Here is a 72,089-nt window from a genome sequence, read left to right as displayed (position 1 = left end):
TTTGACCTTTGGTAAGTATTTGTTGGTCCCACGTGCGTTGCTTATGCGTTTTTTCATGTTTGGATTTTCTTTACAGCCTCCTTTACTCAACACCACCACCACCACCAACGCGGCTTTGAAAGCAATCAGTGGCTAGCTTTGGTAAGTGTGTTCTGTAATTGTTCACTAATTATACTGTAGTATTTCGCATTGTGGAACTCATGTTTTTTTCTCTTTCCTTTTTTCTCTTTTTTTGTTGCAGATTGTGGCCTTGATGCTATTTGCTGCTGCTGGACAGCCAGATTACCTGCCCACCTCGTTCTCCCATGGCCCCACCCACACGTACAGCTAGGAGGAGGAGTATAAGGGTAGCAGGTAGGGGGCCAGTGGGGCCAGGGGGGCTGACTGTCTGGCTCTGGTGTGAGGGAGGCTTCAGCTGCATTCAGAAGGGAGTCCACCGTCTCCATCCCGGAGGAGGAAACTGAGGGGGGGGGGGGTGTTACCACACCAAGTGGACAAGCTGCTTCTCCTCCCAGTCCTGGAGAGGGAACTTCGAGGAGAGGCAGCTTGTCCTCAACCCCCCCCCCCCGGCTTCCCCGGTTCACCTACGAGCAGAGCCGGGTCCTGGTCCAGGCCTATATGGCAAGATTTGATCGCCTACAAGGGACCAGGGCCTAGGCCACCTCAACCAGTGAGAGGGCACGCTTGTGGGATTAAATCCGGGGTGCCGTAAATGCACTGGGTGGTAGTGTACGCCGCACTACTGAAAATGTGTGGAAGAGGGTCAACGACATCCGTGGGTCCGTTCGGAATAAGCTGCGTGCATGGGCTGCGGAGGGCCTTTATGACCGCCAAGATCGGCTGGATCCAGGTGCTGAACGTTCTCTCTGGAGTTATCAGTTGCCATTTCTTACCATCCTTGGGCCCGGCACCATCTTTTCCAGGGAGGACGTCGATACGGATGCTTTGCACCAAGGTAGGTTACTAACTTAGATGTAAATTGTGTGAGTTGTTGTGAAACTATTAACTACTATCCTATGTGTGACATGAATAGACTTTAATACTTGGCCTTCAATTTTTTTTTTTTCCCAACATCCGCAATTTGTTCATCTGTAGCACGGATCTCAGCCCCTCCGCAGCCCATGCAGCTCGGCGACCCGGACGGACTCACGGCTGGTGACATCAATGTTGACCCTCCTCCTGGTAGGTCCCAAATCGTACTGTGCTAAACAATGTAGATGACTAGTCTCTCCTTTCAATGATAGCTCATATTGCTATGTCCTCTTGACAGAAGAGCATCAGCAGCGGCAGGAAACACCCCCAGTGCAGCAAGGCCTGGAGGAAGGTGTTGGTATGTATTGCTAATGTGTATTTTTCAGAATGTTATTGTTAACCCAGTGTAAGCAAATGTCATTTCTTTAGAAAGAGTGTTGGCCTTAATATGTCTACCCTTCAAAACACCGTTGTCATCATTCATGGGTGGCCTATTTATTATTCTGACCATGCCTTCTTAGCCTTTGGGAGGGTGCTAGTAAGTGTCATATGAGCCCAGGGAAAGACTTTCAAATGTTTGGCCTGAATGCTTAATTCATGAAGCTAGGATTGAAATTTGCACCAAATCCTTACTGCATAAGGTTATTTCCTAAGCCTTTTCTTGCTCTTTTTTTTAAAGAACATCAGGCCCCTGTTGAAGAAGCAGCTGGAGTTGGACCAGGAGCTGGCGAGGATTCTGCAGCCGATGCTGGGGTATGTGATCTAAGGGAACAAGGTGGAAATGTTCCATTTAAATAATATTACGTTTTTTTGGCTAGATGTGGCTTACATTGTCTGCGTGAAATTTGTGCAGGGACATTCTGACACTGCACCATCAGCACAAGAATTAGATCCTGAACGTCATGGAATTATTGTATAATCTCTGGGGCCACAAAAGTTTCTAAAACATCCAGGACCTTTAAAGTCCTGCCAGTCTTTGATTTTCCATGTCAAACTTCATGTGTGTATTTTTGTGGGGGTGTCATGTAGCCTATTTTAGGCCTGATTTTAGACAAGTTACTTAGATGTTGAAAGTCATTGGTGTAGTAAGAGACTTTACAAACCAAGAATTAAGCTAACAGACCAGGGATAGTTTGGAACTGGTTAATGTAGAAACTGTTCTGCCATTGTAATATTAGTAACAAAACCATAATATGTACCCATTATCAGAAGTGTTGCTAGCTTGGATAACATTACAATGATCAAGTGCTTATTAGAAGCACATTCAACTGTTCTAAGTTCTGCTTGGGGTGTTTACGCTGTCTAATCTTAACTCTTTTGCGATGATGTTTTCTAAAGGTTTTTTCTCTTTTTCTTCTGATTTCAGCCAGCATCGGATGCAGCGGGATTGTCACCTACCCCACCTCGTCCATCTCTGCAGGATGTGGCCGAGATGCTGCTTGCTGAGTATCGGCTCCAAAATGACCCAAGGAGGCCTGCTGCTGAATCTAGTGAGTTTGTACGGTTGCTCGGGCTCATACAGGAATCTGTATCAATGTTGGCCAAGAATCAGATGGCTGTGATACAGGTTCAACAGGATATGCGTGACTGCTTCCTAATGTTAGCACACCAGCATCCATGGGATCGGCAAAGTGTCAACACTCAGGTGCTGGACAGACGCCAACGCCTGGTTGGAGCTGAAGATGCCCCATTGGCAGAGCCCTCCCAACCAGCACAATGGCCTGCCACCACAGGTTGTGTTAGTGGGAGGGGGACGCCAGTGTTTGCCACTGGGCAGGCAGCTGGGGAGGGGGACAATTCCTCCTGTAGCCACTCCCAGCACTTCACAGTCCCTTCCAAATGTCACACCCCTCAATGAGCAATCCTCCTGCACAACCCCTTTTCAATCTGGTTCCACACCACCCCTTCCAACAGGCTACCGTCCCTCCACACCTTTATCTCTTCACTCCTCCCCAGGCCGTTCCCCTTATTTGTCACCACACAGACATCTCACTTTCCCCCGCACCCTGGCCCACCCCGCCAAACGATCCAGCACACCTTACCACACATCTTCACACCCCTCGCACCCCCAGCAGCAGCAAAAAGTAGCCCGGGTGGAGCTGCAGCAGCCACAGCCGCAACACCAGCCACAGCCGCAACAGGAGCCACAGCCGCAACACCACCCACAGCTGCTACACCAGCCACAGCCACAACAGCAGCAGCAGCCACTACCACAACTGGCACAACTGCTGCAGCTGACCCAGGAACAGCAATTCACCTTGTTGCAGCACCTATTGTTTGGTCTGCCTCTGGCTTCAAGTGCACCAGATGAGCGACCACCTTAGTTTGTGTTTTTTTTTTTATTTGTTTCGGATGCTTCTTCTATATTTTTTGATTTAGGTATTTATTTGGCCATTGCGCAAATTGTGGGGCCCCTTTTTGTTCTTATTTGAGTGTGCCGGTATATGAGTTTTACATTTTGATTTTGGGATGGAATAAATGTATATTGAACTTGATTCGTTTGTGTTTGATCTCTGGTAATTTGTGAGTGTTGTTGGCCAAGTAAGTGCCCTGGTTAACGTAGGCCTTTCTACACACGTGCTTCTCTATCTCCAAACATATGGTTACATTTCAATTTGCTTAACTCAATCTTCACATAATGACCCCAAAAAAAGGTCTCCCTTCAAATGTAGCCTGAATACAGGTCTCATGGAGAACAGAAACCAAAGCCAACATACAAACAATTACAGAACACCCCACTCAGAATAAACAAATCCAACACACAACAGATTCAATGTTGAAAAACACACAAACTTATTTTTGTATAAAACATACATATTTATTTTTTGTACAAAATTTGTAATAGAAAATTTTTACATAAAAATATATAATATTTTAAAATCAAAATTGTAAGAACATTTTGTTGCAACGTGCAACATAAAAAAATAAAACCAAGTTTACTGCAGTAGGAAAACATCCCAAACAAACGGATCTCTGGGGTCAGGATCAAATCCCAACCTCTGCTCCAAGTGGGCTATCCGAGCCCCACACCACTGTAGATATTCAATGGCCACCTCCTTGGTGAGGTCGGTGTGCCCTGGGTAGAAAAAGAGAGGATAATTATCTTGAGGCAAAATGAGGCAAACAAGGATTGTAAGAAATGTGCATCAACAAATATGCTTTGGAGTATATTGGGTGGCTTTTCTCAACATTGCTGAGAAAATATGATAGATTGCTGGTCTAAATATTTACAATCAAAAGCGTTATACACAAACATGTTTTGGGCAGCTGTAAGGTGAATTCTATAGTCAACCAGAAGAAAATTTTCACTTCAACCTCTTTGGATATGGATTGTTTGGGAATGCTAGACAATTGCATACACACAGGAACAGAGCTTCCCTATTGGGCTGATAATTTGAGTCATAAGTTTTGGAAGGGAGGAGGTCTAGCTCCTAGCAAGCTTAGGTGTGGTCTTTCATCTCTTAGCATTGAAGCATGAAGATGGTAGAGATGACAGTGGAGCACTTTTTGGCTAAAAAGTAGTCGAGCTTTTAGCTGAACTGTTTTTAAGTCTCGCCCTGACGTTGTAGCGTCTTAGTGAATCTAACACTAAACGTTATTGTCCGCCGGCGGTACAGTGAATACCAATTTCATACGTTAAAATTCGCCATTCCGCAAAAATCCCGGCGATCGCGAAATGGCGGTACAGTGAATTAGGCCCAAAGTGTCATTTCTTCAGTGTTGTCACATGAAAAGATATAATAAACTATTTACAAAACTGTGAGGGGTGTACTCACTTTTGTGAGATACTGTATATAAATATATATATATATATATATATATTTTTTTTTTTTTTTTTTGTATTGTATTACAAGACTATACCAGCACCAACTGCCTAATCTTTATGCAAGGCACACCTCACTTTGATCCCTTTCAGGAGCTGTTACTGAAAAACTGTCTGCCCCACACATGTCCCTTCTCTACAATACATAGTTGGTTGTACTATTCCTGTATGCAGAATTAAGTGTACAGGACAGGATGAGATCAGACGATCTTTTTCAAATGCCCATTTACGACTGTGTGCCACCTATCGTTCGATACGCCTAGGTGCGTGAGTGCCTCTGTCACATATCCATTACATGAATGTACTCCAGCCTATTGAACAGATGATGAATTGCACAATAAGCTTGTTGTTTTCCATCTACCTTTAGAATATATGCTGCTAAGGTGCATATTAGCAAGCTAACAATTATACCGACCTGCTTAGGTATCATGAGTTTTAAAAGCTGAACAATTAGTTGTTTATGTATTATCATACAATAGGGATTGTTGTGCCTGGAGGGAAATTATTTTGTGCTAGCTCACCCGTGTTAATCCTCTTCATGCCAACCTGTATTGTATAGTCCAGCCTTTATCAACCAGGGTGCCCAGGCACCCTGGGGTGCCTTGAGGTTTCTTCAGGGGTGCCTTGGTGAAATGCCTAAAAATTGCCCAAAATTGCCCAAAATAGCCGCCATGTGGATGAAGCCTGCCTTTTAGTTACACAAAGCCACAGGTTTTCATTGTAAACCAATACAACCTTCTTCTGTAGCATCCTAACGACCAATGACATCATCACTTGATATGGAGGATGTTAGTAGCCTGCATAGCGACCTGGAATACTAGTCAGTACCAGTTTGAAAAAGTGCTTTTGATTTGGAAGAATAAAATCGCCTCTAACTTCGGGTGTTCTACTTGTGTGGATGTTGCTGCATTATGTAAAACTATTAGAATAGGTTTTACATTTTAGAATGGGGTGCCTCAAGACTGTCCATAATTTTTAAAGGGTGCCTCAAGACTGTCCATAATTTTTAAAGGGTGCCTTAAGATTGTCCATCATTTTTAAAAGGTGCCTTAAGATTGGCCATTTTTAAAAGGTGCCTCAAGACTGTCCATAATTTTTAAAAGTTGCCTCAAGATTTTCCATCATTTTGAAAGGGTGCCTCAAGACTGTCCTCAATTTCTAAAGGGTGCCTCAAGATTGTCCATCATTTTTAAAGGGTGCCTCAAGATTGTCCATCATTTTTAAAGGGTGCCTCGCGATTGTCCATCATTTTTAAAGGCTGCCTCAAGACTGTCCATCATTTTTAAAGGGTGCCTCAAGACTGTCCTTAATTTTTAAAGGGTGCCTCAAGATTGTCCATCATTTTTAAAGGGTGCCTCACGATTGTCCATCATTTTTAAAGGGTGCCTCAAGATTGTCCATAATTTTTAAAGGGTTCCTCAAGATTGTCCATCATTCTTAAAGGGTGCCTCAAGACTATCAATTTTAACCACTTGCCGACCGAGCCACGCAGATTAACTGCGGCAGAGCAGATCTGCAGCGCATAATTACGTAGATCTATGTGCATACGGTCTCCGCGATTAGACACATCGGGAGTCAGACCGCGGGAGGAGCAGTCTCGATCGCCACCGGCCTCCCGCGATTTTCGGGAAAACTGACAGGAGTGCCGCCTGCCTATGTAAACAAAGCAGGGGGCTCTCCTTTCACACAGGCACAGTGAGATTGTGTGTCTCAGTTAGGCTGAAACACTGATCTCTGTGTGCCTTTCACGGAGCCCCCCCCCCGTCACAGTTAGTAAGCACAATTAAGGTTACATTTAACCCCTTGCTTGATCACTCCCAGTAATTAACCCCTTCACTGCCAGTGTCATTTATACAGTCACAGTGCATATTATTAAGCACTGATTACTGTATTAATGTCACTGGTCCCCCGGAGGCGCGCTCCCACCCCCACTCGTTCCCTGACATCCCCATGCGAGTGACCGGCGGCTCCGATGTCCGCCGGTCACTCGCGATCTCCCACTGGAAAGGGAGAAAGGCAGGCGGCTGATGTAAACACAGCCGTCTGTCATTCTCCCTGGTGTAACAGCAGAGACTATATGATCCTGCTATGTAGCATCGTATGTCTCTGTGGTTACATCAAAAACCACGCCCCTTGACAGTTAGAAGCACACCCCTAGGGACACACTTAACCCCTGGATCTCTAATAAAGTTAACCCCTTCCCTGCCAGTGTCATTTTTACAGTAACAGTGCATATTTATAGCACTGATTACTGTAGTAATGTCACTGGTCCCCCCAAAAGTGTCAAAAATGTCAGTCAAGGGTCCGATCTGTCCGCCGCAATGTCGCAGTCCCGCAAAAATAAAAATTGCAGATCGCCGCCATTATTAGTTAAAAAAAAAACAACAAAAATAACATAAATCTTTCCCTTAGTTAGTAAACACAATAACTTTTGCGCAAACCAATCAAAATACGCTTATAGCAGAAATATGTAGCAGAAAACAAATTGGCCTAAAATGTTAGAAAATTTTGATTTTTAAATTTTTTTTTTTTTGAGAATTTCAAAAAGTCGTGCAATTGTCAGTTAAAGTCACGCATTGCTGAATCGCAAAATAGGCCCTGGTCTTTGAGCAGCCAAATCCTCCGGGGCTTAAGTGGTTAAAGGGTGCCTTGAGAGGTTGAGAAACACTGGTATAGTCATTGTATACTGTACACAAGCTGTCAGTCTGAACGCTCTAACCTGTCTCTGTTATGCAACTGTGGAAATTGCTTTTTTTATTTTTTTGCAAATGCAAACATCCCAGCTATTGCATGCCAGTGAAACAATTAACCTGCTGGAATGTAGATAAACAGATACACAATACACCCATAAACTGAAACTGGTCAGACTATTACATCGGTGACAGGGATTCAGGATATGCCTCATCTAATGTAAAGAGCATCCGAAAAAGAGGGAAGAAACAATGGTGGGATTTTCATGTCCAGCAACCAGTGTTCAATTCTTCTAAGGCCTCATCATGCACACCGGAAGTTATCAAAACATCAGTAGAAAGCTGTAGCCCTAGAAGGAGTTTTTCAGCTTAATCGCAGTAGTGTTTTTTTAAGCATTTTTCTGTGGTCAATACTTCAAAAAGTGCCAATAGTGCTGATTATCCACTTACCGCAAAGTGACGTATATTTACGTCGGCAGACTTTGCGGGGTTATACCGGGATGATGCCTCTAGTTAGAGGCACCATCTCGGTACCGTGCTTTAGAGCCGACGGTCGGCTTTCCGTCGGTAATGACCGATGCAGGAGCCGCTCGATTGTTACCCGGGTGAGCGGGAGGGGACAACTCCCCCCCCTCCCCCCTCCCGCCGCCTTCCGTGACTTTGCCTGGGCGTCCCGTCCGACCGGGAGACCCGAGCGCCCAGCTGGCGCGTCCGCCGGCTGGATGGAGTCCCGATCTAAGCAGAAAGTGGCTTCGATCGGGTCTCCGATGACGTAACCCGGAGGCGGCGTCCATGATGTCACTTCCGGGTTACTCTGCTGCAAAAGGCGGCAGATTTAAAAAACGACTGTATTCAAAAATGCAGTTTTCGGCGTTTTGAATACATGAAAGTGTAGTGGAGGGGTTTGGAGTCTTTAAGACCCTTGATCCCTCCATAAAGAGTACCTGTCACTGCATATTGGTGTCACAAGGGATGTTTACATTGCTTGTGACTAGGGATGCACCGAAATGAAATTCTTGGCCGAAGCCGAATAATAATAAAATGTTTGGCCGAAGGCCGAATACCGAACGCGGTGTTTTGCATTTTTTCCATTTATTTTGCCAATTTTTTGTCCTCTCTCTTGTCCTCTCGTGTCTCTCTCTCTCTCTCTTATCCTCTCACTCTCTCTCTCTCTTGTCCTCATGTCTCTCTCTCTCTCTTGTCCTCTCATGTCTCTCTCTCTCCCTAAATGTTACTGTAGGGAATGGGATTCAGTGCACACTGCAGCCTTGTACCATAGGGTTAATGTTAGTGACACTGTAGGGATTGGGAAGGATGCTGGGAATGGAAATCAGGAAGCATGCAGGCAGCCTTGTAAATTTTAATTGCAGATACAGGGCACTGGGCAGGTCAGGGTTAATGTGGTAACATCAATTACTCAGTGACAGTCAGTCAGTGTCAGTGTGGACTCGATCAGATTATACAGTGACAGACAGTCTCTCATAGTGGTAGTAGTAGGAGGCTGGAGGTGGACTAGTAGGAGCCTGGAAAGGAGCACAGCCGCATACATACATTACTCACTCGTGCACTGCAGCCCGCCCCACACATTCAGTGAGTCTTACTCTCCTCCCTAGTTTTTTCAATGGCACATTCAGGAAGCCAATCACGCAGTGAGTAGCGGCACAGCGGAACCAATCAGGTGTGCAGGCACGCGTGATTGGTTTGCTGTGCAGCTAATCACGGCATGATTGGCTTCCTGAATGTGCCATTGAAAAAACTAGGGAGGAGAGTAAGACTCACTGAATGTGTGGGGCGGGCTGCAGTGCACGAGTGAGTAATGTATGTATGCTCACCGCTGAAGTGTCCCGGCTTCCCCTGCCTAACACGGAAGTCTGTGAGTCCTCCTGTCCTCCTCCGAGTCCCTTCCCCCTGTAAATATCGCCTACGGCCACAGAACGATAGTCAATATCATATCGACTATCGTTCAGCCCTATTATTCGGCACAAAATTATTCGGCCTTTTGACTTATTCGGCCGAACACCGAAAGTGCTATTTTTTCTATTTTCGGCCGAATAATGTTCGGCCGCCGATTATTCGGTGCATCCCTACTTGTGACAGCAATAAAAGTGATCAGATTTTATTTATTTTTTTAAAAACCTGTAATAAAGATAAAAAAAAAAAAATAAATAGGAAAAAAAAATAAAATACATTTTAACGTATACGGAAGTCGAGCCGCAAATGAAATCACTGTTCAAACCACACATGTGAGGTATGGCCGCGATCGCCAGAGCGTGAGCAATAATTTAAAAAAGAGCTACACTCTAACTCTAAACTGGTAACTGTTAAAATTTTTTAAAGCGTCGCCTATTGAGATTTCTAGTGACCGTAGTTTGTCACCATTCCACGGGTGTGCGCAATTTTAAACCGTAACATGTTGGGTATCTATTTACTCGGCGTGACGTCATCTTTCAAAATATACAAAAAAAATGGGCTAACTTTAGTATTAGTATTTTTTAAATGCAGTGAAATGTGATTTTTCGTAATTTTTCCAAAAAAATTGTGTTTTAAAGACCGCTGCGCAAATACCGCGTGACAAAAAATATTGCAATGACCGACATTTTATTCTTAGTCTTTGCTAAAAAAATATATATAATGTTTGGGGGTTCTAAGCAGTTTTCTAGATAAAAAAAATACTGATTTTAACTTGTAAACAAAAAGTGTCCGAAATAGGCCCGGGGCTTAAGTGGTTAAGTGCAGACAATAGAGCCACATAAAGTGACAGGTGCAGAATTGTTGCTCATTTTTTTTGTTTATAGCGCAAAAAATATTTGGGTACAGCGTCGCATGGCCGCACAATTGTCCGTTAAAATAACGCAGTCGCAATAATTGGCTTGGTCATTACGGGGGGGGGGGGGGGGGATCTATATATTGCATCTATAAGGTTAATAAGCATACAGTATGTGTTATGAGGTTCGCTGCACTACTAAACTTTATGTCTCATAAGGTTTCTTGCACTACAGATCGTGTTGACTCTTTAGGCCTCATGCACATGGGACGTTGTTACAGCTACTGTTTTTGGCGTCAGACGTTTTTTTCTGCAGCCAGTAAACTCCCCAGCATGTTCTCCTATGTGTCCGTGCACACACAGGCTGTTATCAGCAGTTTTTGGCAGGGGCGTTTTCCAGCTGCAAAAAACCCCCAGAACTAGTGGGTTTTAAGAGGCGTTTTTCAGCTGTAAAAACGCTCTAACTCTGATAAAAGCTTATTCTGAAAAACACCAAAAAACGCGGCTATTCTGCGTTTATTTTTTTAAACGTTTTTTGAGCCATAAGCTTTTGTAACAATGTGGCCGAACAATTTGGCAGAACGTTTACAGACCCATTGATTTTCAATTCCAGTCTGAAAAATTAGGCATTCACAGGATAAAGAAGTAAGTGTTGGCCATTCCAGGCCCCAAAAATTAGCCCACATGCGTTCACCTGACAGCTAAAGAACATTGTATTCTGTGGCTGGAGGTACATTAGGCATTCACAGGATACAGAAGTAAGTGTCGGCCAGTATAGGCCCCAAAAATTATCCCACATGGGTTTAACTGACAGCTAAGAACGTAGTATTTGATGGCTGGAGGTACTGTACATTAGGCATTCACAGGATATAGAAGTAAGTGTCGGCCAATCCAGGCCCCAAAAATTAGCCCACATGGGTTTACCTGACAGCTAAAAATGTTGTATTCTGTGGCTGGAGGTACATTAGGCATTGACAGAAAAAATAATTGTGGGCCATGACAGGCCCCAAAAATGAGGCATTTAATGGACATGAAATGCCTTTTATGCCACTGTATTTACCGAAGACAAGGACCATGAATTGTTGTGGGTGGATGGCGGTCTGGCGGATATTTGTGGGCTGTAATGAGGAATTGTAATCAAACATGGTCTACTGGTCATATGTGTTGAATTCCTCTGAGATCCATGCCACATTCATTTTTATAAATGTGAGGTAGTCTACACTGTCATGAGCTAGGCGAGTGCGCTTATCGGTCACGATCCCCCCTGCTGCGCTGAACGTCCTTTCGGACAGGACACTGGACGGGGGGCAAGCCAACAGTTCCATTGCAAATTGTGCAAGCTCTGGCCAGAGGTCAAGCCTGCCCACCCAGTAGTCCAGGGGTTCATCACTCCTCAGAGCGTCCACATCGGCCGACACCTGTCGGTCTAGGCGTTCCCTGATGCTGGATCCGGAGTACAGCTGTCGATGGGTCGGCTGAAAGAAGGATCTCTTATCTGAAGTGACCAACACATCTTAAAACCGCCCTCTTCTTGCAGGGGCTGTTGGATTGCTGATGCGTCACTTCCGCGTTAGTTGGCTGAGGACCGTAGATCGCACGGACCCGGATATCCGCGCTGCGCGGCGGATCGTATATCTGTATTCTAAACTGTGAGTGGATATTTTATTTCTTTCAATAAAAAATTGACATACTACACTTTGGGAGTTCTCTAACGTTGAGGAAGCATACACACGCTAGGATAAGGAGAGAAGACTAGAACATCGGCTGAACATAAGGCTAAATAACCCCGCAGGGGTAAAGCGCTCTGGTGAGTGTATTCACACAGGGGGGGAGCACGTGTGAACCCACCGAGCACTAAGTAAAAGGAAGGCACAAGTCATTTCCGTCATTGCTGTCTATCTGGCATTCTGAGGAGCCCCACATTGGTTTTTTGCACCTATATTTGAGGAAAATTACAACACAGTCACGGACTTTACAAAGCACTAGAATACTTTTATGGACTTTTTATATTAATGCTTTCGTTATAATCACATTTATTAACACCCTGCACTGTTGGCACTTATAGCTTTTTAAGTAGCATCTATTTTATCACAGCACAATCCATTCAGCTGCGCACCACTCCCTCTAGTGGTGGCAGAGGAACACAGGTTCATCACAGATTTTTTATCATTGAATGCACACAGCACTTTTATTCAATGAAATTACTATTCACTGCACCTTTGATGTAATGCACCCAATGTAAATATTTTGTATTGTATTGTATGGATTTCTAGATTTATGCACATTTGCACACACAACCCACCTGGGACCACACATCCTTCATTTATTTATTGGTATTATTTATTTCAGAGACATACTGTATATCAATGCACACTGCTACTACCCTGTTTCCCCGAAAATAAGACAGTGTCTTAAAATAATTTTTGCTCCCAAAGATGCTCTAGGTCTTATTTTCAGGGGATGTCTTATTTTTCCATGAAGAAGAATACGGCACACATTTATTGTTGAACAAAGAAAAAGGAAATTCATTACCTGTATACGGTACGGTAGTAGTTGTCATCACAAACCAGCAAATTACATCCTCCTGTATCATTTTGATTCCCCCTTCTGATCCTCCTGTGTCATTTTAAGTGATCCCACTACCCCCACCCCTGTGCCAGTGGACACCTTCAACAGACATCCACCCCACCCCTTTATCAGACATTTCCCCCCTACCTCAGTCACCCCTCTGTGTCCGCACAATGTGCCCGACTCCTGCCCTGCGCGACTCACTGTCTAATTGTGAGTCAGCCAGACTCCGTCAGGGCAGAGCGAGCAGCAGGCGGCAGCTTGTCCTGGCGGCGGCGCGGTCTCTCTGGTTAAGAGACCTTGCACTTTCTGTCTGCTCCGGCTGCACAGTGAGCTGTGCGGCGGCGCCCGCCGCTACGGCCCGGGGGAGGCCTTACTGTAAGTAGGTCTTATTTTGGGGGGATGTCTTACTTTCGGGGAAACAGGGTAGTGATTGCATACCATGTATTTATACAGACACACAGAGGAGAGCCAACCCCACACTCTTTTAAACTTATTGGATTTCCCAAAGGAAATATAGGGTAGGCTGCATACTCTTAGGATTTTTCATACATACCTCTTCCTCCTTTATTGGATATTCTATTTTCTCCATATATAGCAAGTCGTTTTCATAGACCACCAATACAAATTTTCCAGTGCGTGGGATAATATTTTAAACAATTCCACAAACCTGAATTCTCTCCGGGACCCTCCCTTACACCTTCCGCTTGTAATTGGAAAACTCGCATGATGCTTTTCCACCAATTCTTTGTAGATGGCTCTTTCTGCAGATCCGTGATTTCTTGAACGGCTCATTGTCGCGTCCATTGACACGGTTCAAGATCCTATGCTCTCAGACTACTCCTCAACGCCATGTCATCTCCACTACTCATAATTTACTCTTTACAAAGATACTACCGAGCAGTGGTACATTTTGCAATACTTGGGCTTTGGATCTGCAGAGAGACCTTTCGGATACGGACTGGAAACACATCTTCCACACAGTGCATAAGGGTTCCCGTAATTTAGCCACTCAGGAAAACAACTATAAATTGTTGTCACAATGGTATAGATCTCCTACTCTACTACACAAATTTTATTCAGACTCCTCTGAGCAATGTTGGCACTGTTTACAAGATACTGGCTCCCTGATACACATTTGGTGGTCCTGCCCAAAAATTCAACCATTCTGGCAGTCAGTTCGTGATGTCATAGAACAGGTATTGACACTCTCTCTTAAATTCTCACCAACTCAATTTTTGCTTCACCTTACGGAATCTCAGAATACGACTTATTGTAAATCCCTTCCCATGCATATGTTGAATGCAGCCAAACTATGCATCCCCTGTCATTGGAAATCTGAAAATGTCCCCTCGATCTCTGAATGGTTCCATAGGATTAACTATATTGCGGATATGGAAGAACTTATATCCTGTGCAAGTGACAACCCCACTCATTTTTACAAAACCTGGGCTTGCTGGTTACACTTCCGATCATCCTCGGAATATACAACCTTAGCGTCCTAAATGCCCTATACATATTGCCCTGTTCTTAAACACTTTAGGGGTAGTTCACTGTACCTCCAGCATTGACTTTGTTCTATTTTAACTCCATGGCGAATAGGCGATGGCGCCAATGCAATTCACTATACCTCCATCAGAAACGTTATGAGCAATGTGAAATTCACTAAGATCAAATAACGTCAGGGCGAGAGTTAAAAACAGTCCAGCTAAAATAACGACTGTTTTGTTCAAAATCACAATATATGGCAGGAAAAAAATTAAAAATGCTTGGGAAAGATGTGTTATATGATATTGAGATAAACTGCTTTTAATCTGTGTGAAAAAGATAAGTATAAAAAAAGATTTCAAGAAAAGTGTAAAACTCAAAAATAGCTCCCGGAGTCTATTGCTGCCAGACAGCCCATGTGCGTATGCTCCATACCAAAATATAGGCAAAAAATAACGTTTTTGAAAACGTTAGCGGGAGGTATAGTGAATTGCGCTAGCGCGAATGGCTAATACCGCGGTAAAACGGCGTTAATCAAGCGCTAATGAGAGAAATGCACATATCTATGTATGTCTATATATATATATATATATATATATATATATATATATATAAATATCATAATATATATATCTATATGTGTGTGTGTGTATATATATATATATATACATACACACACATATATATATATATATATATATATATATATACACACACACACATATATATATATAGATGCAAAACCAAATTATATATATATATATATATATATATATATATATTTTTTTTTTTTTTTTATTGTTTGCCTATGTGTGTGTGTATATATATAATATATATATATATATATATATATATATATATATATATATGCATATGCAAAAAACAATATATTATTGTTACTTCCTATATCTAATCAACCAAAAAATATATTAATTTCACACATATACAATGTTTTATTTTGGGGGGGGGGGAGCGTTATTGTTCCTTGTCATATAGAACAGAGACAGTTGTAGGTAATTCAGGGATTCGAACCCCAAATACATTGTTGCGCGGCAGATTTGCTAACCATTTAGCCACCTGGTGCTCATGACATATTTGAAAGCATTTGTGATGGGGGTAGACTTCTTTCTTAACCACTCTACAACCGCTCACAGTAATACTACTGCGGCAGAGTGGTTCGTTATCGTCCAGCCACGTAGTATTAACGTGACTGGACACTCCCCCTTCTGGGCGGCGCTTGCGCGCCGCCGGAGGCTCGCTCCCGCTGTTTTCATTCACAGCGGGAGTCGGGCCAGGGGAGGAGCAGCGGCGATCGCCGCTGCTCTTACCCGATCGTCGGGGATCGAGTCTGGAGATCCGCCCGCTGTGTGTAAACACAGCGGGCGGATCTCCATAGTGACAGGGAGTGACAGATCGGACTGTTCAGCATAGCTGGACATCCGATCTGTCCATGACTCACACAGTCACCTCCCCCCCTACACGTCAGTAAGCACCAGGCATACATTAACCCCTCCCTCTCCAATAAAATTAACCCCTTCCCTGCCAGTGTCATTTTTACAGTAACAGTGCATATTTATAGCACTGATTACTGCAGTAATGTCACTGGTACCCCCAAAAGTGTCAAAAATGTCAGTCAGGGGTCCGGTCTGTCCGCCGCAATGTCGCAGTCCCGCAAAAAAAATCGCAGATCGCCGCCATTACGCGTTAAAAAAAAACACCAAAAATGACAGAAATCTTTCCCTTTGTTAGTAAACGCAATAACTTTTGCGCAAACCAATCAAAATACGCTTATTGCGATTTTTTTTACCAAACATATGTAGCATAAAACAAATTGGCCAAAAATTTTTTAAAAAATTGGTTTTTACATCTTTTTTGGGGGGAATTTCATATAAAAAAATGTTAAAAATATTGTTATTTTTTCAAAATAAACGCTCTTTTTTTGTTTATAGCGCAAAAAGTAAAAATCGCACAGGTGATCAAATACCACCAAAAGAAAGCTCTGTTTGTGGGAAAAAAAGGACGTAAATTTCGTTTGGGTACGGCGTCGCACGACCGCGCAATTGTCAGTTGAAGTCGCACAGCGCCGAATCGCAAAAAGTGGCCTGGACGGAAGACAGCAAAATCCTCCGGTGGTAAAGTGGTTAAACAAACCAAAAATACTTAAAAATCAATATATAGTTGTTCAAGAAAGAGTTCTGGGTTCAGCTGCCCATGCTCAAACAGTTTGCAAATTTTCAAATTTTTCTGTGTTTTGATATAGGAATATATTTGTTGGTTGAGTGGGGAGACATAGTAGTGTTGTTTCCTATATAGAACCCCATTAAACTCTGAAAAATAGCAAAGTGTTTGAGCTGCAAAATCCGAGAATTTGGAAACTGATTGAGCATATGCAGTGGAACCCCAGAACTCAGAATTCAACAACCCAAAAAAAAAAAAAAATAAATATATATATATATATATATATATGCAAACTGTTTTAGCGTAGCTGAACCCAGAACTCTTTCCTAAAAAACTATATATATATGTGTATGTGTGTTTTATTTTTTGGCATATATATATATATATATATATATGGAAACAAAACTAAAAAAAAAATGATATAAAAAAAAAAATATATATATATATATATATATACACATACAGTGCATTGCAAAAGTATTCGGCCCCCTTGAACTTTTCGACCTTTTGCCACATTTCAGGCTTCAAACATAAAGGTATAAAACTGTAATTTCTTTTGAATCGACAACAAGTGGGACACAATCATGAAGTGGAACAAAATTTATTGGATATTTCAAACTTTTTTAACAAATAAAAAACTGAAAAATTGGACGTGCAAAATTATTCAGCCCCCTTAAATTAATACTTTGTAGCGCCACCTTTTGCTGTGATTACAGCTGTAAGTCGCTTGGGGTATGTCTCTATCAGTTTTGCACATCGAGAGACTGAAATTTTTGCCCATTCCTCCTTGCAAAACAGCTCAAGCTCAGTGAGGTTGGATGGAGAGCGTTTGTGAACAGCAGTTTTCAGTTCTTTCCACAGATTCTCGATTGGATTCAGGTCTGGACTTTGACTTGGCCATTCTAACACCTGGATATGTTTATTTGTGAACCATTCCATTGTAGATTTTGCTTTATGTTTTGGATCATTGTCTTGTTGGAAGACAAATCTCCGTCCCAGTCTCAGGTCTTTTGCAGACTCCATCAGGTTTTCTTCCAGAATGGTCCTGTATTTGGCTCCATCCATCTTCCCATCAATTTTAACCATCTTCCCTGTCCCTGCTGAAGAAAAGCAGGCCCAAACCATGATGCTGCCACCACCATGTTTGACAGTGGGGATGGTGTGTTCAGGGTGATGAGCTGTGTTGCTTTTACGCCAAACATAACGTTTTGCAGAGCACTCCCCCTAGCCTGGCCTGGGCTGGGACTCCGGAGCAGGGGGACTCACTGGTGGTGACTGGTCTGGCTCTGGAGTGGGAAATATTCTTGGGGGGGGCGCAATTGACGGTGCAGATGTCCAAAATGAGTGTACTGGTATGCTAAGGTGCACGGAGAGGTGGCGGTATGCTCAAGAGCCATATTTGGAAGTGGCGGTACTGAGTACCAGTGCATACCGTCCCACTTAAATCACTGCTTTTCATGCTCTAAGGTTTTGTATAGTTTTTGCAAAGTGTGTTTTTCTGCACACTATACATGCGTTTTTTTTTTTTATTTTCATGCCTCTGTGTAGCTGTATGTTCTAATGATTTGATGGTAGCTTAAATGGAAAGGTAGGCTAATGCAAACACTAACCATAAAAGTATGTTGGGTATGTTTTATGCTTACTACTAAGGTGTCTACAACTTATTTTGCTTGACTGTTGGATATTGTAAGCTCTATCCATTCATCATATGTTGTATCTTTGCACTGTAATTTGAATAAAGAATACTTGATTTGGGGGTTTGGGGGGGGCATTTCACCTGCCTGCTTGAGTGATTACTGATGTTTTATACATGTTCAATAAAGCTTATTCATTTGTACACAGCTCCTGGTTTTTTGTTTTCTTTTCTTCATATTTGTCTGGATGTAATTCAGATATCTTTTGTGTCTTTTGAATGTAATCCATTTCTTGTATTTTTGGTGTGTGTGCAATGCCAGTAAAGTATGAACATGTGTATGGCTCCCTCCCTATGCTCCAGCGGCATGTGTATGGCTCCCTCCCTATACAACGGCAGGTGTATGGCTCCCTCCCTAAACAGCGGCAGGTGTATGGCTCCCTCCCTATACAGCGGCAGGTGTATGGCTCCCTCCCTATACAGCGGCAGGTGTATGGCTCCCTCCCTATACAGCGGCAGGTGTATGGCTCCCTCCCTATACTCCATTGAAGTGGGATGTATGGCCAAATTATAAGAAATATTTAAAAAAAAAGTGTGTATGTACAGATTTAGCTAAAAATATATATAAATAAAGGAATAATACAAAATGTCCGTTCAGCCTCTGTGGATGAATGTAACAAAAAAATTTAAAAAAAAAACCCAAAAAATTATTACTAAATAAAAGATTGCTACAGCGCTGTATTCACGCATAACTGACTCACCTTTTTAGTTGGCCTAGGTCAGTGATAGTGAACCTTGGCAACACAGGTGTTTTAACAATAAAAAACAAAGGGAGTCGCGCTAAAATATCGGACAGAATATATCTGGCCACATGCTTCAAATAATTAGCACCAGTCTAACAGAGTCTAAAATTGGAAATGAATGGCACTAATCAGTCAACTCTTTGTTAAAAAAGATCACATCTGATCCAAATGTATTATTACAGCGATGTTTTGCTCAACATGCGGCCGCCTGCCTTGCTGTGGAAAGGAGTGTCTCAGACAGTCTTGCTAAATGAGTTAATAACTTGTACGGTAATTAAAAAGTCTCCTGAAGAAGCTACCTTTTGGCAAAACATGTTGAGCAAAACATTGCTGTAATAATACATTTAAATCAGATGTGATCTTTTTTAACAAAGAGTTCCCATCAAGTTTTGGAAGGGAGCCAGTGTTGGTTTACATCCTGTGGCTGAATCTTACCGGAGCTGTTACGCTGGGAGTAGGCTGTAGTAGTCCTTAACTACTCGCTGCACACTGCCTATTTCTCTCTGGTAAGAGACTCTGTGTGGTGGATGGGATGACAAGTTGTTTTGTCATCATAGCGTTCACCTGGGTGGAAGCCTTTCATCTTATTACCACTTGATTTGAACTGTATTTAAGCATCTGTCGGATCTTTAATCTGAAAAGTGGACTGTACAGTGTTTCAATTTATTTCATATGCATCAACTGTATGATCTTGACTGATTAGTGCCATTCATTTCCAATTTTAGACTCTGTTAGACTGGTGCTAATTATTTGAAGCATGTGGCCAGATATTTTCTGTCCGATATTTTAGCGCGACTCCCTTTGTTTTTTATTGTTTTTTACACTTACCAGGAGTTTAGGAGTTCGCTGCTTTTTAAGGCCGCAGGTACATTTCTTTTTCATAACACAGGTGTTTTGTCACAAAATTTTCCATGAAGCTCACTTACACTTCAAAGTACATGAGCATTATGGGAAATGTAGGGCAAAAACATCTAGGGGGGGTTAAGGATTACCATCACTGGCCTAGGTAAAACATTTCCAATACATTTTAGTTGTCTGTGTGCACCATTTTTAAAATAAAGACCAGAAATGACACCAAATTGGGTTGCACACATTACAGGAAGTGGTCACAATCAACTGGCTAATCATGGTAAGGGCCACTTTCAGCCGTGAAGAAATGGCATTCATATGCAAAGTAAGTATGGGGGGTGTGGGGTCTGTGCTTGTAATCAGAGCATTGATTACCAGTGCAGACCCTTGGGGGATGCCACTAGAGCCACCAGGGTTTGCTGACCCATGGCCACCAGGGATGCCCACCCATGCCAGCATTGATGCCGATCAGTGCTCAGGGAGCCTGTTAGTGCCCTCCTCATCAGTGCTGCCCACCAGTGCCACCTATCAATGCTGCATATCAGTGCCGCCTATCAGTGTCCATCAGTGCTGCATATTAGTGTCTCATCTGTGCCTGCCAGTGCAGCCTCATCAATGCTTGTTGGTGCAACAAAAAAACATATTGATTTACCAAATTTTATTACATAAACAAAAACAAATTTTTTTAGGGGTCAAACATGTAGGTCTTCTTTTAGCAAAAAAAATAAAACCTTGCAGTGATCAAATACCACCAAAAGAAAGCACTATTTGTGTGAACAAAAATGTCATAAATTTGGGTTAGGTACAGGGTTGCACGACCGCTGTGAAAGCTGTAAAAAGCTGAAAATTGGCCTGGGCAGGAAGGGGGTGTAACTGCCATGTAAGGAAGTGGTTAACTATTGAAACATGGGAATAAATATTCCATGGTAATCATGCTCAGCTCAATGGTTTAGTGGTTAGTGCTCCTATCTATAAACACTGAGAGCATGAGTTCAAATCCCAAGTATGCCATCACCTCCTTAAATTTTAGACAACTGTAAATAAATAATGAAACTTGGCACTAATTGCACCCTGCACATATGCATGCCTGTTTCTTGAATATACGTGACCAATGACATGCAGTTTTAGGTGATGTAGCCAATGTATTACAATGTGGCAAAAAAATAATCACACACAACTGTGAACACACAGGGTGTTAGCATGGTTGGGGCTTGAACTCATGACCTAGCAATCTTGGTCTATGAGCACAGACCACTACACCAAAGTGCTGAATACAATCAGACATGCCTGAAAATTTTAGATTAATATAGAATGAAGATTGATAATTAGACAGCTGTGTAGTCTGCTATTAGTAAATCTAAAGGTTCAAACACATAAGATACAAAACAATACCTAAAAAATAAAATAAACCACAACAGATGACATTGCTGTGTAATAGTGATTCAGAATAGACAAATTTTCTTTTATGAAAAACATATATGGAATTTGGTTAACTCTAAACCCGAATTCACTATAGCACCTAGTTGAAGTTTTAACTCCGGCAGCTTCACCTAAATAAGATGCTAATGAGTTTAGGCTGGAGTAAGTTTTGGACTAAGTGAGCAGCTCTCCAAAACGTAACTTCCGGTAACGCTCGTCAAAACGTAACTTCCGGTATGGCATCAGAGCGTCACTTCTTCCGGTTTACTTCCTGAACGGCCATGGAACGCACACCATTAGCGGCGGTTCCGGCTTCTGTTTTGTATTATATCGCTCAGTACACTCATCTATGATGTGAGTATGTTTTTGGCTTTTAATCAATAAACTTCACAAAGCGCGGGCTTCACTATCCCTGGTCCCCTTTCTCTTCTTTTGTGGCAACTATGTTTGGTGGAGTTTAGGATTGCTCTCAATTGGGAAGATCCATCCAGCTCTTGATCCCTGAGGAGAAATTCTGCTATTAATTGTCTACAAGCTCATTAGACCCTTTGCAGGGTCCACATGTTTTGGTGAGTAGGGGTCCTGGAGGGGTGAAATCCATATTATTAATTGTATGGTGCTTTGGTATTTAGCTTGTTTTCCTCCCTGTTATTTATTAGCTTGTACTTGACGCTTCTTTTCCTGGATTCCTTTCCATAAAACATGTACAGTAAACCCCCCTCCATCGTGGGGGTTACGTTCCGGACCCACCCGCGAAAAGTGAAAAGGAATGTTTTTTTTACTGTCACTGTACTTTTAAAAGCATTTTAAGGTCTTTGAACACACTTTTAATACAATAGAAACTAATTTAAACACATAAAATATACTGAGAGACAGAGCAAGAGCTATGGAAAACACAAAAATATTTCATTTTCAATGATTTAATTTGTAAAATAATATTACAGAAAAAAACGCAATATACTGGGACCGCAAAAACTGAACCGCGATGGAGCGGGGGTTTACTGTATCTCCTCTCCCACCCTGCTCCTCCTTCTCCCCTTTTCTTGCCTTCAATTATACAGTACAGTGGCGGCCGGTGTGTTGAGGGCGCCACCCCCCCTATCTTTGCATCCGGCCCCCTAATCTACATGCGGGGCGCCGGACGCATGGAGTACAATGGGATTTTTTTTTTTTTAGCCATGTGATTAGCGTCAGAGGCTCTCACAGGCTAAAAAAAAAAGGGTGGACCCGGGGCGCAGAGCAGTGTGTCCCGAGCCCACCCATTGTGTGACAATAGCGAATGAAAATTGGCTATTGTCACACGGATCCTCCTCCTGGCCAATCAGGAAGCATGTCCGATACGTGCTTCCTGATTGGCCGAAAGGCAAACCCCATGCCATTGGCTGGGGAGGAGGCGGGAGCCGGGAGAACAGAGGACTCGCCGCCATGCCAGAGAAGCCGCCGCTGTGCCTGTGTCGGTCCCCCTCCTGGATCTTCTCGAGATGCTGAAAGTCACTCTGCTGATCCTCGTCAAGTTCCTCCTCTTCCACTGCCTTCTGGAACCTCCACCTCTTTCAGGTCCGCCAGCGATTCCCCCGACTACTGGATCGATGGCTCTTTACTCTGGGACGGTAAGTGGAGGGCATCCCCTGTCATGTCATGTAGAACATCCCAATGCTGCTGTCTCCTCTATGGCTGGCTGTGCCATGGGGGGTTCCCTGTCTGATCGGAGGAATACCGGGGGAAAGTTGTACTGGATGGAGGTTATCTAGCTATGCTCCCTGAGCTCAGTAAAAATGTTGATTGTAAATTAAAGAGATAAGCTATGGCTATTATTTCGTTGTTCCAATGCTGGGGACCTTCTGGTCTCAGTTTCTGCAACATTCAGACGCTTTTCCCACCCCTTCCCTCCTACTTCTTAATCACAGGGCACTTTGTATTATGTCAGAGCCTCAGGAGTATAGTGATAGCTGTAAATTGCCAGATGTAGCATGCATCTTGTTGGTCTTGGAACTTGTGCTCTGTTTTGTAGAGGACAGGTTATGGCACACACCTGGAATTTATTGCAACGCATGTCTGTCTGCTGGTGTCTGTTGTACTCTGTAGCAATAGCAAGTGTAGGGGGTTCCCTCAACCAAACAAATACTAAAGGTAAAAGTGTATCTAGACAACTGAAGGTAAGCCAGCCACGGTACAGGAAAGGACATCCTTGAAAGATTAAATCAATCATACATTGAAGCGTAAAACCTTGATTAAATCTTTACTGGATCACAAATACACACAAACCTGACCTTACCTATATGCCTTGAGTTGTACCAATGTTCCAATGCCAAACCTTTCTTCAGTTCTCATGATTCTGATGCAGACAATCGTGTTGTGTTTTTTTGTGATCCCATGAAGATTTACTCAAGGTTTAAGCTTCAGTTGATGATTTACTCTGTCAGGGGGTTTCCTTCCTCTAATGGTGGCTTTGGCTTGGCTTGAGTTGGGTTTAATCGTGGTAGAGACAGAGACTGTCTGCAGGACAGGTAACGTTATCTGTAAAGTAAGTGACATAAGTGAATTGATAAGCTTAAAGCTTATATTTGTAACTCCCCTCTAGCAGCTATCAACTCACTTGAGTTGACTGGCAGTTGCAGAGGGAAACAAACATCACGGTGAACATGGAAGTTATGCAGCAGTGCACTATTGCCAGGTTCACCCTTAATGTTTGCTACTAGTCAGGAAGTGCTCTGTTTTGTAGAGGACAGGTTATGGCACACCTGGAATTTATTGCAATGCATATATTCACATAAAAGGATTTATATATAATGTTTTGTGGGAATTTATGATGACCATTTTCACAAGAATATTAGCTTGGCTGGTTGGCTGGCTGTGGCTTCTTCTATCTTGGCTTTAAAGTACAACTATAGGCAAAACTTTATCCAAAATCAAAAAGTTTTGCCTTTAGTTGTACTTTAAATGGTGGTAGACCTGGCTTATATTAATATTTTCTTTTATGAAGCAGTAAACTGCACTACTACAGTTTTTTTACAAATTTTACTGTTACTTCTAGTAAAATACTAGTGTTGTTGTCTGTCTCTGCTATGCTATTTGCATTTTCAGACCTTCATATATGTTTGCAGTACAAGTGCACTAAAGTATGCAGGGCTTGCAAAACAAGATGGGATAAATGAGGGTGTGTGAAAAACAGCCGATCCCTAGTTTGAAATACTTACCCACCAGTCTGCTAACAAACCAAAATAAACCTGTCTAACAAATAAGTTAAAAGCAGGAGTTTAGTTAACACACATTTGCAAATGCATGCGGAAGCTGCAAGGCCAGCGACAAGGCATCCTGCGTTCTTGCAGAACCTAACACTAAATAACACTGCTCAACCTGAGTGTATAAGTGTCTTCACAAAAGGAAGTACATGCTTGCCAATAGGTGGATTGGAAACAGATGGGATTGGAGAACGCCCAATCCTCCCCCACCTACTCCAATCCACGACTGGCAACGAAAAACACATGGCTTGCAGGCCATGACAGGGTCCAGGAAAGTGTCCTTTTAAGCAAATGAAAATAAAAAGGATTCTTTTATTTGTGACTGCTTGATTGTTTTTTTTTTTTTTGATAAAGGTTTGAAAACCATTGGGCAGTGGGTTGGGCATGGGGCAGTAATCGTGATGCATCGCAGAATCGAATCGTATCGAATCGCGACCCTAATAATTGTAATCGCATCGAATCGTGAGGTAAGTGAAGATGTGCAGCCCTAGTTTCAGTGTCCATAATAATAACCCCCATCATTGGTTTGTTTGCACCCCCCCCCCCCCAAAATTTTTGAGCACCAGCCGCCACTGATACAGTACATTTATCTGGAAATAATTATAGGCGAATTGTTCTCAACTTCCTGTTGTAATTACATTATTACTTACAACTATCTGTGCACTGTTTATTATGTTTGTTTTGAATGACATCTCAATAAACTTTTTGGAAAAAAAAAAAAAAGACCACTGTAAAATGTGCAGTTTTATCACACAGCACAATGCCACAGATGTCTCAAGTTTTGAGGGAGCGTGCGATTGGCATGCTGACTGCAGGAATGTCTACCAGAGCGGTTGCCCGTGAATTGAATGTTCATTTCTTTACCATAAGCCATCTCAGAGAACTTGGCAGTACATCCAACCAGCCTCACAACCGCAGACCATGTGTAACCACACCAGCCCAGGACCTCCACATCCAGCATCTTCACCTCCAAGATGGTCTGAGATCAGCCACCCAGACAGCAGCTGCAACAATCGGTTTCCATAACCAAAGAATTTCTGCACAAACTGTCAGAAACCATCTCAGGGAAGCCTATCTGCATGCTCGTCATCCTCATCGGGGTCTCCACCTGACTGCAGTTCATCATCATAACCGACTTGAGTGGGCAAATGCTCACATTCAATGGCGTCTGCCACTTTGGAGAGGTATTCTCTTCATGGATGAATCCCAGTATTCTTCGATCTTTGAGTTCAGTTCATGAAAAATGAGGGGAAAAACAAGTGCTGTGTTTATAATTTTGTTAGGTATAGTTGCCTTTCCTGGTGTCTTGGTGGTTGCAAAAATGACAGACATCCTGCTTATCCTTCCATTTCATTTTTTTTTGCTCAAACTTGCGGACTCGGCCCTTTTCAGCTTTGTCTTGACCAGTCTTTGTAGAAAGCCCTTGCAATTTGCTCTCACTATACCACAAGGTAAAGTTAGCTGCAGATAAAAGGTATCCAACGAAGTTGCATGCTGGTATAGAAATTGTCCACAGAGGTGGCATCTCTGATGAAACAAGGGTGACAAAGTCCCTTTCACACAGTTTATATCATTTTTCCCTGTACCAGGCACTTTACTAGTGATCTACTGTTTAAAGCCCAGTCTGGCTATAAAACTGTATGAGGGATTCAATCAATGCAGGTGTTTGTCAGGAGTATACATTTCAGAAAGTTATTTGGAAAAAAAAATCTGATAAATGGCCCGATTCTCTAAAGCTTGTCATATTTGGTGTGACTAAACCACTTCAGACCCGCCCCACGGAGATTTACTGAGGCAGGGCGGCTCTGCTGCGCATAATCACGTACATGTACGTGATTATGTGCACGCAGTCTCGCCGGGAAGGCACGCTCTGCTGGAGCTGTGCTCCTGCTGTGATTAGACACCCCGGGAGGAGCAGGCTCGATCGCCACCGGCCTCCCACAATCTACGGGGGAAACTGACAGGAGAACCGCCTGCCTATGTAAACAAAGCAGGTGGCATTCCTGTCAGACAGGCAGAGATAGATGGTGTGTCTCAGCTAAGCTAAAACACTGATCTCTGTGTGCCTGTCACAGAGCCTTCCCCCACTTAGTAAGCACATTTAACCCCTTGACCACCCCCAGTATTAACCCCTATCCCTGCCAATGTCATTTATACAGTAACAGTGCATATTTTTAGCACCGATTACGATCTGTCCGTTTCCGATCTGTCCACGGCAATGAAACCACTTTTCAAAACAGGAATGGTTTTACAGGTGGAGGGCGCTTTTCCCCCTACTCATCTTTTCTGTTTTCATTGGTTTTGCATTTGGGCTAGGGGCAGTGTCACTACTGGTAACATGAGGAGATACCTGGAACCTATAGGTTACACAGGCCTTCCAACTCCTCCAGGATGGTGCCATTGCCAGAATGTTTTCTGTGTCTCCCAGTAGAGTCTCAAGAGCATGGAGGAGATTCCAGGAGACAGGCAGTTACTCTAGAAGAGCTGGACAGGGTGGTAGAAGGTCCTTAACCCATTAGCAGGACCTGTATCTGCTGCTTTGTGCAAGGAGTAAAAAGGATGAGCAATGCCAGAGCCCTACAGAATGACCTCCAGCAGGCCACTGGTGTGAATGTCTGTCCAAACAATCAGAAACAGACTTTATGGGGGTGACCCGACGTCCTCTAGTGGGCCCTGTGCTCACTGCCCGGCCCCATGGAGCTTAATTGGCATTTGCCATTGAACAACACAGTTGGCAGGTCCACCTTGTGCTTTTCACAGATGAGAGCAAGTTCACCGTGAACACTTGACAAACATGAAAGGGTGTGGAGACCATTATGCTACCTGTAACATTGTTCAGCATTACCAGTTTTTGGTGGTGGGTCAGTGATCTGGGGAGGAATATCCATTAAGGGACAGACCTCTACAGGCTAGAAGGGACACACAGACCTCTACAGGCTAGACTATCATGCTGTTTATGACCTTTGTAATGAGGGTCATCTACGTTTGGTAAGAGGCAGTGTGACCTGTAAATGTGGTGGTGGTTGCGGTTTTATACACCCGTTTGGAGTGGACACATATGGACTGTTGATTTCCACTGATTTATGGACTATGAAAACTGTTCAGATTAGCGCCACATTACCACTATTGTGTTTCTGATCGGTTTTATTTAGTTTAAGATTTGTGTTGGCTGCTTTTTCATTTTATATCAATTTATGTTTATGATTTTAGCGCAGCAATACTGTTATATATTGACAAAGGAATGAAGTAGGTTGAGGTCACACAGGGTAGACTACTGTAATGGGGACTGATTTCAGATGCATAAAATTGCCTGTCCTGTTGGTCAGTCTTCCAGCACCTTTATTGCATTGAGCTGCATGTTGCTTTGCAATGTACTAATGGTTGGCTGGAGGGGAGGATATTCCTAGCTGAATGGAACAGTGACAGGAATCCCCATCAGACTAGCAGCAACAAGTATATACCAATACCTACCAGGTATATACCAGGGACCAACAATGGAACTGCAGGTAGAACTGTCTGTGCTAAGAGCCAGTTTACATCATAGAAACTGTGGATGCATTCGAGATCTTCTCTGCATGTTTTCCCTTCCCTTTTCAAGGTAGAGGGGTTGAATCCACGCTAGTTTCATAAAGTACTTAAAGAGATAAAAAGCGCATAGGCTCTCATCTCAGTTGAAGTAGTGCCTGTGCGTTTTTTTTTGTCCTGAATAAAAACCCCTGTACATACTGCGAGCATTAGATCCTGTGCCTTTTTTTATGTGATATCCATGATGAGATCCGTGTCCCTATGTTGGCTAGCTTCGGGCAGCAATGTGTCTACTGAAGCTGTGAGCCTGCTAATCCCTGCTGGTGATTTGCTTATTTTGACCTTGTGGTGAAACATGTCAAAACTTCAGGTGAGAGGCCAATTATTTTAGGTGTTGGAAGACACAGATTCACTTGTAAAACACTGGCTGGATTATCGTCATCAAGCTAATTTTGCACCAATTCTAGCGCAAGACCACTGGACTCTTTGGATCCATCATTTATATATTATATGAATTTGATTTATTACAAGCAATTTCTATTATAGCACCTTAATATTGCAGTTATTTGTACTATGGCACATTAATACTGCACAGATTTATACATTATAGCACCTTAATATTGCATAGATATGTTCTTTTATTTTTACATATCATCACTGACTGCACCTTATTAGCACAGTACCGTTGTTTTGGATTATTGAATTGCTTTGTAGTGGTAAACTCAGTTGGTATAGCAGCTTATTTTAGCACCTTTAGTTGATTGCATACAGCCAATTGTTTGCGCCGATATATTCACTTTTGCACAATGATTTAATTGTTCACCCTCTACAGGTACAAATCACCCACTCTGCTAACAATTTCACAAATGTTCATATGATTTTTATAAAAAAGTTACTTGTAATCCTTAAAACTTCTATTTGTCTTTCCCTATTCCATAAAGCTGTCAGATCTGCTGTCATGACAAGTCAGAGGATTAACATTCAGATGAAATCAGAGGCCGGTCACAAGGGTTTATGGAAATGTACACACAAGGTCATCTGTTTAATGGCAAGTACTTTTTACAAAGACAGGTAAAATTCACAGCGCACTGCGGAGGTAATACAAAGTACATAAATTTAGAACAATTCAGAAGGAATCCATAGGATACAGCTTAATATGTATAAAATTAAACAAAACTAAAAAAAAAAATAAACCGTAGAAACGTGTCACAGCTAGTATGGCCGTTCTCGTCTGTCTTGTCTGTGGTCACCTCTGGAAAAAAAAGGAAAAATGTTTGAGTCAATATGAACAAAGTGCCAGGCAATCAGCTATGCCAGATCTATCACTAAACTGCTTCATTCCAGCACTGCCAGCTACCCACATGCTTTTCCTTGTATGCCTCATTTTCCTGCATGCGGATAATCTTGTCATACACTGATAGTTCCCACCCAATACAAGAGAGTTCCCACCCAATACAAAAGAGGCAATTGTTTGCAGCTATTCAGCAAAAAACATCCAATGGACCCTCCTATCCTATACAGCAAGGGTGTCCAAACTATGGCCCTCCAGCTGTTCAGGAACTACAATTCCCATGAGGCATTGTAAATCTCAGAGACATAACTAGGCATGATGGGAATTGTAGTTTCTAACAGCTGAAGGGCCATAGTTTGGACATCGCTGCGCCAAGGAAGCTGCCATCTTAAACAGCCATACAAGAATTTTCCTTTTGCAAATCATAAGAATTCTCGTTTGAATTTCGCACCATTTGTAGGCTGCAGTAGCAGCATATTTTCATGCGGCCATTGCATTAGTTATCGGGCATGTTGGGAAATTTTTTGAAAAATGAATTTCTAATCAATAATGAAAGAATGTGAAATATAATCAAAATCTATGCATGAGCTGTGACCTGGGAAGAAGATTCCCAGCCACAATTTTCAGTAGAAACAGGAGGTGAAATTAAAGGCTTGGTCGAATTTTTAAATCAATGGTGGCACAATCTGATTACAAAAACACATTAATTTTCTAAAGAAAATTAGTTCTGAATTCAACCCATGTAGGACCTGCAGTTTCCAAGGGGCGTCACATGTGATCAGTTCTAACACCAGCTATTCGATCGCTTGACAGTTCAGTTGAGAGCACAAACTGAGTTTATTCACAGCATGCCTTAAGTTTGTGGGAAACCTTTACATTGAGTTTTAGTTCTGCTTTAAAAGTTTTTAATTTTGTATAAAAAATAAAAGGATTTCATGTAAACTGCAGCTAGGTAGAAATGGACATATTACCTGGAATCCATTTTGCCTGGTCCAAATCCTCCACGGTCACCGCCACCTCTGCCACCACGGAATCCTCCTCTGTCACCTCCCCTTCCTCTGAAACCACCACGATCAAAGCCGCCGCCACCACGTCCTCCACCACCACCTCTTCTCTCATCGCCAAATCCACCTCCACCACCACCTGAGTGAAAACAGCAGGTTAAGCAAATTGCTACATTACACATTTTATATTCACCATACAAACAATGATCCTCTTAGCCCTCGCAACCCGCCCATTCGTTTAGTACTGTTCTCAGAATTAATGAAAGGGCCAGATGAGGCACCTGAGCTGGTGACTTGTCAGGTACATGACTGGCTCTGCAGTTAAGCAAAGAGAACTCCGTAGGGTCAAGCCATGCTAACACAAGTGGTCTGCAATTTATAAATGGGATGATACATCTGCTCTATTATAAAATGACCCCCCCATTAGCTTGCTCAGGAAACAATGGTCTAATAGATGATTACCATTGTTTTGCTCAGATGTGTGATTTGGTAAGCAGGCAACTAGGAAACACTCACCCATGTGTGAACCTCCAGGTCCTCCGGGACCATCGGGTTTGGGAGCCTTGCACTGGTTGCACTCATTTCTCCATGAGAAATTCATGTTCTCACAGGATCTGCAGGAATGAATCAGAAACATCTTGTGAGGTTTATATTCAACACAGTGATGTCATGATGCACATCTGCAAGGTAAACCCAACTTACGGGTTGGGACATTTCCAGTCTCCAGCTCTCTGCTGTCCACCACCACCACTGGGGAATCCACCACCACCTCCACGGTTGCCGTTTCCACCATTGGGACCACCAAACCCTCCTCCACGTCCCATGGGACCTAGCGCAAAAAAACACAACTATTGAAGCAATAGTACTAGAACAAGGCAAAGGCTCCCACATTCAACCCCATGTTCAATGGAAATGGTTTAGCCTGTTATTGCTGGGTGTAAACATATTCATGGCAGCATGACTGTGGGCTGTAATGGTAGTCTGTCTACTAGCCTAAAAAAAAAACAAATCCCTGGCAGTAAGGTGCTGCCATCGTATCACTGAAATAAACACTGTTGAACACAAATGGATTGTAACCTTGGAAGCACAGCAAGAAATGTACCCTGGACATCAAAGCCAGAAACATGGCGTGTCCAAAGATGGCTAGAAATGACAGGAGCTGCAGGTCTCAATATTCCAACACTTCATACTACAACATTAAAAAGGATAATTGGGGATTATACCCCATCCTGATAACCGGTGCATCACCGATCTAATCCCAAAATGGCGGTGAAGCTTAAACAGAGCATGTCACACATGAGAGTGTTTGGGCCTGCTGACCAAATCACAATCCTCCCTATACCTGCCTTTTCCCTGTTAACAAGTGCCCTGGCAGTGTCAGTGGGCAGCTAGGAGCGTGCCTGGCCCAGCATAAGCCTGAGAGGTACTTTTAGTTGTGCCCCAATATGAATACATATTGACTGAACACAGAAGACTGGAGATTCTTTAACCACTTCAAGATCAGAATACGTATTCTATTATGTTGTGGCTTTGAAGTGGTTTACCGGGATTATGGCTGAAGCTTACCAGTCAATCTGTCAAGCCTGAGAAACAATAACATGATAGGGCAGGGTGGTCCCAGAGGTGATCGTCCCCCTATGGCTTTGGAGGTCAGTCACTTTTTTTTTAAATGAGATTAACTTTTTGATCTTTTACTTTTAAGGGCTCTTTCACACGGGCGATCCGATCAGATCCGCCTGTCAGTTTTTTAAGCAGATCTGCTGAAACCGCTGCCATCCGTATCTGATCCTGTCCGTGAAATCTGGACGGATGGAAACCCTATTTTCCATCCGTTCAGGGATCAGATGAGAGCGGACAAGCGGTCCGCTCTCATCCGATCCTCCATAGAGAGCAGCGGGGCTCTGACAGCTCTCCCTCTCCGCACTGCAAGCGGAGACGGAGCTGTCATCCGCCAGGCTAAGCGGGGATTGGCGGATCGATCCCCGCTGAGCAGCACAGATCTGCCTACAGAGGCGGACCTTGTGAGGGTAAATTTGGGAGCCTTTTTGACCCCAGATATCACCATAAAGAGGACCTGTCATCCTAAATTCTATTACAAGGAATGTTTACATTCCTTGTAATGTAATAAAAGTAATCAAAGAAATTAAAGGGCTAGTGTAAAAATAAAATTAAAGCTCCCCCATCCCTCTGTGCTTGCTCGGAGAAGTGAGTGCATACGCGGGCACACATATGCAAACTATACACACCACATGTGTGGCATTCACCACAAATGATCAAATGAGATCACTAATTCTAGTGCTAGACCACCTCTAACTCAAAAACAGGTAACCTGCAAAATATTCTAAAAGGCCTACGGAGATATTTTTCAAAGTACCGTCGTTTGTCACCATTCCCCAGGCGTGGGCAGTTTTAACATGACATGGTAAAATATCTATTTACTCTGTGTAACTTACAATCACGTTTTAAAAAAAATTGGGGTATATACTGTTGCTTTTTTTATTCATTAAAGTAGAATCTATAGGCAACTTTTTAATTTTGGATAAAGGGAGGGTTTTATAACCGGTCACATTTTGTTTCACCATCTGTGTTCCATTGCGGAGATTTCCCCTCACATTGCCTAACAAGTGAGGAAATCCCTGAAAATTAGGGGAATGCCTTGGGGGACCTCCAAGTCACCAGAACTAGTGTCCCGATTTAAAGGTTCCTCCTTTTACTTTTCTGGGGACAACCCAAAATGTGATTTCCTAGCAAAAAATACTGACTTAGACCCCATTCAGACTGGGGCAACACGACTTGGTGGGGCGACCTGTGAAATTGCGGTGCACAGCGTGCACCGTGACCTCGGCGGGACTTGAACGGACTTCATATAATTGAAGTCAATGCAAGTCGCCTCCAGGTCGCCCCAAAGTAGTACAGGACCCTTTTTCTAAGTCGGAGCGACTTGTGTCGCTCCTATTAAGAACGGCTCCTGTACTATTCAATGGCGAGCGACCCACCGCGACTTGTCAGGCGACCAAGTTGCCTGACAAGTCGCGCTAGTGTGAATGGACCCCAATACTTGTAAACAAGTGGCAGAAAAAGCCTGGTTTTAAAGTGGTTAAAAACGAACCTCCACGTCCTCCTCCTCTGCTTCTGCCGTTTCCACCACCGCCACGACTGGTAAAGTCAGCTCTTCGTGTAGCAAATGAGACTTTGATCGGATTTCCAGAAAATTCTTTGCCTGAAAAAAAGACAGGGGTTAGAAGCCATCACAAAGATACAAAGAACAAGAGGAAAAAATCATCTAGAGCATGAAATTCCCAGAGACTCACCATCAAACCAGTCAATGGCAGCCTTGGCAGATGGAGGATCATCGAAGGAAACTGTTGCTTCTCCTTTCAGCTTGCCAGTCTCCCGATCCGTGTACAGGTTTATCATGGGCTGCCCGGTCTTCTTGTTTGTCTACAGAAAGAAAATTGTTAATGTCACCAATGTCAAGGTTCGGAGAGCTCATCACCAATTCTAAAACCCAGAATAAATCTGCACAAATCACACACCTTAATGATTCCAATCTGCTTGAAGTAGTCCGCAACCGACTCCACTGTCACATTCTCACCCAGGCCTTGTACAAAAATTGTGTTGTTGTCCGAGTTATCTTGCTCACCACCTGTCAAAATATCAAATTATTAGAGATACACTCCCATATGGTCAACATTCTATTACACACTCAATGGTCAACATTCTGATACACACTCAATGGCAGCCTTTTGTCTATTACACTCAGATGGATGCCCCACGGCTATTAAACAGCCACTCCACTGCCTACTACATGATCCTCAAAGGCCACACTAAACAACCACCCAACCCATTACACGCTTGGCAATGGCCACCCCCTGCCTATTACACTCAACTTCCCTGTGCCTATTCTGCACTTGCCATGTAATAGGCAGGGGTGGCCATTGAAAGTGTGTAATAGGCACAGGGCAGCTGTTGAGTGTAATTGGTAGGGGCAGCAACAATGGCTGCTCCCTAGAAAGATTAAGTTCCACCGGGCATGGTGTGCAGGTACAGACCGTGTAGAGATGTGGAACCTCTAACTGCCGCTTACGCATTTCAGGGGCTCTAAAGAATGGGGTACGCCCCTGAAACACGTAAGCTGCATTTAGAGGTTCCACATAGCTACACGGTCTGTACCTGCACACCATGCCCAGTGGACCTCCTTGGTGGACTTACTATCTCTATTTGTGCCCATTTTCCATCCATTTTTTTGAGTATGATGTATACACATTAAACAGTTTTTAAGGTAATGTGCTAGGGTTGGTGCGCCCTCTTTCTCTCGTTCTTTGTAGTTTCCCCAACCATCTATGAGTGGCAGCACAGCAGGATGACAATTCCAGCCAAGGTCGTGTCCAGCGATCCAATTCCCATAAACAACCCCTTAACCGCAGGAGCATCTCTTTTCTCTTCTCAATGGCTGCTCCCTGCCTGTTATCTGCATTACATACACCTAAATGGCTACACACTTACCGTGTTTCCCTGAAAATAAGACCGGGTCTTATTTATATTAATCTTGGCTACAAAAAACACACTAGGGCTTATTTTTGGGGTAGGGCTTATATTGCAGCCATCCCTGAAAATCATGCTAGGTCTTATTTTCGGGATGGGGCTTATTTTCAGGGAAACAGGGTACACAATCATGGGCTACATTCTTTACCCCAACATTTCATATTGCGGATATGTGCCTGCAGTACCATGTAGTTATGTTAAACGGTATCCTTGTTCTCTTTGCATTGCTTTCTGTGAAATACGTGGTGATCCTGCCAGTCCTCCGCTTTCCTATTTCAAGGTGAGCATGCTAGGCATGAGAGCACATCCATCCAAGTGTGGTCAGTCTGCCTGTCATCCATTGATCAGAAATGTGCCAACAAACCCCCACCCACAGTGATTTACGGGGGAAGATCAGTGCATTTGCTGCCTCTCCACCTCCCCAAGTAGTTGAGAACAGATCATATAATCATTTATAAAACAAAGGTTTTGCCTTCCATTTTTATTTTAAACTGGGCTGTGTAGCAGTTTACTAACCAAACGTCTCATGAAAACCTACCCATTTCATGTCTGGGAGGTCCACCACCTTCCCGTGGTCCTTTTGAGAAAGCAGAGAAAAAGCTTGCGTTAGAAATGCGGGGGCAGAAAAGACGCACACAATCCCCTCCTCCAAGCCCATCATACATGAAAACCACCCACATGAACGCTCAGACTATCCATTCTTAGTGGCCTTACAACACACCGCGCCTTCTCAGTCATAAGGAATAATAAACTCTACGGAGCCTTTTCTCAGGCCCCAAAGCAGGCGCTTCCAGGAGCAGACATCTGACCGTGCATTTAGGTTCCAAGCACATAGAATAGGTTTGTACCCCTAACGCACACTATGAACGCACAACATGAGCCATTTGTAATGATATTCCATGGATGTACACATCTATTACATACTGCTCGCCCCCATTTTTTTTTATACACATTACACATTGCTCGCCCCCAATTTTTTTTATACACACATCTATTACACATTGCTCACGCCTATTTTTTTTTTATACACATTGCTCACCCCCAATATTTTGTACATATTACACACTGCTTGCCCCCAATTTTTTAAAGCACATTGCTCGCTCCTAATTGGTTGTACATATTACACATTGCTCGCCCCCAATTTGTTGTACATATTACACATTGCTCGCCCCCAATTTGTTGTACATATTACACATTGCTTGCCTCCCACTTTTTTATGCACATTACACACTGCTTGCCCCCCAATTTTCACCCTTGCATTTTTTTTTATGATCCTTTTTGAAGTTCCACCGGACTTTTTTTTAAAAATACCTTAATATAGTTTGTAAACCTAATAGCCAGTGATATTGTATTACCACCATAGAAAAGGTCATGCTGTATACCTGGTAACCACGGAGGACACACCATAGGGTTTCTGTATAGAAGTCTACCTCCTTGTGCAATGCTTGCATGTTTTTCTTACCGAGTTGAACATTTACCCTTCATAAGACATGCATTTACCATATTCCCACATTGCCAACGTTAACCAGAACCCAGCAATTGTTACCGTAGGCTCCAACCATAATATAAAATATATATAGTGGGATAAAATGTACTCAATGTATCCAGTATAGAGGACTGAGTGCCGAGGCACCGACTGTGGGATGAAGCCTGCCTGACCCCCAGACAACTCAGTTTTATGAATGAACCGTAAAGAAAAATGAACAGTAACAAGAATTTTTTGTTGATTTTTTCAACTCTTCACTTACCACCAAATTTACTGAATCCTCCCCGTTCACCACCGCTGAGAAGACAATTAGAAGAAAATTGAAGGTTTTTTGTTTTGTGATTCCCGAGGCTACAGAAGTTCTTTATTCCGTCACACACATTGTCTAGTACTCTGTACAACTAACACACTTGCGTCTGGTTTTTGCATGTGAAAAGCCTTTGTTCACCTTCAGCCGCTTGGGGCTTTTTTTTGTTGAAAGTTTGACCTCTAAATTACTAGAAAGTTAACCAACACTCATCAGTGCAAACACCTCTTTAGCTGAGATTTCCACTCTGGATTGTGTACCATTTGGTTTGCATAGGACTGTAAGCAACAGAGGATAATGTATATGGTGTATAAATGGTGCACAGAATGTTCTTATATAGTCTTACTGCTAATCTTAAATCAAAATTTGTGTTGATAAATGCTAAGTGTGAAAGCTGACGAGACCTTGAAAACCTGTAGCACATAAAATGCAGAATTTGTTAACACAAAGCAGAGCAACACAGCAAACATGATTTTGGCAGTTGTATTCCTATCTCTGCTTTTCCCCCATACTTACCCCTCATGCTGTGCATTGCTCTTGCTTGCCACCCTCAGCTTAACCCCCCCCCCCCCCCCCCAAACTGGAAGTGATCACATGATAATCACACAACACACCTCTCTCCCTCCCAGCATTCCACACAGAACCACCATACATCGTCACACACCCAGTCTTATAGCTGTATATATATCACACTCCTTGTCTCAGCTGTATACATGTTATCACACACCCCATTTTATAGCTGTATACATATCACACACCTCTCATCCTTGTCTTAGCTGTATACACAAGATCACACACCCCTCTTGTCCCATAGCTGTATACATTAGATCTCACACCCCTCATCCCATAGCTGTATACATGAGATCCCACATCCTTGTTTCATAGCTGTATACATAACTCCTGTCTCATAGCTGTATACATAACTCCTGTCTCATAGCTGTATACATGAGATCTCAACATCCTTGTCTCATAGCTGTATACATATCTCGTGTCTCATAGCTGTATACATGAGAAAACATCCTTGTCCCATAGCTGTATACATAACTCCTGTCTCAGCTGTATACATGAGATCTCAAAATCCTTGTCTCATAGCTGTATACATAACTCCTGCCTCATAGCTGTATACATGAGATCTCACATCCTTGTCTCAGCTGTATACATGAGATCACAACATCCTTGTCTCATAGATGTATACATAACTCCTTGTCTCATAGCTGTATACATGAGATCACAAATCCTGTCTCATAGCTGTACGTGTTATCACAAAAATCCCGTGTACACGTTATTAACACACCGTGTCAGACTCCAGAATATCTTGATACACCATGCACCATGTCTGTTTTGTTGCTACATTTGGTTGTGGTTCAGTTTATACAGTTAACTGCTACACCAGTATACCAGACCTGAGTACGTCATTTTGGTGTAGAATGAAGTCACAGGAAAACTAGTATTTATGTCACAGAGCACCATTTTTATACCCTAGCAATGCAGAACCATTCTGAACTGTTTGGTAAGAGGTAAACACCTTTGTCAGACCCATACCTCTGATATAAAACACATTGACGTACCCCTGGTAGTACCCTGCCTAGACGTCCCGTAAAACCGAAACTTATTGTTTATGCATTTTTGTTTTTTTTAAATTTCAACCTCTAGAGAGATAATAGAACCTCCATCCTGTCACAGGCCGTGTGAAACTCGTTCCTCTCTTTACAGCCACAGGTCAGAGTTGTCAGTGCTTAGGAATCAGTTGTCAAACACCGGAAACAGGAGGTTTTTGTTGTAATATCCTGAACGCTCTTATCACACGCAGTCATCACCATGCAGCCAAGCTCCGCCCACACACACGCTACCCATGTTAAGACACCTACCCCATGCCACCTCTTCCACCACGACCTCCTCTGCCACCTCGGTCAAAGCCTCCACGCCCACCACCGAATCCACCGCGGCCTCGGCCTCTATCCTGTCCGCCATAGCTGCCTTGGTCAGAACCATAGCCGCCTCCACCACCACTCATGGGAGGAGAATCCTGGCCGTAACCTCCAGCTGAAAAGAACACATTTGCAAGGTTGAGCCGAGCTTTCATACCAACATTACTTCCTTCTATAAAATGAGTATGTATGTAGACTTACATCCACCACTGTACTGGGATTGCTGCTGCTGGCCATAGCCCTGAGGGGCATTATAGCTAGACTGTTGCCCATAGGAACCGGACTGCTGACCGCCGCCACCACCACCACTACTACCATATCCGCCCTGACTCTGTTGACCTCCGTAACCGGACTGGCCGCCACCGCCTCCTCCTCCTCCATAGCTGCTCTGCTGGCCTCCATATCCTCCTCCTCCACCACCACCACTTGACTGTTGTCCATACCCGCTGCCCTGCTGCTGCTGGTAGGAGGACTGAGAGCCACTGCCATAGCTGGAAAAAAAACGGAACAGGTAAGCAATTCAAATATGCAACAATGATTAAGAACAGGGTCCAATAAAGATACTGGAATAGGAACACTCACCTTCCAGTGTTACTGCTGGCTGGAGGCTGCTGGGAATAGCTGGAATAAGATGACTGGGAGGATTGCGGTTGCTGCTGTCCTCCACTGTAGGGGGTCTGGGAAGTTTGTGAGCTGCCATAGCTTCCTGCACTGTATCCTGGAGCCGACTGAGAACTGTAGCCAGCTGTGAAACAAACGCATCAATAAGCTAAACATTAAATATGTAAGCCCAATATTTCATATGCCTGATGTGTCTGTTGTACTTGTATGAGAGCCTTTTGTTCTTTTTGTATTGCTTCCTTTGTGTGAAATCCCTGGTGTTCCTGACAGTCCCTCTGCTTTCCTAATAAAAACTGACCACACTACGTAGAACCGTTTTCTAGCTGTTCTAAGAACCAGCCAGCAGGCCTCCAATGATAAAGCTTCTGCTGATGCCCACCCTCTGCACAGTCATTCACTGGGAACACCAGCATGTGGCTGTTTCTCATCCCCTAGCTCTTTATACAGCTGAGAACAGGTTACATGATCACAAAAATATATAATAAATCCTTTATCTCTATACACAAACGTGTAACTGTATAGGTTACATTGTTTTACACGGCGAGGGTTCACATACTTTAATGCATGGGTTAAAGTATACCATACAATTATTGATGTATCTCAATATTAGTATGAAAAATTCTCAGTATTGCTTCCTTTGTGTGAAATACCTGCCTCTGCTTTCCTATTAAAAAAATTGTCATGAAAACACCCAGGATCCCGGTGTGGTCAGGGTTTCTTTGCATTCTACTTGAAAGTCTGTACTCTCATTGCTTAGGCTTTTGCAGACCCCCCCCCCCCCTCCAACAGCTCTTCACTGAGAACACCGCGTACTGCTGCCCCTTATGAAGCTGGGGACAGTTCATGTGATCACTGGAAAGGTGAAAGGTATTTAAGATTATTTATATACACAGGGGTTAGACAAAATTATGAAAACCAGATAAAACAAAATTACACAATATGGTGTTATACTACCTTTGGCATCTGAGACGGCCTGAATTATCCTGGTAATTACAAGTAAATACCAGACAAAGGACAAAATATGGACGCACTACATGATTTGCAGGTGTGAAAGTGACGATTGCTTCGCATTGAAAGCGATGTAACATTTGTTTGCTTCCGCTGTGATGAGACCGAGCTCACAGATGGGAATTCTCACTTTCCTCTTTCACTGCGTGCGCTGCTAGTAATGCCGAGTCATGTCAGGGGTTACTGTGCTTCAAAGAGGGCGATTTGCTGTGACCCAAAGTACAGTATTAAAGGTTATGACCGCATATATTTCTGGGAAACAGTCATCTGATTAACAAGTGCGGTCCACATGGTCAACTGACAGAAAGAAAAAAGGACATTGCGCAGGATGGGGACCCGGAACATAAACTGCTGCAAAGGTGACTGCAGAGCTCAGTCTTCGTTACAAAGTCCGTTTCCACAAAAACTGTGCAGGGATCTCCATAAGCAAAATATTCACAGGCACACTGCAATTGCCAGACCACTAGAGACTGAATGCTCAGAAGAGGAGAGAGAGGTGCAATACCTATTAATCCTGAGGATAGGTGTATGCACCACTGAGGCTGTATGGGAACGAAGTCCTGTGCCCACCACTGAAGGCTGGCTGGGAAGGTAGCCCGTCTATGTACCAGGCAATAGAGAGTGACTACATGTCCTGGGAGCTGCAAACCAAGTAAAGACCTGCTGTATGATAGGGAATGACCATCTCAGCCTGGACCCATGCCAGGTCACAACCCCCCCAAAGTGTTTCACTGCGTTCACCGGAGCTTACAGTGGGCAGAGTAAAACACATTGGGGTGTGGCCTGGTGGGGGTCCAGGCCGAGGCTGCATTCAATATCGTACAGGTCTTGATGTGTGGCTCCCAGGGCATCTAATCACCCTCACCCATAAACCGTGGACTATCAATGGGCCTCCAATATGTTCCCAAAGAATCAATCACACTGATCCCAACCACTAGACATGTAGTGAACACCATGCCAATCTTATGACTAGGACATATGGTGCAACTGGTAAAGCAGTGGTGCCTTCATTCATGGTTTGCACCATCCAAGACTTGTCAATTCCAAGAATTCAGGCCGTCGTACATGGCAAAGGCGGCCCAACGCTATATTGGGTTAACGATTTTGTTTCACCTGGTTTCCACAATTTTGAAATTCCATACATACACTAGTATAGTATACTAATATATATATATATATATATATATATATATATATATAAATAAATAACACACACATATATACACACACATTTTGTCTAGCATTTCTATTTTAAACTAAAAGGGTTGTTCTACAAGGTTAAGGGTTCACATATTTATGTAAATACTAAAATGAGAAGTCTCATTTCCACAATCAATGCTACATAATATTCCCTTCATAAAGCATACTTACAGCTCTGGTCCTGTCCACCATAAGATGAGCTGTACCCTCCTCCGCTCTGTCCATAGGAAGAAGAGCCAGTAGTAGACTGGCTATAGCCGCTGTAGCCCTGCTGACCATAAGACTGGCTGCCCTGCTGGGAATAGCCGCCTTGTGCGGGTTGAGAAGGGTATGACCCATACCTTAAAATGAAACAAACATACATAAGCAAAAACCCACAAAACACCACCTGATAAGAGTATCTAAATACAATTCTATTTCTTACCCTTGGGCTGCTGGCTGTGAGTATTCTGAAAAACAAAAATTTGAAAGAAAATGTTACTGTTGAAGATCAGGTTAATAAACCAATATTCTTATCTTAGTCCCTCATCATTTGAACCCAGCAATGTCTGCACAGCCAAGACTTTTCCAGCCCTCATTGTGTTCAAACACTTGTGTGGTGCGGATAGGCTTCTAATCTTGGCAACCAATCAAGACTCATCTGGATGGAAATGTCTCCTGTGCTCAGCCCCACAGGAAGTTGTGCTGCAAATTGGACTAGAGAACTGGACAGATCCAGGAATTGAGTGGCCTGAATAGAATGTTTCTGGGACGATTGTACTTTTAGAAGACTTTCTATCCTAATGAGGTTTCTCCCCAAAACTTCCATGTTATACTGTTTGTTCCAATCGCTACCAATAGAAGTCATTGCTTTCCAAACACTGCAGACGACTAAATAGCATGAAATCAGACTTCTACAGAGCTCTTCCTTTATCTCACGGGTTGGAGATGGTCCCATAAGTCTACAGGGCTGTAATGTGGAGGCACAGCCAGGAGAGGGAGCCTTGTACAGCTGGATATAAAATAGAGGCTCAATCTGCTGGTTCTCAGTATAAAATCAGTGGAGGGTGCAATTGCTTCAGAGCAAACTAAAAGAAAATCCCACCTTCTGGAAGGGCAATGTACATGTAAGGAGACAACAATGCTCCAAAGCCTTCCAACAATCCCTTAACTCGAACTCCAGGTGCTGAACAAAAGGAGCCCAACCAGACCCCACAAACTCAGAAGGAAGTCACACTCAAATCTCATACATCTTTATTAAAAACTAAAAGCACACTGCTGCCCCGCCCTTCTGTTGCACCCAACAAAGGTTTGACCACAATAGGGCTGAAGCCTGTACTGGGTGAAATGTTAGAGGGGCGTCCTAGGCAAGGCAGCAGGGGGTTTGTTTGGTTTTAATAAAGATGGGGGGGGGGGGGGGGCTGCCACCAGCGTGCGACTTCCTGCCTTACTGTTGTCTGAACACGCATTTATCCTTTAGGGCCGGTTCACACAGAACGCAGCGTAGGAAACCCGCGTTCCATGAGTGTTCACATTTTGCCTGCACCGACCACGTGCCACAGTACTAACAGGTGATCCAGTTGTGCATTTCGTAAAGCATGCACTTAGTGTGGTCCGGAACGATTTCAACCTACTCAAATGGGTTGAAATCGAACCGAACACATCGTGATCTATAGTGTGATTCATGGCATGAGTCGGCCCTTAGGGAAGACCCTAACAAACTGGACACCTGGCACCAGCCCTCATTTAGAGGATTTTTAATGTTTCGGCACAGCAAGTCTTTTTTCCCACCCAGGCGAGACATTGGGCTCCAATCCATGTCTTTCGGAACCTTGCAGAGACCTGGCACTGGCCTAGCACATTATACTCAATAGGGCTTTATTAATATCAATTAAAAATATAAATACTCACAAACATGGGTTGTAATATCAGATACATATGACAATCCAAATGACAGTCCACAGTCAAGATAATTTTTTACGCCAACGCGTTTCAAAACTTCACCTCTTCACCAGAACCCTGGGCTTTGATGAAGAGACGAAGCCTCAAAATGTGTTAGCCGTCAAATATTTTGACTGTGAACTGTCATTTGATGGATTGTGTCGTATGTATCTGATATACTGGCTTACAACCCATGTTTGAGTATTTATATTTTTACTTGATATTAATAAAGCCCTATTGAGGATAATATGCTAGGCCAGTGCGCCCTCTGTTTTTAGCTCCCCGAGTAGAGAGCTGGTGACTTATCAGTCACCATTGCTGTGTCTCCCCCAGTGCTCACTAGAGAACTGGGCTGTGGCAGGTACGGATCCCTACCATTTGGTCGCAATCTTTTCCCAGCCCGGACCGCCTCCGACACCAGCCCACCGTCTGATGAAAGAGGGTCACCGGTGTGGAGAACAAGCTGCAAGCCCGTGATTCGCAGAAACACAGCTAAACAAGCTTTGGCTGTACTTCTCCTTTAAAGGTGGGGCTACCAGTGAGGGGGCGGAGCCAGCGCAAGACTCAAGCTCCTTTTCCAAGCATGCTCTCACTCTGTCGGTACCCCTTGTGCCGATAAATCCAGGCTAGGATCACGCTGATGTTGGTGTGCTCCACATTTTTTTAATGACGCACCCCCCCCCCCCACCCAAATGCGTTATGCTGGGGGTGCAGGAACACAGGTGATTTACTCCCGCAATTATGAGAATCATTCTGTTGGTATCCCTTGTGCTGATAGATCTAGGCTAGGATCACGCTGATGTGCCCAGCATTTTTTTTTAATGGCACCCCCACCCCCAAAGAGCAAACACGCTTTGCTGCAGGAACACAGGTAATTTACTGCCGCAATTGTGAGAATCACATCCTGTTGGTTCCCCTTGTACCAATAGATCTAGGCTAGGATCACGATGATGTGGTTGGCGTTCCCCGCATTCTTTAAAGCCCCCCTCAAAGAGCAACGCATTTGCCGCCGGTGCAGGAAGATAAGTGATTTACTGCCGCAATTGTTAGAATCTCATCCTGTTGGTACCCCTTGTGCCAATAGGATCAAGCTGATGTGATCAGTGTGTGCCGCATTTGCACGGGCATTAATGTTTATTGCACCCCTCAAAGAGCAACGCACTTTACAGCCATGGTGGAATACGGGTGTTTTACATTCAGGCTGGGTTCACACTGTGGCAATGCAGGAACCACAGCAATTCCTGTGCGGGTTCCCACATTACACCCAACTCGCAAGCAGTTCACACTGCTCCCTGCGAACATCAATATAAAGTTAAAAAAGCAGCATAGCCAAAGTGTGTTTGGCTGTACTCCTATGGATCACTGGAATGCACCCCCGTGACCGCCTCTCCGCTGACGTCAAAGAAGTCGGTCCAGGCCCCGCGGCATTGTGACAATGCAGTCTGGAGCCGCCAGGTGCTTGGACCAACACCCAACTCAGCCTAAACCGGCCGCTCCCTGCCCCTCCACAGCTCCACGCTCCAATGAGCAAGGAGTAAGCAGAGAGCGGTGACTGACATTCGGCGGCTCTCTGCTCAGGAGCTGTGAGAACCAAGCGATCGGCGGTGTTCAATCGCTCAGTTTGCAGTGTAGAGGCGCCGGACCGATGCTGGATCCACCCAAGTATAAATCTAGACTTCTTTCAATGACACCCCCAAATCAGTACACAACTGAAATTGGATCACACGGGTCTAAACAGAACCAATAAAGGGTCCTACACCATTTTGGGGCAAATGCGATTTCAGCCATACAAACTGTCGCCATTATCGCATGTGATGACCACAGCAATGCAAGTCACATGCGAAATCTGGCATTGCATATGTTTGAATGCAACCGTACTCCTGCAATAGTGTGAACCCCAAAAAATCAATATCCCCTTTCATACTGGCCCTATACATCCCCAATAAATCAATATCCCCTTTGATACTGGCCATATACATCCCCGATAAATCAATATCCCCCTTCATACTGGCCCTATACATCCCCAATAAATCAATATCCTTTCATACTGGCCCTATACATCCCCAATAAATCAATATCCTTTCATACTGGCCATATACATCCCCTTTCATACTGGCCCCATACATCCCTGATAAATCAATATCCCCTTCATACTGGCCCTATACATCCCCGATCAATATCCCCCTTCATACTGACCATAAACATCCCTGATCAATCAATATCCCCCCTTTCATACTGGCCCTATACATCCTTAATAAATCAATACCCCCCTTCATACTGGCCCTATACATCCCCAATAAATCAATACCCCCCTTTCATACTGGCCCTATACATCCCCAATAAATCAATACCCCCCTTCATACTGGCCCTATACATCCCCAATAAATCAATATCCCCTTTCATACTGGCCCTATACATCCCCGATAAATCAATATCCCCTTTCATACTGGCCCTATACATCCCCAATAAATCAATATCCCCCTTTCATACTGGCCCTATACATCCCCGATAAATCAATATCCCCTTTCATACTGGCCCTATACATCCCCAATAAATCAATATCCCCTTTCATACTGGCCATATACATCCCCGATAAATCAATATCCCCCTTTCATACTGGCCCTATACATCCCCAATAAATCAATACCCCCCTTCATACTGGCCCTATACATCCCCAATAAATCAATATCCCCCTTTCATACTGGCCCTATACATAACCGATAAATCAAAATCCCCCTTCATACTGGCCCTATACATCGCCAATAAATCAATACCCCCCTTCATACTGGCCCTATACATCCCGATAAATCAATATCCCCTTTTCATACTGGCCCTATACATCCCCAACAAATCAATATCCCCCTTTATACTGGCCCTATACATCCCGATAAATCAATATCCCCTTTTCATACTGGCCCTATACATCCCCAATAAATCAATATCCCCCTTTCATACTGGCCCTATACATAACCTACAACTAGAGAGCTCTCACCTTCCCACGTTATATACAAAAAATACACTAGAAATGTATTCCAGAAGTTAGAATCTATTATTTATCCGATCAATTTCCAAAATCGATCATAGAAGGCGAACGATCACATGGCTACAATCACCTCTCCATTCATATGAATAGAAGGCCCCCGCCTTCCCCCCTACACACAAAGCCAGGCTGCTACTGCAGAGGCCAACTCTGCCTAGCAACAGCCGCAGCCAATCATCAATTCCGCCGCATCCCCTCAGTAACTGGCCCCGCCCCAGACACTGCGGAATGGCCGCACCGCAAAATGGCGCCGAATTTCCCCGCGAGGACAAAGAATGGCGGCCGCCCCCGGGGGGGGGGCAATGAGATCTCCCTGACCGATTCCCATAGCAGCAAAAACTACCCAAACACCGGGTATAACCCGCAATTGTTAGTAATCCGGACCACAATCACATAGAGCGGATTATATAGAAATCTATATCCCGGATATCGCCCTAATTACAAGGGACGATGGCGGGACACCGGGCGCCCTCCCCGGGGTGAGGCGGGACCGGGATACTTACCGTTTGTTGCCATTGTTGTTTTCTTCTGATGGAACGATGAACCCTTCTCTGGACGATTCTCCGCGCCGCACTGACCGGGGCGGGGCCGTACCGCTCCTAATCAGCCCTCGGACCATACCATTCCTCCACCCGGGGGGGGGGGGGAGAGGGAGGGAAACGCCCGCCACGCTGTGTGTAATACTCCACCCATCCCCATACACATCAATATATGTATTATTATTAATGGCGATAAAACAGGAGTAATATAGTGATAAATGGATGTCACAGGAAACACATGGGTGACATGGTATACTCCGCCACACACTGCCATGGTGATAATAAAACAATGTGATATCAAAGTATAATATCAAATAAAATCAGTATACATCATTATTCATAGAGAATTACCAGCGTCATTGTGTGTAACTGCAATAGAAATGACAATATTCCATGAAACATTGAGCTCTCCACATCCCACAGGGGGCAACAATGGCTTCCTTCCTTCCTGCACTCAGCACGGCCGCCATTTTCTTCCTCACACTCCGGTAAAAGGATCTGTGAGGGAGAGGCCTTAGTGTGGGATGTGTGAGGAGAAAGAGAGATGATACAACAAACATGTGCCCTCTGATAAGATGGAGGACTTCTCTATCATATAATAAGATGGAGGACATCTCTGTCATATAATAAGATGGAGACTTCTCTGTCATATAATTAGATGGAGGACATCTCTGTCATATAATAAGATGGAGGACATCTCTGTCATATAATAAGATTGAGACATCTCTGTCCTATAATAAGATGGAGGACTTCTCTGTCATATAATAAGATGGAGGACTTCTCTGTCATATAATAAGATGGAGGACATCTCTGTCATATAATAAGATGGAAGACATCTCTGTCATAATAAGATGGAGGACATCTCTGTTATATAATAAGATGGAGGACATCTCTGTCATATAATAGGATGGAGACTTCTCTGTCCTATAATAAGATGGAGGACATCTCTGTCATATAATAAGATGGAGACTTCTCTGTCATATAATAAGATGGAGGACATCTCTGTCATATAATAAGATGGAGGACATCTCTGTCCTATAATAAGATGGAGGACATCTCTGTCATATAATAAGATGGAGGATATCTCTTTCATATAATAAGATGGGGGACTTCTCTGTCATATAATAAGATGGAGGACATCTCTGTCATATAATAAGATGGAGGACATCACTGTCATATAATAAGATGGAGACATCTCTGTCCTATAATAAGATGGAGGACATCTCTGTCATATAATAAGATGGAGGACACCTCTGTCATATAATAAGATGGAGGACATCACTGTCATATAATAAGATGGAGACATCTCTGTCCTATAATAAGATGGAGGACATCTCTGTCCTATAATAAGATGGAGGACTTCTCTGTCATATAATAAGATGGAGGGCATCTCTGTCATATAATAAGATGGAGAATTCTCTGTCATATAATAATATGGTGGTTTCTCTGTCATATAATAAGATGGAGAATTCTCTGTCATATAATAAGATGGAGACTTCTCTGTCATATAATAAGATGAAGACATCTCTGTCATATAATAAGATGGAGGACATCTCTGTCATATAATACGATGGAGAGTTCTCTGTCATATAATAAGATGGAGGACATCTCTGTCATATAATAATATGGAGGTTTCTCTGTCATATAATAAGATGGAGACTTCTCTGTCATATAATAAGATGAAGACTTCTCTGTCATATAATAAGATGGAGGACATCTCTGTCATATAATAAGATGAAGGACATCTCTGTCATATAATAAGATGGAGACATCTCTGTCATATAATAAGATGGAGGACATCTCTGTCATATAATAAGATGAAGGACATCTCTGTCATAATAAGATGGAGGACTTCTCTGTTATATAATAAGATGGAGGACATCTCTGTCATAATAAGATGGTGGACATCTCTGTCATATAATAAGATGGAGGACATCTCTGTCATATAATAAGATGGAGACTTCTCTGTCATATAATAAGATGGAGGACATCTCTGTCATATAATAAGATGGTGGACATCTCTGTCATATAATAAGATGGAGGACATCTCTGTCATATAATAAGATGGAGACTTCTCTGTCATATAATAAGATGGAGGACATCTCTGTCATATAATAAGATGGAGGACTTCTCTGTCATATAATAAGATGGAGGACATCTCTGTCATATAATAAGATGGAGGACACCTCTGTCATATAATAAGCTGGAGGACTTCTCTGTCATATAATAAGATGGAGGACATCTCTGTCATATAATAAGATGGAGGACTTCTCTGTCATATAATAAGATGGAGGACATCTCTGTCATATAATAAGATGGAGGACATCTCTGTCATATAATACGATGGAGGACATCTCTGTCATATAATAAGATGGAGGACTTCTCTGTCATATAATGAGATGGAGGACATCTCTGTCATATAATAAGATGGAGGACATCTCTGTCATATAATAAGATGGAGGACATCTCTGTCATATAATACGATGGAGGACTTCTCTGTCATATAATAAGATGGAGACTTCTCTGTCATATAATAAGATGGAGGACATCTCTGTCATATAATAAGATGGAGGACATCTCTGTCATATAATAAGATGGAGGACATCTCTGTCATATAATAAGATGGAGGACATCTCTGTCATATAATACGATGGAGGACTTCTCTGTCATATAATAAGATGGAGACTTCTCTGTCATATAATAAGATGGAGGACATCTCTGTCATATAATAAGATGGAGGACATCTCTGTCATATAATAAGATGGAGGACATCTCTGTCATATAATAAGATGGAGGACATCTCTGTCATATAATAAGATGGAGACTTCTCTGTCATATAATAAGATGGAGGACATCTCTGTCATATAATAAGATGGAGGACATCTCTTTCATATAATAAGATGGAGGACACCTCTGTCATATAATAAGATGGAGGACTTCTCTGTCATATAATAAGATGGAGGACTTCTCTGTCATATAATAAGATGGAGACATCTCTGTCATATAATAAGATGGAGGACATCTCTGTCATATAATAAGATGGAGGGCATCTCTGTCATATAATAAGATGGAGGACTTCTCTGTCATATAATAAGATGGAGACATCTCTGTCATATAATAAGATGGAGGACATCTCTGTCATATAATAAGATGGAGGACTTCTCTGTCATATAATAAGATGGAGGACATCTCTGTCATATAATAAGATGGAGGACATCTCTGTCATATAATAAGATGGAGGACATCTCTGTCATATAATAAGATGGAGGACTTCTCTGTCATATAATAAGATGGAGGACATCTTTGTCATATAATAAGATGGAGGACATCTCTGTCATATAATAAGATGGAGACTTCTCTGTCATATAATAAGATGGAGGACATCTCTGTCATATAATACGATGGAGACAACTCTGTCATATAATAAGATGGAGGACAGCTCTGCACTATGATACGATGGAGGACATCTCTGTCCTATAATAAGATGGCGGACATCTCTGTCATATAATAAGATGGAGGACATCTCCGTCGTATAATAAGATGGAGGACATCTCTGTCATATAATATGGAGACTTCTCTGTCATATAATGAGATGGAGGACATCTCTGTCATATAATAAGATGGCGGGCATCTCTGTCATATAATGAGATGGAGACATCTCTGTCATATAATAAGAAGGAGGACATCTCTGTCATATGATAAGCTAGAGGTCATGTCTGTCCTATAATTAGATGGAGGACATCTCTGTCATATAATAAGATGGAGGACATCTCTGTCATATAATAAGATGGAGGACATCTCTGTCATATGATAAGATGGTGGACATCTCTCTCATATAATAAAATGGCGGACATGTCTCTTATATAATAAGATGGAGACATCTCTGTTATATAATAAGATGGAGGACACCTCTGTGCATTGTAAACACGTACATTTTTGGTGCCCAGGATGTCCTGGAGTCGCCCATAGACATGAATAAGTGAAAGCAGCTCTACACAGCTATACGCAACTATGAGGGTTCGTTCAAACGGGCACTGGCACTGGTTATCGATCTGAATGCAGCACGTGTTTTCGCACCTTTCCATGTCCCCATTTAAAACAATACATCTGTATTCAGATCCATCCTGAGTAAAGAGACACAAGTTATGTTCCATAAAGACCTTGAGTATGCGCACTTACTGGTGTATAAATGTGCGTATGCGTATACACTCATACAGTTCTTCATCATCCTCATCTTGCTGCCGGTATTGCAATTTACATATATACTTATGTATATATGCGTATACCCTTAAGTTGCTGAATTCAAATGTAAAACATTTTTTTCAATTGCTGGGAGTCACCTCGTGGACGTATTGTAGAGAAGACAAATTCCTATAATGGAGGGGTACCGCGCTTCAGGGAAGTGGCACACACCAATCAGTTTAAAATATTGATAGACACACTCCAAACAAGTGTTCAATTACTGTGATGGTGCTCAACAAGTGTTCAATTACTGTGATGGTGCTCAAAAATCCCCTGAAGAATTCACATGAGCGGACGTAACGCGTAGGGCCGATTACCGGAAGTGACGTCTTGAATGCGGAAGCTAGGTCCGCGATCACCTCAATGCAGCAAAAAGCGCATTTTATCACGTTTGTTTGTAAGTGCATTTAATTTTATCTAAATAAAACGGTTGATTATGGAAATATTGCACTATGTGAGCATTTTACTTTGAGATTCGTGGGACCCCTGGAGGACGTTCTACCCCGATCCATACAACACAGGCTGACTACCATCCCTGATCGCAGTATAAGGAAGGAGAGGAGAGGAGTGATATAACTGTAAAATAAAAAGGCACAGTATCATATACGGTAAATTGAGGTGAGCAGTTAGCACACCCTTAGGGGGAATAAGCGAGAAGAAACACCCCACAATTTTACACGGTGTTAGGTGGAGGTTTAAAACCCGGAATAAGAAGAACACCACATTTATTGTTGTTATTTTGGACACTGTAAGCACTTTATAAGAACTGAATACCAAGATTGTGTAATAAGTTCATTCACCTGTGTATCTTTGAGCAGATAGCACTGAGCACTTTACCGTCACCTATATGAGTTTTATTTAATTATTTCTCACCCACATGTATTGATTTTTATAAGAGTGTTAGTATTTATATATATATATATATATATATATATATATATATATATATATATATATATATATATATATATATATATATATATACACACACACAGTATATTAACTCTTTAAGCACTGGTGCACTTTATATGTATAATTTTGAAGAGAGTTTTATGATGATGTACTGATTATTTAATTTATTGAATATTTAAAGTGGAGTTCCACCCTAAAATTAAACTTACCTCCATCTTCATGCCCGGGGTCACCTGAAAAACAAATGGATAATTGCAATTTTTTTTGTTTTTTACTTACCTGGTTTAGAATAAAATATACTTACCTTACTTCCTCTTCCTCCCCTCGGCGGCCACGGCGAGTCGTCACTTCCTGGCTTGCAATGATTCCTGGGAGCTGAACGTCATCACTCCCAGGAATCAATGCACCGGCCCCGACGTCAGTTCTGGTGCAGGCGCCGTCATACCTTGCTAACCAGCTTCTGGGCATGCCCAGAAGATGTGCAGAGATGACGCTGCGGCACCGTAAGTAGAGGCGGGGCCAGTGCAGTGCATCGTGGGACCGAAGAAGACGGAAGAGGACACAGAAGAGGATCGCGCTGGCTTCAAGCTGCCCACACCTGAGATGGCAGCGCTGGACAATACATTTTCAAGGTAAGTATTTCTTCTTGCAGGTAAGTGCGACCCGGGACAGATCAGAGGCTAGCCATTGTGGAATGCACTAGCCCTGACTGTCCCGGGGGTATTTTTATTAAAAAAAACGTTCCCAGGGTGGAACTCCGCTTTAATATTTTAGAGGTACACCTATATATTTACAGAAAACTCATGAATATTTTTGAGCACCATCACAGTAATTGAACACTTGTTTAGAGTGTGTCTATCAATATTTTAAACCGATTGCTGTGTGCCACGTCCGTGATAAATCGGATACGAAAGACCACGCATGATCTAAAGTTGCTGACAACCCAGAAGTCTAGGAACAAATGTGCCGGAAAAAAGAAAAATCGGACAAGAAATTTCGTGAACATTTATGCACTGTCAACTAAAAACGGTAATGAACGCTGAGAAGACAGAGAAAAATCTGAGGATATTTCGTCCGATTTTCGTCAAGTGTGTACGGCCCTTAACTCACATACATACACAGTAGGGACAATTTTTTTTTATACAGGATCCAATTAAGCTACCAGCATGTCTTTGGAGTGATATGAATTTAGTTAAAAAAATTTAGTTTTTTAGAACGTTTATTTAATTATCTAAAAGGTAAAAGAGATGATTCGGCAATCAGTTTTGACATAAGCAGGCAAAAAAAAAAAAAATTGAAGGACAGGGAGGGAAAATTTAGCTAATCTAAAGGGAACAAACAAATGTTCAATCGTTGAATTGGATCCTGGCCTGGAAAAACCATAACTAGTCTTATGCACAAACACTTGTGAAATATTTCTACGAAAATGGAGACATGGTACTTGAAGAAAAAGTTGTTTGAATTAGTCGAGCCCATGAGGACGCCATCCAATGGTCAGATGAGTGTTTTTTACACTTTCTCATCCAAAAGTTTGAATGAAATTCTACAAGGTGTTAGACCAGGTTTAGTAAATACGGCTTTACTTTTTGTATTTTAGTAAGTTGATGGTGTCTGCTGGGGAAGTGTCTTGTTTTCCACCATCTACATATGAATGAGTGGGGCTGTGATCTGACAATGGCTCCAGTGGGTGTGAGAGCCGGCCATTGTTTGTCTAGATACTGACCTTAAAACAGACACATGTTTTTGATTGTTTGCCTTGAAATTCACGTCTTTGTCTAGAAGACCTCCCGTAAACACTGCAGGGAGAACCGTTTTCCTAAGAAATGTATAGAGAACACCAATTATGGAGTCATAACCCAAGATGGACGCCCATCCGTATCATCATATTGCATTGAGGTGTGTCGCACTAAAACTTTTGTGGCATGATCAGTTTTTTTAATGTTTTTTTTTTGGTTTAACGCAACACATGATAAAACCTGTTAACGAACCACACAAATGTAAATAGGCCCTCGAAGCATAACTAAACCCCTCAAAAAGTCAAACATTCCTGCTTTGCACTCCGTAGAAGTAATGGCCGCATTCACCACTTCTCCCCCTCCCCTTTGTACACCCCCACTATGGACCAGAGCAAGTTTTACATTTCTGCAATGGGCATGTTTTTCAGCAATCATTTTTTAATTACTTAACCGTTTGCCGACCGCCGCACGACTATTTACTGCAGCGGTCAGCCCCTCACAGGCAAAGCGACGTAGGTGTACGTCGCTCGCCTGTGAGGCTCTAGGGAGCGAGCGCGCGCCACCGGAGGCACGCTCCCGCTCCCGTACGTTCACGGACCTTCCCCGCGCGTGTGCCTGGCGGACCCGATGTCCGCCGGGCACTCGCGATCGTCCGTTACAGCGGGAGAAAGGCAGGCGGCTAATGTAAACAAAGCCGCTTGTCATTCTCCCCTGTGTAAGAATGGAGATCATGCGGTTCTGCTATGTAGGACCGTAGATCTATGTTCTTACACGTCAAGCCACATCCAATCACAGTTAGAAGCACGCCCCTAGGGACACACTTAACCCCTCCCTCTCAAAAAAAGTTAACCCCTTCACTGCCAGTGTCATTTTTACAGTAACAGTGCATATGTATAATGTCACTGGTAGCCCCAAAAGTGTCAAAAATGTCAGTCAAGGGTCCGATCTGTCCGCCGCAATGTCGCAGTCCCGCAAAAAAAATCGCAGATCGCCGCCATCGATGTTACTGTGATTCGGCAGGCGGAAATCGCGGCAATATCGCTCAGCGTTTGGGTGTCTATTGCAAATCAACGGGGCCACGCACAGGCGTCCCGCGATTTGCAATAATCTCCGGATCGCGGGCGGAACCGCGGCGGTTCTGCCCGTGATCCATACGCTAACATGTGAATGGAGCCTAAAGAGCATAACGATACTATACAATTTTTGTATTCTCTATTATTAACATATATATGTACCCGTATAATGAATGTGTCTTTGCCCATCAGACTTAATCTAAATGTGTAGCAAAGAAGAACAGTCATTCTGTACGTGGGGGGTATGTTTTGATCTCTAGAGAGCTAGAAAGTGTTGGTTGCCTTCGTCCCTATACCTATATCATGGGGAGGGTTTTTTTTGGTGCCTCAGGCCAAAGGGTGGGACTTTAAGGCAAGTGATCATGTACACAAGTTATACATAAAATCAGAAGGTAGTTTATTTGGTAGTTTTAAACATATATTCAAAAAGAAAAACTTAGATAGTGTTATATAGACTATCTATATAAGTTTTTCTTTTTGAATATATGTATAACCGGTTGCCGACCGCTGCAAGTACATATACTGCGGCGGTCAACCCCTGGCCAGGCAAAGTGACGTATATATACGTCACTAGCCTGTCAGTTGCTTGTGAGCCAATAGCGCACTCGCCCCGGCTTGTTCCCTGGGAAGTCCGTGCGTGTGACCGGCGGACCCGATGTCCGCCGGTCACTCGCGATCGTCCTCCGTGAAGGGAGAAAGGCAGGCGGCTGATGTAAACAAGCCGCCTGTCATTCTCCCCTGTGTAGGAATGGTGATCATGCGGTTCTACTATGTAGGACCATTGATCACTGTTCCTACACTAGTAGCCATGTCCAATCACAGTTAGAAGCACGCCCCTAGGGACACACTTAACCCCTCCTTCCCCTATAAAGTTAACCCCTTCCCTGCCAGTGTCATTTTGCAGTAACAGTGCATATTTATAGCACTGATTACTGCAGTAATGTCACTGGTAACCCAAAAAGTGTCAAAAATGTCAGTCAAGGGTCCGATCTGTCCGCCGCAATGTCGCAGTACCGCAAAAAAAATTGCAGATCGCCGCCATTACGCGTTAAAAAAAACCCACTAAAAATGACAGAAATCTTTCCCTTAGTTAGTAAACGCAATAACTTTTGCGCAAACCAATCAAAATACGCCTTTTGCGATTGTTTTTACCAAACCTATGTAGCAGAAAACAAATTGGCCAAAAATGTTAAAAAATTTTGATTTTTACATTTTTTTTGGGGAATTTCATATAAAAAAATGTGAAAAATATTGTTATTTTTGCAAAATTGACGCTCTTTTTTTGTTTATAGCGCAAAAAGTAAAAATCGCACCGGTGATCAAATACCACCAAAAGAAAGCTCTGTTTGTGGGAAAAAAAGGACGTCAAATTCGTTTAGGTACAGCGTCGCACGACTGCGCAATTGTCCATTAAATTCACGCAGTGCCGAATCGCAAAAAAAACCCTGGTCGGAATGGGGGTAAAATCTTCCGGGGCTTAAGTGGTTAAAACTACCGAATAAACTACCTTCTGATTTTATGTATAACTTGTGTACATGATCACTTGCCCTTAAAGTCCTACCCTTTGGCCTGAGGCACCAAAAAAAAAAACCCCTCCCCAGTCATTCTGTACTAGCCCAGGATATGAGAATTGATCCAATGCTCTAAATTCCATTCAGGTAGTGGGGATATCTATCCCCCTGTCTAGGTGGAGCCCTATGACCGGTTCCTATAGGGCTACACCAGCTAAAAAAAGGAAACCAAACACATCAGAGCATGAGCTGTATCTACATCCTAACTACAGGTGCACCGGGCCCAAGTGTCTTGGTTGTGAGGCCCCCTCTGAGGTTCGGGAACATGCAGGTAATCCCAAACCAGCTCCTCCTCCCAGCAGGTACAGGAGGCCCCAATGATGTCCATGACATCCTTAGGAACATATGGAAAGTCCAGACCCCACTCCAGTGCAGTTCTTCTCTGGACATTCCTCTGGAACCTGGAGAATCTGAGAAGCTCCCTGAACTTTCCTGACTCAGGAAGAACACACTGGTACTTGTAAGCAATCCCTCCTTCTTCTGGTGTCTGGTGGTCCCACCTGGACCTAACTTTGGACGTGGACAGGGTCTAGTTGGTCATGTTGCGTTCCAACTGCACAGGGTAATGGCCTCTTCACTCTAGCTGCCCATTCTGCCTAATCAGGGGTAATGGTTATTTCGCTTTGTCCTGCCTCCACTTCAGCTAGTCCTGCCTGTAGATCTTCAGCTTCTTGAGCATCTCTCCAGTCCCATTCTTCCTCACTTTCCCACTACTTCTAGGGGACTAAACGCAACTTTTAGTCTGGTAGACCCCCAATCAATTTAACCACCACTGGCTCGCCTGAGGACACATGGTCATGATCTAGCTCAGGGGTCTTCAAACTATGGCCCTCCAGTTGTTCAGGAACTACAATTCCCATCATGCCTAGTCATGTCTTTGAATGTCAGAGATTTACAATGCCTCATGGGATGTGTAGTTCCGTAACATCTGGAGGGCCGTAGTTTGAGGATCCCTGATCTAGCTCCTTCCAGGTGGGGCTGACAGGGTGGACTTCAGCAGCCGGCCTCTCTCGTGGGATAAGTTGAGCTGGGCTAAAGTCTCTAACTCCCAGTGGCTCTCCCTCCCCCTGGCGCTGAATTGCTGCTAAACTCCGGCCTCTTCTACAGGAAGAGTGGCAGATGTCTGACCGACTGCAGGCCTGCACACAACACACCTCCCGACTTCATCTGGCCGACCAGGATTCCTCTCTCCACGCACAGTCCCGACTTTAGATCCACTGAATATATGACCAGTGGCAAATCACTAGGTACCAACCTCACCACCCGCTCGTCACAGTGCCCTCTCCTCAGATAGGCTCCGATCGCTTCAGTGGGTCTCTGGCAGTCAGGACACAGCAAACACAGTCTCTCTACTCCGTTAATGGTACGGAGAGCAAATCCCCCCGGGATTTCGGACCCGCTTCCTGATTGGCCAGGAGGAGGATCCGTGTGACAATAGCAAATTTTCATTCACTATTGTCACACAATGGGTGGGCTCGGGGCGCACTGCTCTGCGCCCGGGTCCACCCTTTGCTGAAGCCTATTAGAGCCTCTGGCTCTAATCAGGTGATTAAAAAAAAAGAAAAAAACCCCATTGAATTCCATGCGTCCGGCACCCCGCATGTAGATTAGGGGGCCGGACGCATGGATAGGGGGGCGGCGCCCCTGCGCCCCCAATGCACCGGCCGCCACTGTAAGCAGGTCTGTTCCCACGCACACTTCCTTCTGGGTTTGCTCTGTTCAGGTGCTTGAATGGCCAGGCCGCAATGACATTACACTGATGCATGCACATTGGAGTTGCTTCATCCTGGCACAGAGTTTTGCCGTAAATGTACTCTGGGCTGTGTATGTACAATAAAAAGGTACTACAGGTAATAAAAGAGAATTGAATTGGAACTTCACTCTCTCAATCACTATAGGCTATTTTTAATCCTCATGCTGCTATCATTAGTAAATAGATAGGAAAAGTATATCAAATTTACTTGTTTTAGTCTTTTTTTTTTTTTTTTTACAATACTTAAGTTACTTCCTGGTTTCCTGATGTTATACATCCCAGGAGTCTTCAGGAGGGGAGAAGGGGCTTTCTCAGCAAAGCACAACCCCCCGCCTGCATGCTTGATCTAAGGGCAGATGGATTTCAGAAAGTAAATGCTGCAATGAATTATCTGCCCTTACTCAAGATGGCCACGGCCTGAAATGCTAGGGGTGGGTTTTTCAAAGTGATTTCTCAACAAAATAAAGCACGAAGACATGGAAGGATTAGGAAGTTTGCTTTGAATAACAAAAATGTATTAACCACTTAACGACCGCCCAGTAGCAGATTCACGTATATACTGTTCACTGTACATGATTCTGCACTTCTGTCTAGGGGGCGCACGTGCATGCTGTCGGTGCGCTGCTTCTGCTGTGATTAGTCTTAGCGGGTGCCGGCCAATGGATGTCCACTGGCACTCACCGATCGTCGGGAAGACACACAGGGCGGAGCTCTGCCTAGGTAAACAAGGCAGAGCTCCGCTCTGAACCAGTATTTCTCCTGTGCGCAAGATATATGCAGGAGGTAAGTGGTCTATGTGATCCTTAATATCACAACCTAAGGACCATGGGTATCCGATATACTGCAAAACAACAACAACAACAAGAAAAGGGCGCACTAACCTAGTGCATTAGCACTAACATTTTATTATATTTAAAAGAAGAGCATACATTTTATTCACAAACCCATGATGTGTATACGCGTGTCAATAAAAGTGGAACCAGTAGCCTCCATGACTGCTGGGATGCACCAATGATGCAAGGAGACCTGGTGGCCAGGGCCGGTGCTAGACTATTTTGCACCCTAGGCAAAACCAGCTACTTGCACCCCCCCCCCCCAAAAAGAAACTGTACACATTGCCCCTTTCTTGTACATAATGACCCCCCCTTTTAACCCTACACTCCCCTTCCTGCACACACTGCCCCCCTTTAACCCTACACCCCCCTTCATATACACACTGCCCCCTTTAACCCTACACCCCCCTTCATATACACACTGCCCCCATTTAACTTTACACCCCTTCATTTACACACTTCCCCCTTTTAACCCTACACACCCCTTCTTGTACACACTGCCCCTCCCCCTTCCTGCACACACTGCCCTTCTTTAATGCTACACCCCCTTTATATACACACTGCCCCCCTTTAACCCTACACCCCTTCATATACACACTGCCCCCCTTTAACCCTAAACTCCCCTTCATATACACACTGCCCCCCTTTAATTTTACACCCCCCTTCATATACACACTGCCCCCCTTTAACCCTAAACACCTCTTCTTGTACACATTGCCCCCCCTTCCTGCACACAATGCCCTTCTTTAATGCTACACCCCCTACCTGCACACACTTCCCCCCTTTAACCCTACACCCCCTTTATATACACCCTGCCCCCCTTTAACCCTACACCCCCCCCTCATAAACACGCTGCCCCCTTTAACGCTACACCCCCCTCATAAACACGCTGCCCCCTTTAACCCTACACCCCTCTTCATATACATACTGCCCCATTTAACCGTACACACCCCTTCCTATATAAAGTACCCCCCTCTCTAGAGGTGACATCCACAGGGGATGAGGAGGTGACAGGAGAGGAATCAAATGCTTTTAAGTGCAGAGGAGGGATTTAGGATTTTTTTTAAATCAGATCTCTCCATAAAGAGTACCTGTCACATGCCTATTGCAGTCACAAGGGATGTTTACATTGTTTACATTGGTACAAATAAAAAAAAAATTAAAAATTAAGGCAACAGTGTAAGAAAAAACAAATATATATATTTTTTAAAGTGCCCCCATCCCCCCATGCTTGTGCGCAAAGATGAAAGCATGCGTCGGTCCCGCACACACGCATACATGTGAGGTATCAACGCGAATGTCAGATAATGGGCAATAATTCTAGCACTAGACCTCCTGTGTAAATCTAAATTGGTAACCTGTAAAGGCTTTTAACCACTTCAGTTCCAGAAGGTTTCCCCCCCCTTAGGCTCCATGTACACGGGACGTTAGAAAAAACGTTCTGCAAAGCTATTTCTGATGCGGGGAAAAAGCAGCTGTTAAACGTGCTTTCAGTAGCTTTTTCCATTTGCGTTATTGCACGTTTGGCCACGTTGCTTTTAGCAGCGTTTTTCTGCCTCCATTCAAAATCAATGGTTCCTTATGGGAGCCTATTGATTTGAATGGAAGTCACACCTGCACTGTGAGAATCTTGAGGGGGAACTCCACGCCAAAAATGGGAAAAAAATTGCGTGGGGGTCCCCCCCAAGTTCCAAACCAGGCCCTTCGGGTCCGGTATAGAATTTGAGGGTAACCCCACGCCGAGAAAAACGGCGTGGGGTCCCCCCCAAAATACATACCAGACCCTTATCCCAGCATGCAGCCCACAGGCCAGGAAAGGGGAGGGGACGAGCGAGCGGCCCCACCCCCCCTGGACCACACCAGGCCACATGCCCTCAACAAAGAAGAGCGGACAGCAAAAGAGCAGAAGACCCCAGAGAGGAGAAGACCCCGAAGAGCCGGATGAAGATTTTTAATAAACTTTCCAAAACGTCTCCTGTCGTTATTTCCATACACTGCCTTTTATGTGGTGAATGAGTAGGGGTACAGTGTACCCCATACCCATTCACATAGGGAGGGGGTCCGGGATCTGGGGGGCCCCCTTGTTAAAGGGGGCTTCCAGATTCCGATGAGCCCCCTGCCCGCAGACCCCCACAACCACCGGCCAGGGTTGTGGGGATGAGGCCCTTGTCCTCATCAACATGGGGGCAAGGTGCTTTGAGGTGGGGGGTGCAGAGCTCCCCCTGCCCCAAAGCACCAACACCCCCCCATGTTGAGGGCATGTGGCCTGTTGTGTTCTAGGGGGGTGGGGCCGCTCGCTCGTCCCCTCCCCCTTCCTGGCCTGCTGGGCTGCATGCTCGGATAAGGGTCTGGTATGGATTTTGGGGGACCCCACGCCATTTTTTTGGCGTGGGGCTACCCTCAAATTCCATACCGGACCCGAAGGGCCTGGTTTGGAACCTGGGGGGGACCCCCACGCAGTTTTTTTTCCATTTTTGGCGTGGAGTTCCCCCTCAAGATTCTCACAGTGCAGGTCGCGCCGCAAGTCGGATCCGACTTGCGGTGCGACTTCCATTCAAATCAATAGGCTCCCATAGGGAACCATTGATTTTGAATGGAAGAAAAAAAACGTATAACGTGGCTGGCTCATCACGTTCAGTCATGTTTAGTCACGTTCGGCCGCGTTTCTATGTTTGAAACGCTGGGAAACACACGTTTGAACGCAAATAATTGTGTTCTAAAAAAAGTCCCTGAACGCAACTGCCTGCAAATGACTGTAAATGACCATGTGTACATGGACAGATAAGATAACATGATGGAGCTGCGTTCAGGGGCTTCTGAAAAAAACGCCCAACTGCTCCTAAACGGCCATTTCCAGCGTCCCGTGTACATGGACCCTTAATGACCAGGCCATTTTTTGTGATTCGGCACTGCGTTATTTTAACTAACAATTGCGCGGTCATGCGACGCCGTACCCAAATACAATTGATGTCCTTTTTTTCCCACAAATAGAACTTTCTTTTGGTGGTATTTGATCACCTCTGCAGTTTTTAGATTTTGCGCTATAAATAAAAAAATAGCGAAAATGTAAAAAAAAAAAAAAAAACACAATATTTTATACTTTCTGCTATATAACATTGCCAATAAATTTTTTTTAAAAATGACATTTTTTATCAGTTTAGGCTAATTTGCATTCTGCTACATATTTTTGGTAAAAAAAAATCCCAAAAAGTGTATATTAATTGGTGTGCGCAAAAGTTATAGCGTTTACAAACTATAGGATAGATTTTTGGGCTTTTTTTTGGTTTTATTAGTAATGGCGGCGATCAGCGATTTTTAGCGGCACTGCGACATTGCGGCGGACAAATCTGACACTCAAGTGACACTTTTTGGGGACCAGTGACACCAATAAAGAGATCAGTGCTAAATAATATGCACTGTTACTGTATAAATTACACTGGCAGGGAAGGGGTTAATACTGGGGGTGATCAAAAGGTAAATGTATGCCTAATTGTGCTTACTAACTGTGGGGGGCTCTGTGAAAGGCACACAGAGATCGGGGTTTCAGCTTAGCTGAGACACATGGTCTCACTGTGCCTGTGTGACAGAAGAGCCACCTGCTTTGTTTACATAGGCGGGCGGCTCTCCTATCAGTTTCCCCGAAGATCGCAAGAGGCCGGTGGCGATCGAGCCCACTCCTCCCGCGGTGTCTAATCACATGTACGTGATTATGCGCAGCCGAGCCGCCGAGACCGCAGTAAATCTGCGTGGGGCGGTCGGCAAGTGCGTGGGGCGGTCAGCAAATGGTTAAAGTGTCGCCTTTGGATAGTAATTTTTTTGTTGTTTGTCACCATTGCACGGTCAGGCACAATTTAAAAGCGTGACATGCTTGGTATCTGTTTACCAAAATTATGTATTGTGTTTTTTTTTTTATTAAAATTCAAAGAAGTGTATTTTTTTTTTTAAAATTGTGTTTGGAAAATTGCTGCGCAAATAGCGTGTGACATAAAAAATTGCAAAACCCACCAATTTATTCTAAAGGGCCTCTGCTTTAAAAAAAAAAATTAATAATAATGTTTGGGGGGGTCTAAGAAATTTTCTAGCAAAAAATACTGATTGTTACATGTAAACAAAAAGTGCCAGAAAAGGCCTGGGGGGGTCGGGTGGATAATTTGTGCCGCATTTGCACAGGTGTACCCACACATGCGTAGTCTGTGCAGAGTCCTGATTTTTTAATACAAATCCCCCCGGGACAGTCAGGGCTAGTACATTCAGGGCCGCCATCAGAAATTTTGGGGCCCCTTACACAGCTTTAGGCCTGGGCCCCTCCGGGCCTGACCACCAACATTTCGCAGGGCCCACCCTCTGGCCGTCCCACAGAATCCACCCACTGGCCATCCAACTGAGTCCTTCAGTGCAACCACTTCTATTTTAACACTCTTACAACTTAATAAATGAAAATAAATCCAAGCCAGCAAAGAGACATCCCCATATATTCAGCAAAGAGACACCTCAATCCAGTAAAGAGACGGCCTCATATATTCAGCAAAGAGACACCTCAATCCAGTAAAGAGACAGTCTCATATATTCAGCAAAGAGACATCCCAATCCAGTAAAGAGACAGCCTCATATATTCAGCAAAGAGACATCCTAATCCAGTAAAGAGATGGCCTCATATTTTTCAGCAAAGACAGCGCAATCCAGGAAAGAGACATCCCTTCAGCAGCATCAGCTTACTCTGCAGCTGCCCTGCTTTAGCAACTGCTAGTTACTACAGCAGAAACAACTCGGCCTCATTGGTTGGGGCCTGGGCCCCTTGCAATGCCTGGGCCCCCTACAAGTGTATGGGCTGTCCCCCCCTGATGGCTGCCCTGAGTACATTCCATAATGGATAGCCTCTGAACTGTCCCCGGTTCACTTACCTTTTAGAAGAAATACTTACCTTAAAAATGTCTTCTCCAGCGCTGCCATCTCAGGTGTGGGCAGCTGAAGCCAGCGCGTCCTCTTCGGTCCCAGAATGCCCTGCATGGGCCCCGCTCGTCACTTCCGGTGCAGGCTCGTCATCCCTACACAGCTTCTGGGCATGCCCAGAAGCTGTATAGCAGGGAATGCCGCGCCTGCACCTGAAGTGACGAGCGGGGCCGGTGCAGGCGCATTGATTCCTGGGAGCGATGATGTTCAGCTCCCAGGAATCAATGCAAAGAGGAAGTGACGGCGCGGGCCGTGGCCGCAGAGGGAGGAAGAGGAAGAAAGGGGAGTATATTTTCTTCAATATCGAGGTAAGTAAACAAAAAAAAAAATCGCGATTATCCATTCATTTTTTAGGCGACACTCAGCAAGCGGATGGTCCAAAATCGATTTTGTCGATTTTGAGGCCAGAACTCCGCTTTAAATTCAAAGTCACTTTAACCACTTAAAGCGGTTGTAAACCTAAAAAAACCCTGCAAGACAAAGGCATAATGAGCTAGTATGCATCGACCCCCGGACACTGCTGTGGGAGCTGACATGATCCCTCGGTGTCTCTTTCGGGTTTGGTGGCTCCGGCGCTGTGATTGGCCGGAGCCACAATGACGTCACTACCGTGCCACTTTAGGAGATATTAATTGTACCTACAGGTAAGCCTTATTATAGGCTTACCTGTAGTTAAAAATGGAAAAAAGCGCTATACTACCTCTTTAAGAACCGCTCGCCGGCAGACAGCCCCTCCTGTGTGAACTGGCAAAGGTATACATCGGTCGCATGCCTGCAGCAAGGGGGCGAGCGGTCCCGCCCGCACTCGGCAGCGAGGATTCCGCTGCATGGGGCAGGCGGCTCTGATTGCCGCCTGACACCCGCGATCGCTCCCCGCTGAGAGAGAAGAACGGACAGCTGTTGTAAACACATCTGACCGTTCTTCTCCCTGGAATGATCACAAAGCGCCTGTGATCCTTCTATATAGGATCGCATGTCTCTATGGTCATCTCAGAAGCCCCGCCCCCTCACAGATAGAATCACTCCCCTAGGCTCACATTTAACCCCTTGATCACTCACAGTGTTAACCCCTTCCCTGCCAGTGTCATTATTACAGTAACAGTGCATATTTATAGCACTGATTATTGTAGTAATGTCACTGGTCCCCCCAAAAGTGTCAAAAATGTCAGTTAGGGGTCCGATCTGTCCGCCGCAATGACGCAATCCCGCTAAAAATCGCAGATCAGTGCTATGACTAGTAAAAAAACAAAAAACAATAAAAATGACATAAATCTTTCCCGTAGTTTGTAGATGCGATAACTTTTGCGCAAACAAATCAAGATACGCTTATTGCCATTTTTTTTACCAAAAATATGTAGCAGAAAACAAATTGGCCTAAAATGTTAAAACATTTTGATTTTTACATTTATTTTTTTTTGGGAATGTTGTATAGCAGAATGTGAAAAATATTGTTTTTTTTTTCAGAATTGTTGCTCTTTTTTTGTTTATAACGCAAAAAATAAAAATCGCACAGGTGATCAAATACCACCAAAAGAAAGCTCTATTTGTGGGAAAAAAAGGACGTCAATTTTATTTGGGTACAGGGTCGCACGACCGTGCAATTGTCCGTTAAAGTAACGCAGTGCCGAATCGCAACAAATGACCTGGTCATTAAGGGGGGAAACCCTTCCCGTCCAGCAGTGGTTAAAGGACAATCAAATAAATGTGCAAACAAAACAAAAAAAATTGCTGCACATTACACAAATCAATGATGTAATGCCCGCAACGACCTACATTTTATTTTTTGCTGCGCAATCACCCTCTACCCCTCCCTCCTCTCTCCCCCGTCTTTTTATGGAGACCAAACTGGACTGAGCCAGTATGGAGGAAACCATTCAGGAAGAGCAGAGGGGGGAAGGGGGGGGGGGGTGTGGATTGCAGTACAGAAGGCAGAGCTGGAGCATTGCCCTGAGTCATGTGTGTACAATGGCGTGTTTATCCTCCTCTGAATGTACATATGTATGCACCGTGCACAGGGCTGCAGCCGCACTGCTGTCAGTGATTTCCAGCTTAGGTGACATTGCCGGCATAAAAGGAATTCTCATTCATCAGCTGTCTTTGTATATTCAGAGCAGCGGAGGAGATCAATGCTTGGGATGACTCGATATATCCAAGGTGACCTAACACCACTTTTTTTTTTCACTGCCAAGTTGACTTTGCCACAATCCTGACCCAATAATTGGGAAGTGTATGGAAGCATCATTTGTACGGATGAAGCCTCCTATGGTGTCATTTTTAACCACTTTTTTCTTAAATTTTCACATGTTAAAACTTAAATTTTTTGCTCCAAATCGAATTAAAAATAATGATATACGGGTACATCTTATAAAATAAGAATATCATCAAAACGTTTATTTATTTCAATAATTCAATTCAAAAAGTGAAGCTCATTTATTTTCTGTAGCACCCTCCTAGGTAAGTGCTAAGTAAGTGCCGGTGTAACGTGAGAATTACCTACCCTCGTCACTTCCGGCCAGAAACAGCTGAGCAGCGCAGCAGTGCGCATGCTCAGAGCCCCGGATACCTAATGGAAGAACAGAGGAGCTTACTAGTGCGCATGCGCACTAGTATGAAACGATCACGGTGTACCGTGAAAAAAACCTACCGACTCGGCGCTTACATAAAACAGCTGTGCTGAAATACGAGTGATCTCCGCTCCTGTCCCTGTCACTTCCCTGCTCTCGGCAAGTAAATATAAAAGCGGCTCTCGGCTCCGTGATTTATGTTTTCATACACCCGCCGGCGCTTTTATATTTACTATCCGAGAGCAGGGAAGTGACCGGGACAGGAGCGGAGATCACTCGTATTTCAGCACAGCTGTTTTAATGTACCCGCTGCATTACATACAGTGCGGAGTACCGGAAGTGACGAGGGGTAGGTTTTTCTCACGGGTAGGTAATTCTCACGGAACACCGGTTCACACTGAAGCGGCACGACTTCGGGGGCGACCTGTGAAGTCGCGTGCACCACGACTTCGGCGCGACTTGCACGGACTTCTTAAAATGAATGTCTATGCAAGTCGCTCCAGGTTGCTCCGAAGTAGTACAGGACCCTTTTTCTAAGTCGGAGCGACTTGTGTCGCTCCTATTAAAACGGATCCTGTAGCACTGCATGGACCGCGACTTGTCAGGCTGACAAGTCGCGGTAGGGTGAATGGAGTCTTAAGCATTTGTTTTGCTCCATCTGGCTTATACATATACATAAATTGCCAAGTGAAAACTTATAGTCCTTATAGTCTGCAATGACTATATATGCATATATGGTAGTTATATAGTGAGGTAGATATTGAAAATAGTACTCAGACTGTGAAACAATGGATGACCTTTGTGCTTCACTCCGTGCTCCCCTCTTGTGTCCCCACTCACCAGACAAATGGTAGGGATGAGCACATCTAATGGGTTCAACGGTGAAGCATATATTCCTATAGCTCTTCCTGTAGTAATGGGATACTAGTTCTCTTGGATTCCAGGATCTCTCTACTTCAATAGCTCCCTGTGCAGGTGCTCAGACAAAAGAAAACGCTCCATAGTGTAAGAGTGTTCCAAATTTTATGAAATAAAATAACCCACTTACAGTTTAAAATCTCAGAGTTCCGCTTTCTATGGCCATGGTGGACGCTGTCTCCGTTTGCGTTCCAACCACCAGAAGCCGGGTGTGACGTCAGACGTACGAGTGTCATCTTTACGCGCTTCGCCCCTCCAAATAAAAAAAAAATGACCGCATTCAAAACAGCCAAACTTGGCGTTTTGAATGCTTTTAAGTGCAGAGGAGGGGTTTGGGGTCTTTTAGACCCACAGATCCCTCCACAACAGTACCTGTGAAAAAATAAAATAAAATTTAAAATGTCCGAAAATATCGGCAGGTATCGGCCGATACCGATATGCGATGACCAAAACATCCGTATTGGCAATATAAAAACGATATCGGTCGATCACTAATATACTGTATAGTCATTGCAGACTATAAGGATTATATGTTTTCACTTGGCACTTTATGTATATTTATTTAGCATTGAATGCATATGAATTTATTTATTTATTGCTTTTTTGCACATGTAAAAATTACACAGGTTTGGAGCTGATTTTTTTTGGAGGATTTATCCACACTGTGGTACACAGGATTGGCACATAAAATAATTTGAATATATAGTTCTAGGAATTATTTATTTATTTCTTTATTTAACCTCTTGCCGACCGCCGCAAGTAAATATACTGCAGCGGTCAGCCCTGTGCAGGCAAAGTGACGTATGGGTACGTCACTCGCCTGAGAGCCAATAGGGGGCGAGCGCGTGCCGCCGGAGGCGCGCTCCCCCCCCCGCGCGTGTGAGTGGCGGACCTGATGTCTGCCGCTCACTCACGATCGTCCGGTACAGCGGGAGAAAGGCAGGCGGCTAATGTAAACAAAGCCGCCTGTCATTCTCCCCTGTGTAACAGCAGAGATCATACAGTCCTGCTATGTAGGACCGTAGATCTCTGCTGTTACATGAAAAGCCACATCCAATCACAGTTAGAAGCACGCCCCTAGGGACACACTTAACCCCTCCTTCTCTAATAAAGTTAACCCCTTCCCTGCCAGTGTCATTTTTGCAGTAACAGTGCATATGTATAGCACTGATTACTGCAGTAATGTCACTGGTACCCCCAAAAGTGTCAAAAATGTCAGTCAAGGGTCCGATCTGTCCGCCGCAATGTCGCAGTCCCGCAAAAAAAATCGCAGATCGCCGCCATTACTCGTTAAAAAAAAAAACAATAAAAATGACAAAAATCTTTCCCTTAGTTAGTAAACGCAATAAGTTTTGCGCAAACCAATCAAAATACGCTTATTGCGATTTTTTTTACCAAACATATGTAGCAGAAAACAAATTGACATAAAATGTTGAAAAATTTTGATTTTTACATTTTTTTTTGGCAATTTCATATAAAAAAATGTGAAAAATATTGTTATTTTTGCAAATTGTCGCTCTTTTTTTGTTTATAGCGCATGATCAAAAAAATTGCACAGGTGATCAAATACCACCAAAAGAAAGCTCTGTTTGTGGGAAAAAAAGGACGCCAAATTTGTTTAGGTACAGCGTCGCACGAACGCGTTAAAGTCACGCAGTGCCGAATCGCAAAAATACCCCCTGGTCAGGAAGGGGATAAAATCTTCCGGGGCTTAAGTGGTTATAGTAGACATTGAGCAATTTATATAGTTTACATAAGGGAGCAGCTCTGATACATACGTATATTGTATATCTATAACAAAGGATCACCTTGTTTTATCAGCAGCAGCCCACATTCATTTATTTATTTATTAGTCACGTCAGTTTTGATTAACCACTTTACCACCGGAGGATTTTGCTGTCTTACGTCCAGGCCACTTTTTGCGATTCGGCGCTGTGCGACTTTAACTGACAATTGCGCGGTCGTGCGACGCCGTACCCAAACAAAATTTACGTCCTTTTTTTCCCCACAAACAGAGCTTTCTTTTGGTGGTATTTGATCACCTGTGCGATTTTTACTTTTTGCACTATAAACAAAAAAAGAGCGTTTATTTTGAAAAAATAGCAATATTTTTAACATTTTTTATATGAAATTCCCCCCAAAAAAATGTAAAAATCAAAATGTTTTAAAATTTTTGGCCAATTTGTTTTCTGCTACCTATGTTTGGTAAAAAAAATCACAATAAGCGTATTTTGATTGGTTTGCGCAAAAGTTATTGCGTCTACTAACTAAGGGAAAGATTTCTGTCATTTTTGGTGTTTTTTATTTTAACGAGTAATGGCGGCGATCTGCGATTTTTTTGTGGGACTGCGACATTGCGGCGGACAGATCGGACCCCTGACTGACATTTTTGACACTTTTGGGGTTACCAGTGACATTACTGCAGTAATCAGTGCTATACATATGCACTGTTACTGTAAAAATGACACTGGCAGGGAAGGGGTTAATTTTATTGGAGAGGGAGGGGTTAATGTATGTCTGGTGCTTACTAACGTGTGTGGGGGGAGGTGACTGAGTGACACAGGGACAGATCGCATGTTCAGCTATGCTATCTGTCACTGTTTGTCACTGAGGAGATCCGCCCGCTCTGTTTACACAAGTGGGCGGATCTCCAAACTAGATTCCCCGACGATCGGGGAAGAGCAGCAGCGATCACCGCCTCTCCTCCCCTGGCCCGACTCCCGCTGAGACTGAAAACAGCGGGAGCGCGCCTCCGGCGGTGCGCGAGCGCCGCCTACAGGGGGAGGAGTCCAGCGACGTAGGTCTAAGTCGCTGGACGGAATCGAGCCACTTTGCCGCAGTACGGTCAACGTGACCGGTCGGCAAGTGGTTAATTTGTGGTAACACAATTTTATATTCCTAAGCGCGGGTTCATTTATATTTCTAATGGATTTTTTTTCCCTGCAAAGCAGGGAATAAAATCTATCACTTCCCCTAGTAAAAGCACCACACATAGTATGCCGAAACACCGGCTAGGCACACATTTAACCCTTTGATCGCCCTAGATATATAACCCCCTTCCCAGCCAGTGTCATTAGTACAGTGACAGTGCGTATTTTTAGTACTGATCACTGCATTAGTGTCACTGGTTGCCACATAGTGTCAGTGTTTGACTGTCCACCGCAATATCGCATATAATATATATACATATATATTATATATATATATATATATATATATATATATATATATATATTTATATATATATATAAGTTGCTGATCGCAGCCATTACTAGTAAAAAAAGAAAAAAGAAATAAATAAAAATTTCAGTACATATCCTATAGTTTGTAGATGTGATAACTTTTGCGCAAACCAATCAATATTCACTTATTGGGAATTTTGTTTTTACCAAAAATATATAGCAGGATACATATTGGCCTAAATTGATGAGGAAATGTAATTTTTTCCTCTGTGCTGAGTGGGTCTAATGGGAGTGGTTTCATAATTATCAATCAGCGTTGCGGCTGCAGGGCTCTACTGAGGAAATCTGCTGGGCCTGCATCCCTTTAGACGTGTTCCTATTGGGAGGATCTCACCAAAAATGATATTTTTGTTGCAGGGGATGCCACAAATCTGTCTTATATCTTAGTGCAGACTTCTGGGAAAATCAGTGAGCCAATCACACAAGCAGGAAATGATGTTTCTGGGGACATTCTGTGTACAGAGCGCCTCCCGGTGGCCATATTGCACTTTACAGAAAATTACAGCGGCTGCAGATTGAAAAGGAAAAAGGTCATTTTTAACCACTTTGCCGACCGCCAGCAGTACATATACTGCGGCAGTTTGACTCTGTCCCACGAAATGATGTAACTGTACGTTGCTTCGCGGGATCGCTAGTGGGGGCGCGCGCCCCATTCACCACAGGGGAAGCTGATCAGTGGGTCTAGCGGCCGCAAGTGCCGCTGGTCTGTCAGTAATTAACACAGGGATCTCCCTATTTAGGTATACAGATCTCTGTGTTCATGCAGAAAGTCCATCCTCCACACAGTTAGAAAGCACTCCCTAGGGACAAATGTAACCCTTTGATCATCCCTGGTGTTAACCCCTTCCCTGCCAGTGTCATTATTACAGTAACAGTGCATATTTTTTAGCACTGATTACTGTAGTAATGCCCCCAAAAGTGTCAAAAATGTCAGTTAGGGGTCCGATCTGTCCGCCGCAATGTTGCAGTCCCGCTAAAAATCGCAGATTGCCGCCATTACTAGAAAAAACATTAAAAAAATAAAAATGACATAAATCTTTCCCCTGGTTTGTAGACGCGATAACTTTTGCGCAAACCAATCAAAATACGCTTTTTTTTTTTTTATCAAAAATATGTAGCAGAAAACAAATTGGCCTAAAAAGATGAAAAAATTAGATTTTTTAAATTTTTTTAATTGGAAATGTTATATAGCAGAATGTGAAAAATATTTTTGTCGCTGTTTTTTTGTTTATAGTTCAAAAAATAAAAATCGCAGAGGTGATCAAATACCACCAAAAGAAAACTCTGTTTGTGGGGAAAAAAGGACGTCAATTATTATTTGGGTACAGCGTCGCACGACCGCGCAATTGTCAGTTAAATTAACTCACTAGAGCTCTACTGCGGCAAAGTGGCTGTTGTAGGTCTGACGGCGTAGACACTCCCCCTTCTCGGCGCGCGCACCGCCGGAGGCTC

The 72,089-nt window shown here is 43.6% G+C and overlaps 1 protein-coding gene across 1 annotated transcript; it reads right to left on the bottom strand.

The window, feature by feature from the left end:
- Positions 1-28,965: 28,965 nt before the first annotated feature.
- FUS (FUS RNA binding protein) lies at positions 28,966-46,820 on the bottom strand (the record flags this gene model as incomplete). Its single annotated transcript, XM_082261584.1, has 14 exons — positions 28,966-29,206; positions 30,217-30,388; positions 30,766-30,863; positions 30,952-31,057; positions 33,365-33,469; positions 33,561-33,690; positions 33,786-33,895; positions 36,543-36,577; positions 38,456-38,630; positions 38,717-39,006; positions 39,098-39,260; positions 41,516-41,685; positions 41,769-41,793; positions 46,808-46,820. The coding sequence occupies 14 exons, from the start codon at positions 46,818-46,820 to the stop codon at positions 29,167-29,169; spliced, it is 1,632 nt and encodes a 543-aa protein (XP_082117710.1). The 3' UTR covers positions 28,966-29,166.
- Positions 46,821-72,089: the final 25,269 nt, after the last annotated feature.

Source organism: Pelophylax lessonae (genome assembly GCF_965119305.1).
Source record: "Pelophylax lessonae genome assembly, chromosome: 6".
NCBI lineage: Eukaryota > Metazoa > Chordata > Amphibia > Anura > Ranidae > Pelophylax > Pelophylax lessonae.
Note: the sequence above shows the minus strand (reverse complement) of the source record. Positions and strands in the feature narration are given on the sequence as shown.